Here is a 72,089-nt window from a genome sequence, read left to right as displayed (position 1 = left end):
CAGGAAGTTTCAAACAAACATATTAACGCTCAAAACTTTATTATACCTAATATCAATTTTTACATATTTTTATAAAACATATAATTATACTCAATATACGTCGAATTTAATAAGTGTTGAAACACCCAAAATTGACGTTATATCCGCCCCTTGTTAATCCAATAAACAAATTGTTAACCATTAATAACTATTAACTGATATCTTAACAAATCTTTTACAATTTAGCATATAAATATTGATAATTTTCAAAATCGAACCGATAAATACGCGGTCGCATTTCCTACTGTTTTGGTAAGCCAATTAAATAAAGAAAAATACAAATATCTTACTGTTAGATTTTTTAGCGTACTGGTTTTCAGTTTAATAGTTACAACAATAAACAACACACGAGTTCGAACCCCCACTCTTTCCCACCAATGAACTTCTAGGGCTTTTAATCTCCAAAAACAGCCGCCGCACACCCTCTCCCGCCGCCATGAAATCAAAGCGCAACCGTCCTCCGCCGGCGCTTCCTCCTCCTCCTCCGTCCACGGCGTCATCGGAATCCGATTATGCCTTCACCTTAACGAATACAGCCGTTGCGCAGATCTGCAGTTCCACCGGATTCACAGCGGCGGAATCTCCCGCACTCCGCATACTAACTGAAATCGCCACCAGGTACCTACGATCAATCGCTAAATCCGCCGCGGAATCAGCCAATTCAGCCAACCGTACGGAGTCAAATCTTACTGATACTACCTCCTCCGTGGAGGCGCTGTGCTCCGTCACCGGATTCCCCGGAGCTTCGGAAGTTACCGGAAGTTTCCTCAACTCCGGCGCGGTGACGGAGCTCGCTAAGTTCACGGAGCATTCGGAAGAAATTCCGTTTGCGAAACCGTTACCTAGAAAAATATTTTCAATAGGCAGTGAAAAAAGTGGTAAAGTTTTGGGCAATGTAGGGAGTAATAGTAATAGTGAGTATATTGGAGGAGAGAGGAAGAAGCACATTCCGAAATGGTTACCGGCAATGCCGGTGATTGCGAAGGAGGAAGAAAAGGGGAGGGAAAAAGGAAAAGAAATTTGGGGATTTTGCGGTAAAGCTAAGGAAATAGAAATAGAGCGGGAACAGAAAGGGGAGGAAAATAATGATAGAGGAGAAAGGAAAGGAATTGAATTAGCTTTGAACAGAGAGAAAGTGAGGTTTAAAATAGGGAGTGATGGTGGTAGTGGTGGGCTGTTGGGTGGGGGTGTGTGTAGAAGGGGTGGAATAGGGAAGAGAGTTTTGTGTGAGAATTGGAGTTTTGATGATAAAAATCATCATCAAAACATAGGAACAAAATGAGATGATGATGGATTAATAGTATGTATGAGGAAATTGGTGTTTTTTTTTTGGTTTGATGTTAGCAGGAATTGAACCCTTGACGTTGTTGTGGGGGTCTATAAAACGAACATTTTTTTTTGTCAGTTGAAGACCATTTTCACTCTGGTTTGAAAAGGAGAGGGAGGACGCCATCTATTATTAATTATGTTTCTAGGTTAAGGTGTACTCATGATTTAATACTTGATGGATGCTTTTTTTGCCGAGGAAGGCTAGTAGCTAGTGAAATACTGTCTGTTATAGCAAATAGTTTATTATGTTTCAGTTACTATGCTATGTTGTTGTTATTGTTATATTGTTGTTACTGTTATTGCTTTCTTGAGCCGAGGATCTTCTGAAAATAAATTTTTTTTTTTTGTACTCTCACAAGGTGAAGGTAAGATCTGCATCTTTTAGTTGTGGGAGTTCACTGCATTATTTTTATCATTAATCCTCCTCATTTTTAGCTTCATTGAATCCAAAATAGCAAAAATATGTCCATATTTCGCTTTCAAAGTCAGTCGTTTGTATTTAAACTTCTTTAAATTGAGAATTCTCTTTCTTTCTTCGTATTGTTGTATGAGCGTGTAAATTTATATTTTTTCTGCTTAGTCAAATGCAAAATTTGATAGATAATTTATGTACGACTTGCACGTGACATTTCTGTAACAGAACTTTGTATATCTTCCACTATGGATCAAATTTGTTATGATATATATCATATATCACCTAGAATATTTTTCATTAACAGAATATCTATTTTTTAATATATAAGGTCTACGTTTTCAAACATACAATGTGCTATGCTTTTTTATAGTCGGGATCTCTGCTTCTATCTGATTCCTTTATGGATCTCCTTAATTTATGCATAGATTAATCTCCTTTTTTATTTCTCGAATAAAAAGTACTCTTATTCGGATTATCTTTATTGGCTCCATTAATCTTATACGTTTTCTGCCTTTTGTTGAAATGACCTAAATAATTTTCTTAAAGTATAATCTTAGCAGTCGATTAAATCTAACTGAAAATGAAGGGAAAAATGAAAAGGTCTATGTACGGATGTCTACATGAAAAAAGAAGAATGAGAAAATGAGAAGTTTTATGAGGTTTTAACTTGTTTCGTTTATATCTATTTTGATTTAACGTATTCGAATCGAGGATCTTCTAAAAATAAATTTTCTACTATCACGAGGTGAAGGTAAGATTTGCATCTTTTGTTTGTGGAATTTCACTGCATAGGTTATTTTATCGTTAATCCTCCTCATTTTTAACTTTATTGAATCCAAAAATAGCAAAAATTTGTTCATATTCCGCTTTCAAAGTCAATCATTTGCATTTAATATTTAAATTGAGAATTCTCTTTCCTTCTTCGTGTAGTTGTAAGAATGTGTAAATATACATTCTTTCTGCTCAGTCAAATACAAAATTTAATAGATAATTTGTTAGCTGATTTTCTTCTCTGTATATATGTACAACTTGCACCTGACATTTCTGAAATAGAATTTCATATATCTTCCATCATAGATTGGATTTGCTGTGATATATATCATATATCATCTCGAATGTTTTTCATTAATAGAAAATTTATTTTTAAATATATATGGTCTATGTTTTTAGTCATACAATGTGCTGTATTTTTTTTATGGTCAGGGTCTCTGCTTTTATTCGATTTCTTTATGGATCTTCTTGGTTTATGCATAGATTAATCTCCTTCTGTGTTTCTGAAATAAAAATTATATGCATTTTTATTCAGATTATCTTTACTGGCTTCATTAATTATATGTTTCCTTCCTTTTGTTGGAAGGACCTAAATAATTTTCTTAAAGTATAGTCTTAGCTTGTATCTTTCAAGACATTCGATTAAATCTAAGTGAAAACGGAGGGAAAAATGAAAAAAGTGTGTAAGTACGGGTGCTAAGATGAAAAAAGACGAATGAAAAAATGAGAGATTTTATGAGGTTTTAAACTTGTTTTCATTTATATCTATTTTAATTTAACGTATTTGAGTCAAGGATTTTCTGAAAACAAGTCTTCTATTACCACAGGGTGAAGGCAAGATGTGCGTCTTCTCTTAGTGGGATTTCACTACATAGGTTATTTTTATCGATAATCCTCCTCTTTTATAGCTTTATTGAATCTAGAATAGCAAAACATGTCCATATTCTGCTTTCAAAGTCAGTCGTTTGCATTTAAACTTATCTAAACTGAGAATTGTCTTTCCTTTTTTTGTGTAGTTGTATGAGTGTGTAAATTATATTCTTTCTGCTCAGTCAAATGCAAAATTTGGTGGATAATTTGTTAGTTGATTTACTTTACCGTATGTATGTAGAGAAAATTGAAGGAAAAGTGTCTTTTAAGTCTTGAATGAAAGATTGGTGACATTGACCAACTTAAAGGGTCAAACAACATTAGGAAACTTGATTACGTTAATTGTGGACTTGATTAATATTTTCAAAACTTTCTAATCTTTTCAAAAATACAAATCAACTCAACTCACACCCCTCTTCAATCTAAATCAACCACTCTCTCTCTCTCCAGCTTCTGTTAACTCTCTCCCAACCAACAGTTCTGCAAAATTTCTCCCTTCAACCTCCGGCAACAAATAGTCGGGCGAGTTCCTTTTTTACTTTCAATAGTCAATCGACGTGAAGACTTCTTCGGCGACAACAACTTCGAGTTCTTCGTCGTCCCATTTTCATTTTCACAAGTAAAAAATTATGAAGAAACAGAGGAACTTGAGTCAACTACTCTTCTAGTATTGAAATGTGGACTGAATAAAACCTTAATTTTTGATATTTCTTCTTCTTGTTGACGTGCTGTTGATTCAAATTTGTTGATGATTTTTTGTCACAGTTGATGTTCTTAGTGTGTGTGTATGTGTGTGTGTTGGTGTTGCTGGGTTGATTTGTTGTTTGTCTTGGTAAAAATGGTATTGCAACAGATGAAACATCTGATGTAACAGATAAAACATCTAATGAAAATCTGATGCAACAGGTGAACAATCTAACAGATCATTCATCTGTTGCGATAGACGACTCTTCTGTTTTGAAGAAATCTAAACAATATTGATCCAATAGATAACTGATTAGTGATTTGTTTTTATTCTTTCCAACGGTTTACTCTTCATTTTGCAATAGATTAGTGACTGTTTTTATTCTTTCCAACATTTTAATCTTCCATTGCAACAGGTCGGTTATATATTGCAACAGATAACATACCTGGTACAACAAATTAGTGATCCATTTTTATTTTTTCCAATGATTTACTCATCCGTTACAACAGGTCGATTATATGTTACAACAGATAACATACCTGGTGCAACATATTAGTGATCTGTTTTTATGGTTTCCAACGGATTACTCATCCGTTGCAACGGGTCAGTTATATGTTGCATCAGATAAAATACCAGGTACAATAAATTAGTGTTGTTTTTATGGTTCCCACGGATTACTCATCCGTTGCAACAGGTCGGTTATATGTTGCAACAAATAACATACCTGGTGCAACAGATTAGTTGTCTGTTGGAACTGTTGTATTACTGTTATGCATTAATCAGTTATAGTCTATGTTATGTTCCTGTTAATTTAAGATAACATGGTTCCCAAAAGAAAAGAAATCGAATCAAGTCCAAGTAAAGGAACAAGTACAGCAGCTCGGCTACATCCATCACTCTATGAGCTTGCTTTATAAGCGTTATCTCAATCAGGAGCAAAAGATAATGAACACAGGGAGGAGGAATCTCTCAAAAGAGATGATCCAAAGGCTAATAGCCCTTCCGCCGAAGAGTTGGTCAAAACCTTCAGCATTGATCGTTATCCTCTGAATCAGTTCACAGATTACCCAGCCAACGCAACTTATGCAACAGATGTGTATTATGTTGCAACATAATACCAATTTTTTGCAATAGATTACACATCTGTTGCGTAGATTCTTCTTCATGGAGTAGATTGGAAGGCTAGGTTAGCAAAAGTAAACTTACCTAGTCCTCGTACCACACGCACATATTTGTCAAATTCGAGAAGCCTTTGGCGGCAAATGAATGCATGTTGTATTCTTTTTGAACCTTCATCTTGATGAATTCTTCCAGTTCCTTCTTCTTTTCCTTGCCAAGCACCACGAATATGTCCACCGTCTTCGACGGCCCCTGAACTTCAACAACTATTGGAGCGGGGGGAGTTGCAATTTTTGTTGATTTAAGAACAGAGAGAATTTGTCTAATTTTTCTTCTCTTCCTCCTAACCTCCACTGTAAGAGTGTATGGCTCTCTCACCTCGATGGATAGTATAACACCCCTTCTGGATTTCAACTCCCCGGCAGCTTCAACAATAGCCTCTAGCTTTTCAAAAAGTTTAACCTCCTGTCCTTGCACACTTTGTATTTGCAATGAGAACATGAGGGTGAGGAGGGGTGAGAGGGACTACTGTAAAGGTGGGAGGGACCGGTGTAGGGGTGAGAGGGAGGACCTGTGCAAGGGATGTTTTCAAACATATTTATTTTTTGCTGAGCACCAACATGCTCATAATAACGACTGGCAGCAAAAGTAGCAGCAGGATGGCTACCACCATCACAAACAAATCCACCAGCAACACCCCCAGAAGAAGCACCCAATCTGTTGCAGTTTGAGGTTGGTCGTGAAGAGCTTCAACATTAGGTTGACCTTACCTAACTGCTCTTCTTATAGATGTTGCTCCATCCAATTCCTTCTTCATTAACTCCACCGTTGGGTCTTCTTTTGTATCAACAAGACCCAGAGTAAGAAAAGAAGTCATCCCCAGCTCATCAATGGTAAGCACGATCCAAGGATGCATAACATATAAAAAAAGATAGGAGTAATTTAAATCATATAATAATAATTTACAGTCAGTTGGGTTACATGGGGCTCGAGTTACACGAATGTTAACATAGCCAACTTATGCAACAGACAATCTAGCTACCGCAACAGTTGATCTATATGTTGAAATATATTGGTAATATGTTACATCAGATTACCCATCTATTGCATAATTTACAGTAGATGGGTAATCTGTTAAGTAGGGTTCAGAGAAACAGAGCAAAATATGGTTAATCTATTGCGAAATATGGATTGTCGGTCGCAATAGATTACCCATCTATTGCACCAGTTGCAGTTGATAGGTAATTTGTTCCAACAGATGGAACATCTATTTTAATATCTTTCTTTGAGGAAAATTATTTTAGTTGAAAGAAGATGTACTGCATCATCCGGAGGAAAGAGATCAGCCTCGTTAATATTCTTTTACTGCTCTCTACTGCAGCCAACCACCTAAGAATTCTTGGATGAGAAACCTTATCCGGATAATCCTTGAAATGCTTTCGGAGAGGAGGAATGGCTTCACATGCCCAAGCCAAAAAAATTGTAAACAGGAAGCAAGGAAAAAAAAGTCATAACTATATTCAATATAAAATAATGAATGAGTTAAAATGGTGATCAATTTTACTGTGAAAGGCCAAGGAAAGCCGTATAATGTGGTCGTCTTTGGCTTTAGCTTTTTCAGTAAATATTTGATAGTCAAGTAGTAGTTGTCATATCCCCAGGGATAATCGGTGAATTTCCCAAAATCATCAGCAAGCGCTAACAAATCATGTTCTATGACTTTTCTGACGTCTCTTTTTAATAAAATAGAATGGAAAAACCAAACTAAGCACAATTTCTCCCTGTAGTTCTTTGGTATGTCTTTATTCTTAAGATCTGCCATCAAATCCTCCACTCTATAGCTAGGTCATATAATGCCCAACAACCCATCTTTTTTTACCTTGCGTTTGTTGGACCCTTTGTGGGGTGTTTTCTTGATAAAAGGTTCTTATGGACGATCGCATTTCAAGCCCGTATCTTTTTTTCCCTCCTTCTTACCTCCATCATCCCCCGTATACTTAATTATGTGCTTGAGAAGGCCATATACCATGATCATTGGGAAACGGAGAAGGCGGGCCCCAGACAGCTCAAGAAAGTATACAAAGCAGCTCTTCTTAAAAAGTCCATCTATGTTTTCCTTGTTCATAATAATCCTAAGTTCATCGAAAGGTTTCCCCAACTAACATTTAAGTACAAGATCACCAAATACTGCTTTAGGGCTATTCATCGGCATCATAACTCAAAACTTGTCAATACTAATGGTTTTGATAGAATCATGCTGGAATTTCGATATTATTTCATGCCCCATTGGTGAAGAGAAGTTATTACTTTCCTCATCTTTATTTTGCCCTGACTGAGATTGTTTTGGAAGTTCCTCCGAATCTATCTATACTCCAGCCTTTTTTATTTGGTGATCAGAAGTTGATCCACTTTCAGTTTCTTTTCTTTGGGGAGACATTTTTTAACTACAAACAATATAAAAATAAAAAATACATTGCATTTGATGTCTGCATAATTTTTTTAAAAAAGGTGAGACAAATTTAACTAAATTAATCTATGCCACATAACCAAAAAAAAATACTCCAACATCTCCAACGGACAACCCATTAGTTGGAACAGATGGGGAATCCGAATCTATTTGAAGACCTATTTAATATCTCCCAACAGATATTCCACCTGTTGCAACAGATGGATAAATTTCAATAAATTATTTTATGCCACATTACAAGATAATACTCCAACAGATAACCCATCAGTTGGAACAGATGGGGAATCTATTTGACAACCTATTTAATATCTCCCAACAGATCTTTCACCCGTTGCAACAGATGGACCACCACCACCACAACAAATGTCACCACCATCGCCACAAAGAACACCACCAATGCCACCAAGACCAACACCAAGACCACCGACACCACCGCCAAAAAACACAAATACCACCAACAACAACCAACAACAACACCACAAACACCATCCAACAATACCACGACTGTCAACAAAATACTGAGAGAAAAACTAGGGTTTTCTCGGGTGCTTCATACCTTTTTAGCATCAAAAATCAAAATTGTTAACTCATTCTCAAAGATAATACAACTAAAAGTCTTCTTTTTCATCATTAACTAAAAAGCTTTATTTTTTAGAATAAAGAACAAATGTAGAACTCTTCTCAAACTCTGTTACCTGTGAAGACAGAGAAAATGATGGATCCAAGTGGGAATGAAGTCAAAAAAACAACTATATGTAGTCGTAAATGGGAAGAAAATCGACCTATTTTGAAGGGTTGAGCAATATGTTGAGTAGTTATTGTTTGTATTGTTGAGAGAGAGAGGAGACCCCGAGAGAGAGAAAGAGAGAGAGAGAGAAGAGCTAGAACTTAAGATTTGAAATGAAGAGTTTTTCATGCAAATGGACTATTTGTATGGGTTGATTTGTAATTTTGGAAAAGAATGACAAGTTTTGAAATTGCTAATTTGGTATGAAATGATCTTAATTAATTTTAAAAAATTTAAAAGACATAGTTTTTAAAACATTGAGTTAATGAGAACTCATTTCAACTCAAAGTGATTGATCGACGACTCGGGTCGGGATGAACGCAATACCAATGCCATGCAATTACAAAGACTCGATTGGATTTATAGTTGACCATGTGAGCTCGTTCACTCATCCCTAGTTCCACCTAAATCAACTTAGGTACTATCACTATCCTAACATTGAGTTGATGAGAACTTATTTCTACTCAGAGTGATCGATCGACGACTCGAGTTGGGATGAATGCAATACCAACGTCATATAATTACAAAGACTCAATTGGATAGTTCCACCTAAAACAAATTAGGTACTATCACTATCCTAACATTGAGTTAATGAGAACTCATTTCAACTCAGAGTGATCGATCGATGACTCGGGTCAGGATGAACGCAATACCAACGCTATGCAATTGCAAAGACTCGATTGGATTTGTAGTTGACCCTGTGAGCTCATTAATTCATCCCTAGGTCTATCAAAATCAACTTAGGTACTATCACTATCCTAACATTGAGTTGATGAGAACTTATTTTAACTTAGAGTGATCGATCGATGACTCGGGTTGAGGTGAACGCAACATCAATGTCATGCAATTGCAAAGACTCGATTGGATTTGTAGTTGACCCTGTTATCTCATTCATTCATCCCTAGTTCCACCTAAATCAACTTAGGTACTATCACTATACTAACATTGAGTTGATGAGAACTCATTTCAACTCGGAGTAATAGATCGACGACTCGGGTCGGGATGAACGCAATACCAACACCATGCAATTGCAAAAACTTGATTGGATTTGTAGTTGACCCTGTGAGTTTATTCATTCATCCCTAGTTCCACCTAAATCAACTTAGGTATGATTACTATTCTAACATTGAGTTGATGAGAACTCATTTCAATTCAGAGTGATCAATCGATGACTTGGGTCTGGATTAACGCAATATCAACGCCATGCAATTGCAAAGACTCGATTGGATTTGTAATTGACCCTGTGAGCTCATTCATTCATCCCTAGTTCCACATAAATCAACTTAGGTACTATCACCATCTTAACATTGATTTGATGAGAACTCATTTCAACTCAGAATGATCAATCGACGACTCGGGTTGGGATGAACATAATACCAATACCATGCAATTGCAAAGACTCGATTGGATTTGTTGTTGAACCTTTGAGCTCATTCATTCATCCTAGTTCCAGCTAAATCAATTGCAATGAAATATGTTGCAACAAACGACTGAGCTATTGAAAATTTTCAAACAGATATTCATATCTATTGCAACAGATGACATATCTGATTTAATTATCAAATAGACATTTGCATCTGTTGTGACAGATGACTGAGCTGTTGAAAATTTTCAAACAGATATTTATATTTGTTGTAACAGATGACATATCTGATTTAATTAATTATTAAATGGATATTTTCATCTGTTGTCACAGATGACTGAGCTGTTAGGATTTTTAAAAAGATATTGATATCTATTGAAATAGATGACTGAGCTATTCGAATTTCTAAACAAATATTTATATATGTTACAACAGATGACATATCTATTTGAAAATCTTTTTTTCTCTTTTAATTTTAAAGCAAGCCTCTGGTCCGAGTGGTCCGAGTAGATAATGTATCAAGTAATAGTACTACTACTAAAGGCGGTAAAAAATATTTCTCGGATATCTCAAAAGTGAGTTCATTGAGCAGTCTTATCTTGTATTTTCAATATAACTAGTCTTAGTCTTCCTCGTGCCCCTCAAATTATTAATGAAATTAATGAATATTACTCCCTCCATTTTAAATAGTTGGCCTTTTTTAACTTGGTACTCCCATTAAGAAAGTATTTATTAGGGGTTTATTTTACCAAAATTAGCCTTATTAATTATGCTTTGAAAATATAAATTTGAGTAAATATACTTCGTTTAATATTTTTAGAAAGAGGGCCAACTAAAACGAAACGGAGGGAGTAATTAATGAATATTGAAACCCCCCACGTCTACGTACACAATACATCTATAGAAATTATCTCATCTCTTCCTTCAGCTGTAGTTTATTTTATTCAACTCTCATCTTTTTCTTTCTCTCCTCTTTAGGTTGACAACCTTTTTTCTCTCTTTTATCATCTCTTCTCATAAAGATCCTTTCGGATCTAAACTGATCCATATCTTTCCTCGATTGAAATTGCTATTTTGATCCCTTTTTGATATTAAGGTGTGGTTCATTATTGCTCTTTCATCCTCGTCTTCTTCTTTGCAAGTTATTTACATCTATTTTTTATTTAATTACTATTTATCCATATCATATTTATTAAAAAAATTTGAAGGAACTTTTAAGTGTTGAATAAACAAACCGAGAATTTTTATTACAATATGCAAAAAAAGTCATCTGTTGGGAGAAGTTTAAAAGTCTTGTTGGCAGTATCATTTTTTTATATGTATTTTATTTGTTTATTTATTGTTGATTTAGTTATTGATGTTGTTGGTGGGGTTGCCGTTGTTGGAACTTGTGGTGTGGTGTTGTTGATGGTTCTGGTACAAAAGATGTTGCTTCTTCTTTGTTGTTGATGATTTAGTTGGAACAAATGTTGTTGTTTCTTTGTTGTTGATATTTTTTATTTGTAGTTTATGTAGCTGTTGATTTGCAACAGATGGAGAAACTGTTGGAACAAATCAAACCACCAGAAAGGTTGGTTTGATGTATACCATCAGACTCTACATTTGTTACAACAGACTCCACATCTGATGTAACAGACTCTACATCTGTTGCAACAGATGGATAATGTTCTTTTTGTGACATTAATTTTTTTCCTCTTTTTATAGATATAAGGAACTGAGAGTTGATCAACTTTTGCCAGACCATCACAAGAGGGTGCAGTAAATATGGGTTCGGAGGAATAAGTTGCATGCAGATAGAACTACTTCATATGTAGGAGGTATGTATTACTGATAATGTTATCATGGAAACACACATAGAGTGCACTGATTTTGTGAATGTTGTTTTTACTGATTAGTCGTAGATCATTCAAACAAGATATCTGCAATTTTACAATTAAGTTTGGTAGGTCTGAACTATTAAGGCTGAGGAATCATGAATATGGTTCTGATACCCTGTTAAGATTTAATTTTGATTATTGCTCATGTTTATTTGTCAAGAATTCTGAAGGGATCTAGTTTTGGTGTCATTGTAAGGAGATTCAATAGCGATTGGACTAACTTTTAGGGTGCATTGGACCCTTAGAGGGCCTTCGAATCTTAGCATTGCATCTAATAAGAACTTTTAGGGTACATTGGACCCTTAGAGGACTTTCAATCTCGTTTGTGGTTTCGATCAAGTCAACGACAGTGGACCTGATCAGAAACACAAATAAGAAGGCATGGTATGAAATTTAAAATTCAGAAATTACCGCCTTTGCTTAGTTTTCTTATTTTAACTGCAGTTGTTGTTGGCGTAAGTTTTCTAGACTCTCTGAATATCATTTCAACCCTCGGTGCCCGTGAGGCTGCTTTGTTGATCTTCTCTTATTTTCTACCTTGGTGATAATCCCGACCACGCAGCTCCTTAGCGAAGTGTCCATCTGCATTATTTTTCTTTCAGACACACAACAGACGAAATTACATTACCGGATACACTTTTATATTTGCACTTCATTCAAATTTCACATCTGTTAAGATAATTCTATCCGCCAGATTTGTTAGAAGTTACTTTTTACCCTATGTCTCTTCTTCAATTAGCTCTCAGATGATATAGTCTTCCATCAACCACCCTTTTTCCCTCAAAAGCATTCTCCTACCGCACCTTCTGACATATAATCATCACCCCGAGCGAGCAACCCAACCATATAAATTTTAGCCAAGGCTATAACTATATTGGTTTTTTAGTCTTGTTTGATGTAGTGCGAGGCTTCGAGGGCCCTCTAAGGGTCCAATGCACACTTAAAGTTAAGTCCAATCGCTAGTGGTTCTCTGCAGTAACGAAAAATATTAATCCCTTCTCAAAACTTGACACGCATAAACACGAGCAACAACCGTCAGCAATTCATAACAGGGTATCTGCACCATCTTCATGAGGTCCTCAGCCTTATCAATTTCGAACCCATCAAACTTAATGGTACAATGCAGGATCTTATTTGAATGATCAATGCCTAATCGGTTAAAAACTGCATTCACAAAAATATTGTACTTTGTGTGTGTTGTCCTGGTGACCGTATCAGTAATACATACTTAACTCCCACATATATGATAGTGGATCCATTTGTACACACCTTATTCTTTCTAGTTCATATATGGCTTAAATTGAATAAACAGATGACTAGCTAGTTGCAACAGATGACACATCGGTTTATATTGTCAAATAATTGAAGACATCTGTTACGACAGTTAATCAACCTATTGTAGAAATCAAACAGATATATATATCTATTGCAAAAGATTGTCATATCTTGTAAGTTATCTAACAGAAAGAATATATTTTGCAACAGATTACCCATCTGTTAGATTTATTTTAAAGCAATTTTATTTTCTTTTCGAGATACAATAATTTATAAATAGGTCCCTCCTTAAAAATATGGATGATCCAGATTCATACAGGAATATTCATATCGAGTCCTTGCGTGAACTTCAAAGGTAGTTTGATGAACTCCAGAGAGATTTGGCTGACTTCAGAGCAAGACTGCCGGATGAAAAATGTCTGGTTGACAATAATAATAATAGTATTAATAATAATTAGGTAATGTTATTTATTTTAGTGCATGTATGTATTTTCCTCCTTTTGTATATCGGATCTACCCAAGGGATTAAAAAATTTATGAACATTCATTTCACTTTGTTGTCGACTTTGAATTTTTAATTCTTATTTAGTATTTAATAATAATTATTCTGTTTATTCCTTGTTCTCAACATGTTGACGGTTGGTGGTAGGGATTGAGCGGCAATTTGTGTCTACAGAGGTTAATCTGCTACTACAGATCAATCACAAGCTGGTGGTTATTGGTTATTAATAAAAAAAAAGGGTTATTGTTGTTATTGAGAGGGTGAAAAGAAAAAGACATGACTTTTTGATTATTCAATATGAAAAATATTTTGTAAATATATAATAAGGAAATAAATGATAAACATAATTTATAACCACAATTTTAATAACTGATCGTGACTTTTCATCATTTTTGTTTTTAAATTTGTTTTTTAAAATTATTTATAATATAATAAAATGGTTATTATATTACTAAGGAATTTGAAAAGGTATTTTTTTTATTTATAAAATAAAAAAGTAAGCAACATTGGATTAATGATATGATGATAGTTATTTTTTTTTAAAGCAGATTACATGTTGCAACAAATAAATTATCGATGCAGCAGGTTCACTATTGTTGCAACAGATGATATATTTGTTGTCACAGATGATTTATCTGATGCAACTGATATCGAATCTGTCGTCACAACTCAATAAAAATGGTTCTTGGAAAGAACTAATTAATAATAATAATTTGAAAAGTCATGACTTATCACAATATTTCTTAATTTAATTAAGTCATTACTTTTCACATTAATCAAAAATGTAATTAATAAATAAAGGTAAATAGTTAGATTATATATTGCAACAGATAGGCTATCTGATGCAACGTGTTTTATATTTGTTGCAACATATAGTATATTTGTCGTCACAGATGTGTTATCTGATGCAACAGATATAGAATCTGTTTTCACAATTCAATATAAATGGTTCTTCGAAAGAACTAATTAATAATAATAATAATCTGAAAAGTCATGACTTATATCACAATATTTATTTTCTTAATTTAATCAAAAATATAATTAATGTATGGAGGTGAATAGTCGTGCCTTTTTGCCTCTCATTCAAATTCAATCCTCTATAAATAAGTCCCTCCTTACTCAATCGTTCATTCAACTACACTCTATTTATTTATTGCATCTCGTCTTTCATATTACACTCTAGAAGATAAAATTATGGCTGACCCAGTGTGGGATGTTGCTTTTCTGCAAGACGCCGTGAATGAACTTCGAAATCAAGTTTGTGACCTGCAATGGGAATTGGGAGAAGTTAGAGCAAGAATGCTCCGTGAGATGCGCAGGCTGAGGAAGGCCTTGCTACTTCCGGTTGAAGATTGGTCGGCTGGCAATGATAATGATGATGATAATAATAATAATTAGATTATTATTTTTCTTTTAGTCTATTATATGTATTTTTATTTGTTTTTGATTAATAAATAAATTATGTTTGATCTTTGACATTTTAATCCATATTTAATCTTCATTCTGTCTATTATTTTCTCAACAAACATGTCGACGATTCGATGTAAAAAGGAATAATTTAGAATCCAGTAGCAATAGCAAGATTTATCTGCTAGGTTTATGGCAGGGGTTGATGTGTTGTTCAAAACAGATTACTCATGTTGCAATAGATAAGAAGTCTGATGCAACAGATAAATAGTTTGTTTCAACAGATGACTAGTTTGTTGCTTTGCTTGGCTCTGACGTTTTAATTCGTACTCCCTCCGTCTCAAATTACCCGTCCCAAATTAAGATACTATATTGATTGAGAAAATAATTAATAACAGGTCTAGTTTACCATAACCCACTGATCAGTTGGTGGGACAGTAGACGTGTTTGAAATAACCATTGTTTGCTATTCAATCAAAATTTCATAAGAGAAGAAAGTTTTTAACGTCGGTCAGCGTATAGTCCCCCTATTAAATGATGTTTCCATATTAATTTGAAGAAAAAGTGATTAATGCAAAGGGTAAACATGAATTTTTTAAATCTTTTCTTGATTAATGAAAAAGACAAGTAAAATAAGAAATCGAATTAGGAAATTTGGGATAGGTAATTGGACGTAAGGAATAATTTTGAATCCAGTAGAAATAGCAAGATTGAAATATATTGGTTATCTATTGGGTTTGTGGCAGGGTTGATTTGAGTTGTTTCAAACAGATTAATCATTCATTACAATAAATAATTAGCCTGGTGCAACAGATAAACACTCTGATACAACAGATATTTAGTCTGGTGCAATAGATAAACATCCTGATACAATAGATAACATGTCTGATGCAACAGATAAATAGTTTAATGCAACAGATAAATCTTCTGATGCAACAGATTATGCATCTGATGCACCAGATGATTGATCTATTTAAATTGTGGGCACTTATGCTGGATTCATGATCAGGGTTCTATCCATTATTGGAAGAACAAAAGTGTACCCAGATAAAAAATACGAATAAAAATCATAATTTTACTTTCCAAAGTCACCTATGACAGATAAACATCCTGATACAACAGATAATATGTCTGATGCAACAGATAATACATCTGATACAACAGATAAATAGTCTGACGCAACAGATTGCTCATCTGATGTACCAGATGATTGATCTGTTTAAATTGTGCGCACTTCTGATGGATTCATGATTGGGGTTCTATCCATTGTTGGAAAAATAAAAGTGTACCCAAATGACAAATACGAATAAAAATCATAATTTTACTAATCAAAGTCACCTATGAAGTAATGCCAAAGTGGAAAGTGATGTAGTAAACAAAATTTGACCTAAGAAATTGGTTAGATAGAAGCAGTAGCGTTGTACCAACAATAACACAAACAACAAATGGTCGACAAGAAGAAGATGAAGATGATAATGAAGTAGAAGATGATGATAATGAAGCAAAAGATGATGAATAAGTAGAAGATGATGATAATGAAGCAGAAGATGATCAATAAAGCAGGAGAAACAGAAACAATAAATAACAAAAATCGCTAAAAGAGGGAAAACAACAATGGATTAGAAGGGAGAGAAAGATGCTTTTTTTCTCTCCGTTTCCCATTATTTTAGGTCTACATTGAGATCAAAGTGTAAATTTAAAAACTTGTGGGTTATTTTTAAATTTTTTTCAACTTTCTTAATCCATAATAAAGTAATTATCACCTCCAACTAATAATTAAGACTTGTGTCACCTACACCTCATTTTAAAACTCTTTTCTCACTTGTGGCCCAAACCCTCAGTTAGTTTGAGTTAACAAAGTTTAAAAAAGAAAGACTTTTGAAACTTATGTTCTAAAATAACTCGTAGATATTTGTGTGTCTATAAAATAAACATCCTTAAAAACAAATTGTATGACTGAAAACATAGACCTCATATATTAAAAACAGATTTTCTGTTAGTGAAAAACATTTGAGATGATATAAGATATATATCATAGCAAATCTGATCTATAATAGAAGATATACAAAGTTCTATTGCAGAAATGTCAGGTGCGAGTCATAAATACATGGGGGTTTGGGCCATAGGTGACAAAAGAGTTTTTAAATGAGGTGTAGGTGACACTAGTCTTAATTATTAGTTAGAGGTGACAATTACTTTATTATGGATTAAGAAATTTGGGGAAGTTTGAAAATAACCCACAAGTTTTTAAAATTACACTTCGATCCCAATGTTTACCTAAAATAATGGGAAACAAAGGGAGAAAAAGACGTCTTTCTCTCTCTTCTTATCTATTGTAGTTTTCTCTCTCTTAGCGATTTTTGTTGTTCATTGTTTCTGTTGCTTTATTCATCATCTTCTACTTCATTATCATCATCTTTTACTTCATTATCATCTTCATCTTCTTCTTATCGACCATTTGTTGTTGTTGTTGGTGGTGGTGGTGGTGGTACAGCGCTACTGCTGTGATCTGACCAATTTCTTAGGTCAAATTTTATTTACTACATCACTTTGCAGTTTGGCATTACTTTATACGTGACTTTGGTAAGTAAAATTATGATTTTTATTCGTATTTGTCATCTGGTACACTTATGTTTTTTCAACAATGGATAAAACCCCGATCATGAATCCAGCATAAGTACCCACAATTTAAATAGATCAATTATCTGGCGCATCAAATGAGTAATTTTTTGCATCAGAAGATTTATCTGTTGCATCAGACGTATTATCTATTGTATCAAACGTATTATCTGTTGCATCAGGATGTTTATCTGTTGCACCAGACTAATTATCTGTTGCAACGAATGATTAATCTATTTGGAACAACACAAATCAGCCCCTGCCACAAACCCAACAGATAATCAATATGTTTCAACTCTTGCTATTGCTAATAGATTCAAAACTACTCCTTACGTCCAATTACCCATCCTAAATTTTCTAATTCGATTTCTTATTTTACTTGTCTTTTTCATTAATCAAGAAAAGATTAAAAAAAATCCATGTTTTACCCTTTGCATGAATCATTTTTTCTTCAAATTAAAATGGAAACATCATTTAATAGGGGGACTATACTCTGACCGACGTTAAAAGCTTTCTTCTCTTATGAAATTTTGATTGAATAGCAAACAATGGTTATTTCAAACACGTCTAATGTCCCACCAACTGATCAGTGGGTTATGGTAAACTAGATCTTAATCAATGTAGCATATCAATTTGGGACGGATAATTGGAGACGGAGGGAGTACGAATTAAAACACCAGAGCCAAGCAACAAACCAGTCATCTATTGAAACAGACTATTTATCTGTTGCAGCAGACTTCTTATCTGTTACAACATGAGTAATCTGTTTTGAACAACACGTCAACCCCTGCCACAAACCCAACAGATAAATCTTGTTATTGCTACTGGATTCTAAATTATTTCTTTTTATATCGAATCATTGACATGTTTGTTGAGAAGATAATAGACAGAATGAAAATTAAATATGGATTAAAACATCAAAAATCAAACATAATTTTTTTATTAAACAAAAATAAATAAAAATGCATATAATAGACTAAAAGAAAAATAATAATCTAATTATTATTATTATTATTATTATTATTATTACTATCATCATCATCATTGCCAGCCAGCCAATCTTCAACCGGAAGTAGCAAGGCCCTCCTCAATCTGCGTATCTCGCGGAGCATTCTTGCTCTAACTCCTCCCAGTTTCCATTGCAGGTCATGAACTTGATTCCTAAGTTCATTCACGGTGTCTTGCAGAAAAGCAACATCCTACACTGGGTCAGCCATAATCTTCTAGAGTACAATATGAAACACGAGATGCAATAAATAAATAAAGTGTAGTTGAATGAACGATTGAGTAAGGAGAGACCTATTTATAAAGGATTGAATTTGAATGAGAGGCAAAAAGGCGCGACTATTCACCTCCATTCATTAATAACATTTTTTATTAAATTAAGAAAATAAATATTGTGATAAGTCATGACTTTTCAGATTATTATTATTAATTAGTTCTTTTCAAGAACTATTTTAATTGAGTTATGGCAATAGATCTATATCTGTTGCATCAGATAACACATCTGTGACAACAGATATATCATCTTTTGCAGCAAATATAAAATATGTTGCATCAGATAACCTATCTGTTGCAACATATAATCTAACTGTTCACTTCCATTTATTAATTATATTTTTTGATTAATGTGAAAAGTAATGACTTAATTAAATTAAGAAATATTGTGATAAGTCATAATTTTTTAGATTATTATTATTAATTAGTTCTTTTCAAAAACTATTTTTATTGAGTTGTGACGACAGATTCGATATCGGTTGCATCAGATAAATCATCTGTGACAACAGATATATCATCTGTTGCAATAATAGTGAACCTGTTACATCAAATAATATATTGAGTAAATACATAACTACCCCCAAATGTTGGTCGAGATTTTCAAAAAGACACTTAAACTTTGAATTCGACCTATTACCCCACGATTCTTCTTTATTCCTTTGCAAATACTTTATTTTTCACTAAATTTTAGTCACACTAAAGAGAGTGCAATGCACGCACCAATCAGGTCCTGCCATGTGTAAATATGTCTAATTTTATTTTTTTATATTTTTTTAATAAAATTTTTCTTTTAATTTTAGTTATCAATTAATCAATTTTTATTTTTTATTCTCCAATTCTCCATTAATCAATCTTCATATCTTCTTCCTCAATTCTCCATTAATCAATCTTCATTTCTTCTTCCCCAATTCTCCATTAATAGTCATTACTCTCATTTTCTCTTCTTTTTCCCCAATTCTCCATTGAAGCTAGAAAATTTCAGAAAAAAAAATTCTTCTTAATGAATCAAACTAGTGGGATACAAAATCATGTATTGACTTTAATATCTTCTTAATTTGTTTAAAAGTTGTGAAATCAAGTTTTCTTTTTGTGATTAGATTTGTTTTCCGTCTTCAACACCATTTACTTGAATCATAAAACTTCATTAATGGAGCTTTAATGGAGGAGTTAAAGAAGACAATAGTATTGAAATCTCATTACTCATTAGTACGGAGTAATTTCTTCCTTCTTCTTCTCCATCAATCTTCATTAATGGTTTATGAATATTTGGCAAAAACTAAAAGTTTTAACTTTGGAGAAAATTGAGTGACACAATTAATGGAGATTAATGGAGAAGAAGAAGAAGAAGAAGAAGAAGAAGAAGAAGAAGAAGAAGAAGAAGAAACGAAGGAAGAAGATAGAAAATGAAGAAGATGGAAAATCAAGAAAAAAGAAAACTAAAATAGAAAATTAAAAAAGTGGTTCTTTTTATTACACGTGGCACATTTTAATTCACTAGTTCAATTTTTTCCCATTCATGCGCTTCAGGTACATGTAGACACGCAGGGTCAAAATTTTGGTTAAAATGGTGCATTTACAACGGTTTAGGTAAGATTCGTGGGATAATAGGTCGAAAGTATAGTTTAGGTATCTTTTTGAAAATTTTGGCCAACATCAGGGGGTTAATTATGTATTTACTCTAATACATTTGTTGCAACATATAATCTACTTTAAAATAAAAAAAACTATCATCATATCATTAATCCAAATTTGCTTAATTTTTTATTTTATAAATAAAAAAAATACCTTTCCAAATTCTTTAATAAAATAATACCCATTTTTATTTTCTGGCAACAGATTGTATATCTATTGAATCTGATAAACCATCAGTTGCAACATATATACCATCTGTAACAACAAATAGATGTTCTATATTAATATCTTTTTTGATTTCTTCTAACAGCTGATACATCAATCGCAACAGATGGAGAATTTGATGCAGCAACACTGATGAATGTATGTGTTTTTGTTTTAGACAAAATGTCACGACCGATCACCTTGTTTTTCTTTTTCTTAACAATCATCATCATATAAGTTAATTAATCCAATATTGTGACTTTTTTATTATATAATAAATAATTTTAAAAAGCAAATTCAAAAACAAAAATGGTGAAAAGTCACGATCAGTTATTAAAATTAAATAACCATTCTTTTACGGTTATAAATTGTGTTTATCATTTATTTTCTTATTATTTATTTACGAAATATTTTTCATATTGAATAATCGAAAAGTCATGTCTTTTTCATCCTCTCAATAACGACAATAACCTTTTTTTATTAATAACCGCCAGGTGCAACATATGATCGATCTGTCATAGCAAATTAACCTCTGTTGACACAAATTGCTCAATCCCTACCACCAACCATCGACATGCTGAGAACAAGGAATAAACAAAATGATTATTAAATATTAAATAAGAATTAAAAATTCAAAGTCGAGAACAAAATGAAATGAATGTTCATAGATTTTTGAATCCCTTGGGTAGATCCGATATACAAAAGGAGGAAACTACATGAACTAAAATAAAAAACATTACCTAATTATTATTACTACTATTATTATTATCAATCGAACATTTTTCATCCGGCAGCCTTGCTCCGAAGTCAGCCAAATCTCTCTGGAGTTCATCAAACTGCCTTTGAAGTTCACGCAAGGATTCGATATGAATATCCTTGTACGAATCTGGATCATCCATATTTGTAAGGAGGGACCTATTTATAATTATTGTATCTCGAAAAAAAAGAAAATTGCTTTAAAATAAATCTAACAGATGGGTAATCTGTTGCAAAATATATTCTTTCTGTTAGATAACTTACAACATACTGGCAATCTTTTGCAACAAATGTATAATCTGTTTGATTTCTCTAACAGATACGTTATATGTTGCAAAGGTTGATCATCTGCCATAACAGATGTCTCCAATTGTTTGACAATATAAACAGATGTGTCATCTGTTGCAACTAGCTAGTTATCTGTTTATTCAATTTAAGCATAGATGGGCTAGGAAGAATAAGGTGCATGCAGATGGATCCACTATCATATGTGTGGGAGTTAAATATGTATTACTAATAAGGTCACCAGCACAACACACACAAAGTATAATGTTTTTGTGAATGCAATTTTTAACCGATTAGGCATTGATCATTCAAATAAGATCCTGCATTGTACCATTAAGTTTGATGGGTTCGAAATTGATAAGGCTGAGGACCTCATGAAGATGGTGCAGATACCCTGTTATGAATTATTGGCGGTTGTTGCTCGTGTTTATGCATGTCAAGTTTTGAGAAGGGATCAATATTTATTGTCACTGCAGAGAACCAATAGTGATTGGACTTAACTTTAAGTGTACGTTGAACCCTTAGAGGTCCCTCAAAGCCTCGTACTACATCAAAAAAAAATGGAAAACCAATAGAAATTCCCCTATCTAAAATTTATATGATTGAGTTGCTCGCTTGGGGTTATGATTATACGCCAGAAGGTAAGGTAGGAGAATGCCTTCGAGGAAAAATAGGTTGTTGATGGAAAACTATATCATCTGAGAGCTAATTGAAGAAAAGACATAGGGTAGAAAGTAACTTCTAATGAATTTGACTGATGGAATTATCTTAAAAGATGCAAAATCTAAATCAAGTGCAAATATGAAAGTGCATCCGACAATATAATTTCGTCTGTTGTCTCTCTGAAAGAAAAATAATGCAGATTGACACTTTGCTAGAGAGCTGCGTGGTCGGGATTATCACCTAAATTGAAAATAGGAAAAGACAAACGAAGCAGCCTCACAAGCATCAAGGGTTGAAATGATGTACAACAAGTCTAGAACACTTATGCCAATAACAACTGCAGTTAAAATAAGGAAACTAAGCGAAGGCAGAAATTTCTGAATTTTAAATTTCATCCCATGCCTTTTTGTTTGTTTTTCCAATCAGGTCCACTGTCGTTGACCTGATTGGAACCACAAACAAAATTAAAAGGCAAAGAGAGTATCATTACTTACTTAGCAATATGGATTAATTGATTGTGTTTTCTTGCCTTAGCATGCTTTAAATATTCCTTGGAGAAGATCAGATGCTTGCTGTAGTATGTGAATCCCGATAATTTTTAAGCTTGCCTCCACCTTGCTAATTCTATTTTTAAGCTGGTCATTGCCGTCTTTGAAGTTGGTAAAGAGTTCCTCGTCTCTTGTGAGTTAGATCAGGGACGCTACCATCAAAGTTGTGGAATTCCAAAAGCCCTTCAGAGCACTTTCTTTAAAAGCCTTAAAGGATACATGGAGGGTTGTTGTGTTTGTTTTAGATCAAAATGTGTTGATGCACGTTGAAGATGTGGTCCCAACAGTTGAACAACACACTTTTATCGAGCGTTTCTCCATGCATCTTGCTCAACCAATTTGATAAATTAGTAAGCATTGAGTTACGTAACGTGTGATCTAAACTGGCTCTACCAAGCCTATCAAATGTTACGTAACTCCAAGCTTATTACCCTATCAAAAATACATACCCGAGTTAGTGCACAAATCAAACAAGTCCAATTTGTCATCCTTTCTACTGATCACTCTTCTCCAATATAGGTGACAAGATATCTGCTATGCAAAAGTCTACACCATCGCCAGACATGCTTGCCTGGGAGTAATTCTTCAGAAGACATCAACAGATAACTTTAGAAGAATTTCTCCCAGGCAAGTATGTTTGGCGACGGTGTAGACTTTTGAATAGCAGATATCTTGTGATCTATATTGGAGAAGAACGATCAGCAGAAAGGCTGAGAGATTGAGCTCGTTTGATTTGTGCACTAACTCGATCATATTTTTTTGATAGGGTAATGAGCACGGAGTTATGTAATGTTTGATAGGATTGATAGAGCTGGTTTAGATCACACGCTACGTAACTCCATGATTACTAATTTATCAAATTGGTTGAGCAAGATGCATGGAACAACACTCGATAAAAGTATGTTATTCAACTGTTAGGACCACAGTTTCAACGTGCAACAACACATTTTGACCTAAAACAAATACAGCGGCCCTCTATGTATCCTTTAAGGCTTCTGAAGAAAGTGTTCTGAAGGGCTTCCAGAATGCCACAACTTTGAAGGTAGTATTCCTGATCGAGATCACAAGAGACAAGGAACTCCTTACCAACTTTGAAGACGGCAACAACCAACTTGAATACAGAATTAGCAAGCTGGAGGCAAGGTTGAAAATTATCGAGATTCACATACTATAGCAAGCATCTGATCTTCTCCAAGGAATGTTGAAAGCGTGTCAAGGCAAGAAAACACAATCAACTATAACCATATTGCTAAGGAAGCAATGATACTCTATTTGTCTTTCAATCTCGTGTGTGGTTTCGATCAGGTCAACGAACCATGGACCTAATTAAAAACACAAACAAGAAGGCATGGGATGAAATTTAAAATTTAAAAATTGTCGTCTTCGCTTAGATTCCATATTTTAATTGCAGTTGTTATTGGAGTAAGTTTTCTAGACTCGCTAAACATCATTTCAACCCTCTATGCCCGTGAGACTACTTTGTTGGTCTTCTCCTATTTTCTACCTAGGTGATAATCCCAACTATGCAGCTCCGTAGCAAAGTGTCCATCTGCATTATTTTTCTTTCAGAGACACAACAGACCAAATTACATTACCGAATACACTTTTAAATTTACACTTGATTCAGATTTCGCATCTGTTAAGATAATTCCATCTTCCAGATTCGCTAGAAGTTACTTTATACCTTATGTCTCTTTTTCAATTAGCTCTCAGATGATAGAGTCTTCCATCAACCACCCATTTTCCCTCGAAGGCATTCTCCTACCGCACCTTCTGTCAAATAATCATCACCCCGAGTGAGCAACCCAACCATATAAATTTTGGTCAGGGCAATAACTATATTGGTTTTCCATTCTTGTTAGATGCAGTGCTAAGCTTCGAAGGCCCTCTAAAGGTCCAATGCACCCTAAAAATTATTCCAATTGCTATTGAATCTCTTTACAATGACACCAAAACTATATCCCTTCACAATGCTTAACAAATAAACATGAGCAAAAACCAACATTAAACCTTAATAGGGTATCAAAACCATATTCATGGTCCCTTAGCCTTATCAGTTCGAACCTATCAATCTTAACTGTAAAATTACAGACATCTTGTTTGAACGATCTATGACTAATCAGCAAAAATAGCATTCACAAAATCAGTGCACTCTATGTGTATTTCCACGATAACATTATCAGTAATATATACCTCCCACAGATGAAATGGTTTCATCTGCAAGAAGCTTATTTCTCTGAACCCATCTTTACTGCAGCCTCTTACGATAGTCCAAAAAAAGTTGATCAACTGTTAGTTCCTTATATCCACAAAAAAAAAGGAAAAAAATCAAGTCACAAAAAGAACATTATCCATCTATTGCATCAGATGTGGAGTCTGTTGCAATAGATGTGGAGTCTGTTGCAACAGATGTAGAGTCTGTTGCAACAGATATAGAATCTGATAGAATACATCAAACCAGCCTTTCTGGTGGTTTGATTTGTTCCAATAGTTTCTCTATCTGTTACAACATCAATAATAGCATAAACATCAACAACAAAGAAATAACAACATTTGTTCCAACAACATCATCAACAACAAAGAAGCAACATCCTTTATTCCAGAACCATCAACAACAACACACCACAAATTCCAACAACGCCAATCCCGCCAACAACATCAATAACTACATCAATAATAAAGAAACAAAAAAAATACATACAAAAAAAATGTTACTGCCAACAAGGCTTTTAAACTTCTCCCAACAGATGACTTTTTTTGCATATTGTAATAAAAATTTTCAGTTTATTTATTCAATACTTAAAGGTTACATCAAATTTTTTTAATAAATATGATATGGTTAAATAGTAATTAAATAAAAAATAGATGTAAATAACTTGCAAAGAAGAAAACGAGAATGAAAGAGCAATAATGAATCATACCTTAATATCAAAAAGGGGATCAAAATAGAAATTTCAATCGAGAAAAGATATGGATCGATTTAGATACGAAAAGATCTTTATGAGAAGAGATGAGAAAAGAGAGAAAAAAGGTTGTGACCCTAAAGAGGAGAGAAATAAAAATATGAGAAAGTTGAATAAAATAAACTGCAGCTGAAGAAAGATTTCTATAGATGTAATGTGTACGTAGACGTGGGGGTTTTCAATATTCATTAATTAATATTAATTAATTTCATTAATAATTTGAGGGGCACGAGGAAGACTAAGACTAGTGACATTGAAAAGACAAGACAAGACTGCTCAATGAACTCGCTTTTGAGATATCCAAGAAATATTTTTTACCGCCTTTAGTAGTAATTACAACTTCTTGATATTATCTACTCGGACCAAAAGCATACTTTAAAATTAAAAGAGAAAAAAATATTTTTAAACAGATATGTCATCTATTATAATATATATAAATATCTGTTTAGAAATTCAAACAGCTCAGTCATCTATTAGAACAGATATAAATATCCGTTTAAAAATCACAACAGCTCAGTCATCTGTCAAAACAACTGCAAATGTCTATTTGATAATTAAATCAGATATGTCATCTGTTGCGACAAATATGAACACCTGTTTAAAAATTTTAGCTCTGTCGTTTGTTGCAACAGATTTCATTGCAATTGATTTAGGTGGAACTAGGGATGAATGAATGACCTCGCAGGGTCAACTACAAATCTAATCGAGTCTTTGCAATTGCATGGCATTGGTATTGCATTCATTCCAATCTGAGTCATCGATCGATCACTCTGAGTTAAAATGACTTCTCATCAACTCAATATTAGGATAGTGATAGTACCTAAGTTGATTTAGGTGGAACTAGGGATGAATGAATCATATCGCAGGGTCAACTTCAAATCCAATCAATTCTTTGCAATTGCATGGCGTTGGTATTGTATTCATCCCGACCCTAGTCATCGATCTATCACTCTGAGTTAAAATGAGTTCTTATCAACTCAATGTTAGGCTAGTAATAGTACCTAAGTTGATTTAGGTGGAACTAGGGATGAATGAATAAGCTCACAGGGTCAACTACAAATCCAATTGAGTTTTTGCAATTGCATGGCATTGGTATGCGTTCATCCCGACCCGAGTCGTCGATCGATCACTCTGAGTTGAAATGAGTTCTCATCAACTCAATGTTAGGATAGTGATAGTACCTAAGTATATTTAGGTGGAACTAATGATGAATGAATAAGCTCGCAGGGTCAAATACAAATCCAATCAAGTTTTTGCAATTGCATGGCATTGGTATTGCGTTTATCCCAACCCGAGTCGTCGATCGATCACTCTGAGTTGAAATGAGTTCTCATCAACTCAATATTAGAATATTGATAGTACTTAAGTTGATTTAGGTGGAGCTAGGGATGAATGAATGTGCTCACAGGGTCAACTATAAATCCAATCGAGTCTTTGCAATTGCATGGCATTGATATTGCGTTCATCTCAACCCAAGTCATCGATCGATCACTCTGAGTTGAAATGAGTTCTCATCAACTCAATATTAGAATATTGATAGTACTTAAGTTGATTTAGGTGGAAGTAGGGATGAATAAATGAGCTCACAGGGTCAACTATAAATCCAATCGAGTCTTTATAATTACATGGTATTGGTATTGCGTTTATCTCAACCCGAGCCATCGATCGATCACTCTGAGTTGAAATGAGTTCTCATCAACTCAATGTTATGATACTGATAGTACCTAAGTTGATTTAGGTGGAACTAGGGATGAATGAATGAGCTCACAGTGTCAACTATAAATCCAATCGAGTCTTTGCAATTGCATGGCATTGGTATTGCGTTCATCCCGACCCGAGTCATCGATCGATCACTCTGAGTTGAAATAAGTTCTTATCAACTCAATGTTAGGATAGTGATAGAACCTAAGTTGATTTAGGTAGAACTAGGGATGAATGAATGAGCTCAGAGGGTCAACTATAAATCCAATCGAGTCTTTATAATTACATGGTGTTGGTATTGCGTTCATCTCGACCCAAGCCATCGATCGATCACTCTGAGTTGAAATGAGTTCTCATCAACTCAATGTTAGGATACTGATAGTACCTAAGTTTATTTAGGTGGAACTAGGGATGAATGAATGAGCTCGCAGTGTCAACTACAAATCCAATCGAGTCTTTGCAATTGCATGGCATTGGTATTGTGTTCATCCCGACCCGAGTCATTGATCGATCACTCTAAGTTGAAATAAGTTCTCATCAACTCAATGTTTTAAAAACTATATCTTTTAAAAAATTTAAAATTAATTGAGATCAATTCAGACCAAATTAGCAATTTCAAAACTTGTCATTCTTTTCCAAAATTACAAATCATCCATTTTCATGAAAAACTTTTCATTTCAAATCTTAAGTTCTCGATCTTTTCTCTCTCTCTCTTTCTCTCTCTCTTGGGGTCTCCTTTCTCTCTCAACAATACAAACAACAACTACTCAACATATTGCTCAACCCTTCAAAACAAGTCAATTTTCTTCCCATTTACGACTAATATAGTTGTTTTTTTTACTTCATTCCCACTTGTATCCGTCATTTTCTCTGTCTTCACAGGCAACAGAGTTCAAGAAGAGTTCTACATTTGTTCTTTATTATAAAAAATAGGGTTTATTAGTTAACGATGAAAAAGAAGACTTTTAGTTGTATTATCTTCAAGAATGGGTTAATAATTTTAAGTTTTGATGCTAAAAAGTAGGAAGCACCTGATAAAATCCTAGTTTCTCTCTCAGTATTTATTGACTGTCGTGGTATTGTTGTATGGTGTTTGTGGTGTTGTTGGTGGCAGTTGGTGGTGGTGTTGGTATTTATGTTTTTTAGAGGTGGTGTCGGTGGTCTTGGTGTTGGTATTGAAGGCATTAATGGTGGTCTTGGTGGAATTGGTGGTGGCATTGATTGTGGTGGTGGTGGTCCATCTGTTGCAATGGGTGGAAGATCTGTTGGGAGATATATTAAATAGGTTTTCAAACAGATTCCCCATCTGTTCCAACTGATGAGTTATCCATTAGAGTATTTTCTTGTAATATGGCGTAGAATAATTTATTGAAATTTGTCCACCTATTGCAACAGGTGGAATATCTATTGGGAGATATTAAATAGGCCTTCAAACAGATTTGGGAACCCCATCTGTTCCAACTGATGGGTTGTCCGTTGGAGTATTTTTTTTTTAGTTATATGGTAAGAATAATTTATTGAAATTTGTCTTACATTTTTAAAAAAAAATTGCAGACATCAAATGCAATGTATTTTTTGTTTTTCTTTTATTTATAGTTAAAAGATGTCTCCCAAAAGAAAAGAAACTGAAAGTGGAGAAAGCGGATCAACTTCCGATCACCAAACAAAAAAGGCTGAAGTATAGATAGATTCGGAGGAACTTCCAGAATAATCTCATTCAGGGCAAAATGAAGCCGAGGAAAGTGATAACTCCTCCTCACCAATGGGGCAGAAATAATATCAAAATTCCAGCATGGTTCTGTCAAAACCATTAGCATTGACAAGTTTCGAGTAGCGATGCTGATGAATAACCCTAAAGCAGTATTTGGTGATCTTGTACTTAAATGTCAGTTGGGAAACCTTTTGACGGACTTAGGAGTATTATGAAGAAGGAAAACATAGATGAACTTTTTAAGAAGAGCTGTTCTGCACACTTTCTTGAGCTTTCTGGGCCCCGCCCTCTCCGTTTCTCAATGATCATGGTATATGGCCTTCTCAGGCATAGGATCAAGTATGCGAGGAATGATGGAGGTCCGAAGGAGGGCGAAAAAAAGATGGATGAAGTCTGGATCAACTACTGTAGCATGCAGGTTTGTTTTGGATTGAAAGAGTTTGCCACTGTGACGGGCTTGAGATGCGGTCGTCCAGAAGAACCTCCCATCAAGAAAACACCCCACAAAAGGTCAAACAAATGCAAGGTAAAAAAAGATGAGTTGTTGGGTATTGTTGGACCTAGCTACAAAGTGGAGAATTTAATGGCGGATATCAAGAATAAATACATACCAAAGCACTACAGGGAGAAATTGTGCTTAGTTTGGTTTGTCCATTCCGTTTTATTGGCAAGAGACGTCAAGAAAGTCATAGAACATGATTTGTTGGCGCTTTCTGATGATTTTGGGAAATTCAACAATTATCCCAGGGGTTACGAAATTCACTACTTGACTATCAAATATTTATACGGCTTTCCTTGGGTTTTCATGGTAAATTGATCTCTATTTTTACTCATTCATTAATTTATATTGAATATATTTGTGACTTTTTTTTTATTGCTTCCTGTTTACAATTTTTAGGATTGGGTATGTGAAGTCATTCCTCCCCTCTGAAATCATTTCAAGGATTACCCAAATAAGGTTTCTTATCCAAGGATCCTTAGGTGGTTGGCTGCAGTAGAGAGCAGCAAAAAAAATAATAACGAGGCTGATCTGTTTAACCCTTCGGATGATGCAGTACGTCTTCTTTCAACTAAAATAATTTGCCTCAAAGAAAGATATTGAAACAGATGTTCCATCTGTTACGACAGATGGGTCATCTGTTGCAACAAATCACCCGTCAACTGCAGCTGGTGCAACAGATGAGTAATCTGTTGTGACAAATGATACATATTTCATAACAGATTAACCATCTATTGCTCTAGTCTCTGAACCCTACTCAACAGATTACCCATCTACTACAAATTATGCAATTGATAGGTAATTTGATGCAACATATTATCAATCTGTTTTAACATACAGATCAGCAGTTGCAGTAGCTAGATCGTCTATTGCATAAGTTGGTTGTGTTAACATCCATGTAACCCAAGCCCCATCTAATCCAACTGACTGTAAATTATTATTATATAATTTAAATTCCTCCTGTCTTTTTTTATAGGTTGTGCATCCTTGGATCGTACCTACCATTGATGAGCTGGAGATGACTTTTTCTCTTACTCTAGGTCTTGTTGATACAAAATAAGACCCAACGGTAGAGTTAATAAATAAGGAATTGGATGGAGCAATGTCTATAAGAAGAGTAGTTAAGCAAGGTCAGCCTAATGTTAAAGCTCTTCACGACCAACCTCAAACTGCAACAGATCTGGTTGCTTCTTCTGGGGGTGTTGCTGGTGGAATTGTTTGTGATGGTAGCAGCCATCTTTCTGTTGCTTCTGCTGCCAGTCGTGATTATGAGTGTGTTGGTGCTCAGTAAAAAATAAATATGTTCGAAAATGCCCCTTGCACAGGTCCTCCCTCTCACCCCTACATCGGTCCCTCCCACCCTTACAGTGGTCCCTATCACTCCTCCTCACCCTCATGTTCTCATTGAAAATACAAAGTGTGCAAGGACAGAGAGGATAAACTCCTTGAAAAGCTAGAGGCTATTACTAAAGATGTCGAGGAATTAAAATCTAGGAGGGGTGTCATACCATCCAACGAGGTGAGGGAGCTATGCACTCCTATAGTGGATGTTAGGAGGAAGAGAAGAAAAATTAGACAAATTCTCTCTGTTCTGAAATCAGCAAAAATTTCAACTCCCCCTGCTACAATAGTTGTTGAAGTTCAGGGGCCACCAAAGAAGGTGGACATATTCGCGGCGCTTGGCAAGGAGAAGAAGAAGGACCTGGAAGAATTCATCAAGATAAAGGTTCAAAAAGAATACACTATGCATTCATTTGCTGCCAAAGAGTTCTCGAATATGACAAATATGTGTGTGTGGTACAAGGACAAGGTAAGTTTACTTTTGCTAACCTACCCTTCCAATCTACTCCACGAAGAAGAATCTACGCAGCAAATGTGTAATCTATTGCCAAAACTTGGTATTCTGTTGCAACATAATACACATTTGTTGCATAAGTTGCATTGGCTGGGTAATCAGTGAACTGATTCAGAGAACCCTCTGCATCGAATTCTTTCGATTGTGTTTTTATTCCTTACTATTACTAAACTATTTAAAAATTGTCTTCTTATACCACAGTATGTTGATGAAATTCTCTGCCTCATGAGGGGCAGGCAATTAGCGTACTCGGATGCTTATAATGTTGCCGATAGGATAATGGACCTCAACTTCTACAATAATTTCAAGGATATGTACGCTAAACTCTGTAAGATAACTGATTCCGGTGGACTAGGATTTGATCAGTTAGTTTCTACATTCCAATGGGATGAAGAAGCAATTAAATATGTTAGAGAAAAGAGGCCATATCCACACGGTAAGAGCTGGACCAAGGCAAAGAGAATCCTTGCAATCATGAATGTGGATATCACACATTTTCTCACTGTTGAGATACTACTATACGAGGGGAAGATTAAGGTTTATGACTGCAACTTACCTGTCTTCAGCGAGAAGACATTTTTAACCCACATGAAGCCACTTTTGAAGTTGTTGCCTAAGTTTTTTATGCAGAGTAAGCTGATGGATCATTTGTTGGCTGAAGTCTTGGCGAAGGAATCATGGGATTTTGAAGGTCGAAATAAGAACATTCAGCTCCCAAGAAATACAACCGGTGCAGCGTGCGAGCCGTACTCGGTTGCATACATGAGTGTTAGCTGATCGGTATACAAATGACCGGTGTGTGCGACACCGTTGTAGGAAAGATGAAATAGGTCTGGGCATATGGGGTACTAACTAAATGGTTGGAGCCCATGTATAAAAAAGAACTTGTACAAATACAGAGACGAACACGATAATTAATTTTCATTTCAAGCCAATTCACTTTACATCAGTGGCAATAATTTTTATGTCTGGCCAAGTTAAATTTTTATAATGCAACAGATTTTATATCTGTCGTAACAGATTAGTACCTGTTGTGACAGATTGATTATCTGTTCTAATAGGTTGGTTATCTATTGCGTTATGCAGATGTTCCCAGTCTGTCTGTCGCAACAGATATACGATCTGTTGCAACATATAACTTATCTATTGCAATTGATCGGTAATCTGTTGGAGCAAATCAAAAAAGTAGGAAGACCTATTATATCATTTTTAGTAGATGACCTACATGTTGCATCTCATGTTGCAACATATGTCTAAATCTGTCTGATAAGATATGTTATCTTTTGCAGCAGATGTATTATTTGTTGAGATATTTGAATCTAGTACTCAATTTCAATTAACATGTTCAAAACTAAGAATTAATTATATTCATAGACAAAATAAAATAAATTGAAGCCTTTGAAAATTACATGAAATAACTCAACAAATAAATGAAATGTAAAAAAAATCATTATGGGTAAAAACGATCTACTCTACAAATAAATCAACAAGTTAAACCAAGGAGGATAGGTTATTACATTGATGGACTCAAGCTATAAAGATCTAATCAATATGGACAAATTGTTCTTCATCCGGTGCTATGGAATTCGGCTTTGGTCGTCCTGGATCTTTAACGTCGGTTGTGTACGACTTTTGAGCTTTCGCTTTTTCGTATTTCCATAAAAGAGCAAAATATCTTTTGCGGAGTAATCCAACATCAATTCCATCATTTGGTACTTGAAATCCATCGCTCAAATACTAGGCATAGGTGGCAACAAAAGGACCACAATCCCTGCTTTATAAAAAAATAAATAATCCATATATTGCAGTTCATGCAAGCGTTGTGAAATTTGTGAAATGAAACTAAATCATGACACTTAAACTTACAGGCTACCTATGGTTTGTTGAGCAATTCCATCAACATATTGTACATCAAATGGATTAGCCATTTTATCCCGGTATGCTTCAATCGTCGACCAATCAGTACGAACCTTTTGGTCCAAAAAACCACTCATATCAAGGTAAGTAGGCAATAATTTGGCTAGCTTTTGTATCTCAGACAACGGCCCAAAACGTCTCATTCGCGACATCGAGTCATAAACTCGGATGCCCCTCTCTTTTAGAACGACGACAGCCAACACCCAATGGAATTCATCACCACAATTGATTAGGATGTACACTTCATCGACCAAATGCTAAGGTAAGCCAGGCGGAATGCTAAAACCTTTGATGATGTTGATAAAGTATTCCTCGTTTTGGGAAACTTTCTGCTGCTATTGATAATACCTATCGTAGGCATTATTAATGTAAACTTTGTACAAATAATTGTATATTGTGTATCTGTATTGTTCTTGTATTTGCAACTTGGCCTTCTTTTGGAAGTAGTAAAAAATGACATCGATATGCTGCATATATTATCAAACATTTCGGATTACATGATGAAAAAACCAATATGCAAATGCAATTAAATAAAGTATTAATTAATAGTAATAGTAATATGTATAGTATTTAAACCTCATCATTCCAGCAAGTTTGGGGCTGTGACATCAAATAGAACCAATTCTTCATTCCGGGATGTGCAACAACAAAGTTGAACATATCAAAACCAAGACTCGATTCGTTCACTTTGTAGTGCTCGTCATTTTGTTTTCTACATGATGATTTATATGTGTTAATGTTAGGTTCTTACAACAAGATTTGTATAAACCAATATCCATAAAATTGATTTATGTACCTGCCGGCATAATGCTTTAATAGCCCATCGGCAATCCATTCTGAATAGTCATTGATCAACTGTGTTAGTTTTTTTGGAGCCTCGCCCGAGATGTTGAACCCTTCAAACAGGTAATTCTTTCGTTCTTCCAAACTGACAGGCTCCATTTTTTCTTCACCTTTGAAAGCAGTTGATGGATTATCAACTGTGATATTATGCTCTTCGACAGTAGCTATGACATCCACCTGGAAAGCCCAAATTATCAATACTAAGTAGAGATATACGACAGATTTTTCATCTGTTGCAACAGATGAGTCTTATGTTGCATCAGATGGATTATCTGTTGGGATAAATTCGAACAGGTAAATCAGAGCAGTACGATAATTTCGAACAGATAACCCATCTGTTGCAACATAAGACTCATCTAGGTTAGATAACAGTTGCAACAGATGTATCTATTTGTTTGATGATTTTCAGTAGATGTATCATCTGTTGAAACAGATATGTGCCTGTTTGTTTTTTTGGAACAGATGATGTACATTTACCTTATTCAGTTCATGTTGCTCTTCTGTGGCCCTTGCACACTGAACATCGGTGCAAAACAAAGACAGAAGCATTGTAATCTTGCTTTTTTTATGATTAATGATGCCTTGGAAGTGTATTTCCTTCTCTTCTTATCCGCCTTGATCTCTAGTGGAGTATCTGGATATGAAATCCTCTTTGATGGAATGACACCTCTCTTAGATGTCATTTCCTTTACAGAAGTAGTTAGTGCATTAATAGCATTAAGCTCTCCATCATGTTTCGCCTAGAAGTCTTGACATTTGCATGAAGAACATTCACTAGATGCGGCAAAATCTGAAGAAAAAATCTATACAACCATTATGATCATAATCATAATGGCTTGTTGTTTCAAAAATCGTAAGAGGAGCATCATTAGCCCCACCCTCCAAAATTGTTTTTCTTGTGATTGTTGTTGCTCCAAATCATTCCACTTTTATTCCATCAATGACCTTAGGATCCGATAAAGTTTGCACAGACTGTAAATAATAAAAAATGGCATCTTCAATTCTCAATTGGTCGGAACAAGCCATGGATGGACAATCTAAAATAAATCGGTACATATATTAAGAATGATGATGAAATCATTTAATCATTAATTAAAACAAAAACTTGATTAGAATTGAACTTACTGCTTCCTTGGGGGGATTGAAAAGATCAAGAAATTTTGCATTTTTATCGATTTTTGCCGACAAACATCTCAGAATTCTTGGACAGGAAACTTCTTCTTGATAATTCACTTGTTGTCTCAAATAAGGAATGGCTTCAAATGCCCAAGCCTATAACATAACACCAATAAATCAAAAACATTATTGAATAAAAAAATGATGAATCGTATCATGATAGAAGAACTATTTACCATGAAGGCCCATGAAAAGCCATATAAGTTGATTGTTTTTGGCGTTAACGGAGTCAACAAATATTCGACAGTCATTTTGAAGCTTTCATAACCCAAGGATAGTTGTTAAATGCCTCAATATCCTCAGAGAGATTTATTAAACCGAGGCTTATGTTGTTGTTAACGTCTCTTGCCCAAAGAACATTATGTACAAACCAACCAAGCACAATGATTGTTTGTGTTTCTTTGAAAGTCTTTGACCTTTCAACGCTTCTATTAGATTTTTGTTTTTGAAGCTTGGATCAATAATGGACACCAGGTCATGACGATCACTCGACTTGCCTTTTCCTTTGTTGGGTGTGCGGGGTGCTTTTTTGGGTCAGAGTAGGTATAACTTGAGAAGGAGGATAACATTTTAGTCCGGTAACTAGGCAAACTCTTTCCAACCAAAACAAACAAGCATGCCACAGTAATTTATCCACGCCACATCCATCTTATCTTTGTTTTCATACATAAACCTGCGCTTGAGAAGATCATATACCATTTTCATCTAGAAACGAGCATTATTGTCCTCTGGCAAATCAAGATATTGTTCAAAGCAGCTTTCCCTGAAATAAGAATCCAATTTTTATTCTTGAAGTATTTTTCTGAAGGCGTCGAAAGATTTTCCCATGACTAATTTAACCACGATATCACCCGTTAAAGTTGTGGCACTATCGCACTGCATTCTCACAGAATAACGATCAATGCTGAAGATTTTGACCAACTCTTCGGCGGAAGGGCTATTAGCATTTGGATCATCTCTTTTGAAAGATTCCTCCTCCTCGTGTTCATTATCTTCTGCTCCTAATTGAGATAATGCTTGTAAAGCAAGCTCATAGAGTGGTGGACGTAGTTGAGCTGCTGCACTTGTTCCTCTACTTGGACTTGATTCGATTTCTTTTCTTTTGGGAGCCATGTTTTCTTAAATTAACAGGAACATAACATAGATTATAATTGATAAATGCATAACAGTAATATAACAGTTCCAACAGACAACTAATTTGTTACGCCAGGTATGTTATCTGTTGAACATACAACCGACCTGTTGCAATGGATGAGTAATCCATGAAAACCATAAAAACAACACTAATCTGTTGGACGTAGTATTTTATCTGATACAACATGTAACTGACCTGTTACAATAGATGAGTAATCCGTTGAAAACCATAAAAATAGATCACTAATCTGTTGCACCAAGTATTTTATCTGTTGCAACATATAAGACCTGTTGCAACGGATAAGTAAACCATTGGAAAGAATAAAAATGAATCACTAATCGTTGCACCAGGTATGTTATCTATTGCAACATATAAACCTGTTGCAACGGATGAGTAAACAGTTGGAAAGAATAAAACAGTCCTAATCTGTTGCAAAATGAAGAGTAAACCGTTGAAAAGAATAAAAATAGATCACTAATCAGTTATCTGTTGGATCAATATTGTTTAGATTTTTTCCAAACAAAAGAGTCGTGTGTCGCAACAGATGAATGATCTGTTAGATTGTTCACCTATTGCATTAGATTTTCATATGTTGCATCAGATTTTCATATGTTGCATCAGATTTTTATCTGTTACATCAGATGTTTCATCTGTTGCAATACCATTTTTACCAAGACAAACAATAAATCAACCCAGCAGCACCAACACATCACACACACACACACACTAAGAACATCAATTGTGACCAAAAATCACCAACAAATTCGAATCAACAGTATGACAACAAGAAGAAGAAATGCCATAAATTAGGGTTTTATTCAGTCCACATTTCAATACTAAAAAAGTAGTTGGCTCAAGTTTCTCTGTTTCTTCATAATTTTTTACCTGTGAAAAGGGAAATGGGACGACGAAGAACTCGAAGTTGTTGTCACCGGAGAAGTCTTCATGTTGATTGACGGTTGAAAATCGAAAAGGAACTCGTCCGACTATTTATCGCCGGAGTTTGAAGGGAGAAATTTTGCAGAACTATTGGTTGGGAGAGAGTTGAGAGAAGTTGGAGAGAGAGAGCGATTGATTTGGATTGAAGAGGGTGTGGGTTGGATTGATTTGTATTTTTTAACAGATTAGAAAGTTTTAAAAATATTAATCAAGTCCACAATTAACTTAATCAAGTTTCCTAATGATGCTTGACCCTATCTGTTGGTCAATGTCACCAATCCTTCATTCAAGACTTAAAAGACACCTTTCCTTCAATTTTCTCAACTAACTCATATAAATTGGGACGGGGGAAGTAATACTTTTGCATATTTATACAAGTGGTATGCATTCATTAGTTTGGTATATACACCCGGTGTGGGCAAGTTTTTACCTTTTCCAGGGTGCTTCAAAACAATAATAGAAATAAATACTTAATATTTTCTCCGTCCAGATTTACTTGTCACTATTTTCCTTATTTAATTTTTATTTTTACATGTCATTTTTGACAAATCGTGAAAAAGATAATTTTTTTCATGTTTTAACATTAGCATTAATTACTTATTCTCTAAATTATTTTTAAATACCTATAGCTAAACATCAATTAATAGAGTAATATGATAAAGTCACTATATCAATCATTATTTTTTAATAAATGTGTTACATTAAAATGTAACAAGTAAATTCAAACGAAGAGAGAAGAAACGCGAACTAAGACACGAATTTTGTCAACCAAAAAAAAAAAAGAAACCAAGCAAAGAATTTATAGCTGAGAAGTAATTGGGCCAAGTACCAAATGAAGAAGATTTTTCTTACTCCATCCATTTCAAAAAGAATAACCTGCATTGACCTTAGGAGAGAAAAAATAAAGAAAGACTTTTGAATCTTGTAGTCTTAAATAAAATTATGTTAAATGTATCAAAATGTCTTTTAATCTTGCGGTCTTAAACATGACATGTGAAAAATTGAAATTAAAGTGTTGCGAAAAAAGAAAAGGGTCATGTCATGACCCGAACTAGGGTCTGGCCGTGATAGGTATCTCAAGTCCATCATGGATTGGAGACCACCCTCATCGCCTAACCTCATGAGCACAATGATAATAATAATGACAATGCGAAAGTCACCTCAAAATAGATTAAAGAGATGCATAGATACTATATGAAAGCTAAGAGTTCATCAATATCCAACAAACCTATATCGGTCCACAAAAGTCTCTAACAACCGAATATCAACCTATGTCGGGACATGCCCTCGACTATAGCCAAAAGGAAGTCTAAGGGGATACTTTACTGCATAAGAGAAATAAGACTATGAAGTGACAAAGCCTTCCGAGGGATGGAAGCTCACCACCTCAAAGCTCATCAGCGGACAAATCTGAAACACCCAACTCTACACAAGATAACCGAAACACCCCTAGGATTATGTTAGTGGATGAGCCCTAGCATGTAACTCAAGGATAAGGGAAAAAATAATGTCATTTCAAAATCAGTCAAATTCAATGCACATAATTCGACGCATATACATATATATATATATATATATATATACCCACGGACTATATGGGGTCAGTGTCACCTCCTGAACGGGCCCCAGTGCGTGTTAACCGCACGAACCGGAGATATCATAAAAGGTCAGGGATTCCCTTGTACCCTTCGCCCTCCATGATACGCATGTATATAAATACACTTAGGGGATTCCCTTGTACCCCGCAAGCACACGGTCATTAAGACCAACCCTCACATCGAAAAATATGAGTTTCCAATATAAGTCTTTCGGACTCACACCTTCACTGCTAGCTAACACAACTCCCATTAATGCCCAATTAAAATATTTAATACATAACCCATCCACCAATTTCAGGAGTCAATTAATAAGGCATTATTAAATGGTATCGTCATACCGACTATAACTTGCAAGCAATGTCATTAGCCAACACTTTTGGGAATTCCCTCGTACCCCACAAACTTCATTATTAAATCGCTTGGGGGATTTTCATGTACCCCACAAAGTTTTCAAGACCATCTTCATTATCCAATTAGCCAATTATGACATACATTAGTTTCACAGTAATAAATCAAACCAAACACTTTGGGGATTATCACCATAGTTTACAAAATTAGGGAATCCATTGTACCCCGAATTCATTAACCCTTTTCGTACCAATGCAATAATGCAAGTGAACAAATCAACTAAGTGACAAAACCATAGTCATTGACAATTTTGCAAACATGTTAAGGGCATTCAGTTTTCAAAACCAAAACCAAGTAATTGGGGAATCTGTGGTACCCTAAATTTATTTACCATTTTCATGCACCCCACAATATTCAAAATCAATAATAAAGCATGAATGTTGCATAAATGACCATGGAAAATCAATAAAATAACCAATCATGTCAAAAGCCCTCAACTATGACAAACCCACATTCAAAACCATACATTAATAATCAGTTTTATGTTATTAATAAAATAATAGTTCAAGGGAAAGAGATACATGCTTGAGATATCAAGGATTATGTAGAGAAATCAATGCTTGAAGCTTTAGATGTTCAACCTTGAGAAAACCCTAGGTAGTTTCTCTTCTCTTTCCTAAGGAAAGATGATTTGGGGAGTTTGTGAGTGATAAGACGTGTTTAAAGACCTAAATTTCGTTCATAAGGGATTAGGGACGGTTATAGGGGGTGAAAAGACCTTAGTGCCCTTAAATTAAATCAAAACGAAGCAACTTATTCCGCTTGGCTATAGCCCTGCGACGCATGGCCATAGCAAACCACTGGGTTTGCAACGCACAGCCACAGCCAACCTTAGGGTTGGCGGCGCAAGGCCAAAGCCAATCCATTTCAGTGGCGTTTGGCGATCCCTCCGCAGCGCGGAACCTATGCAGAGGGCCCCCTTTGCAACGCCCACCCATTTTCAACATACAAAAGTACCCCCAACGCAACCCACCACCACTAGACTTGGTTTACCATCGATATAGGGGTCCTAAGGATCATTTTTAAGACCTTACTAGAGTGTTAAAAGCATGAAGTGTTACAGGTCATTTCACTCATTTGTTTTTGAAATAGACTAAAAAAAAGTAGGTCACTCTTTTTTAAACCGAGGAAGTAAATATCCAATGCTAGAGTACAACTTGAGCTTCAAAATTCTAACCTCTTTTTTCCATTTAGCTTTGTAACAACCTGCTCATAACCGTTACATGAATATAATACACTCTAGTGCATTTATGCTAGATCCTTGAGAAATATCACTTTACAATATGGGAAATGATGAGACAACATGCTCTTCTGCACAAATATTTCAAAGGGGCAAAGAAGCTTAGCTTGCTGGTGTATGTATCTGAGGTCCTCTTCGGGTACTAAAGTTTGGCTGCGTTGGCTGACAAAGCATGTGTTGGAGCTGAATGACCTGTTTCTGCTGATCTGGTGGCAGTGAACTTAACTGCTCAGGAGTGAGACTCAGTACTTGTTGCAGCAAGGCAGACTCAGCGTCCGATGGAAGCTGCTGGACCTGTTGAAAAAGAACATATCTTAATATAACTAAACTATACCATATTATAGCTACATCCTGTGTGGTTCTAGATATAGTACCAAATTTTTTTAAAAAAGCAAGTCATTTAACATATTCACATCCAGAACTGTACCAGACCATCAGAAGTATTAGTTACACAAACTTCCAAATCAACCTATCAAGCAAGAAACCAAATAGGAGTAGAAGCATCTAAATTCACTTTTCATCTGCAATTGATATGTCTTAAGTTCCTAAAATTGATTGAAAAGAAACTGCAACGCTCTAAAATTACCTGACTAGCTTGTTTATCGGGGTTTGACGTTTCTGCTGCAGCTGAAACTTGAATTGAGAGTCTGGACAGGGGCATAGATACACTTGCATCATGCAAGGCATAACTTATTCCATCATTTAGCCTTGCCGTTTTCGAAGGCCGACTCAGAAGATCTGGATTATTAGCTGCCCCTCTCTTCTCCTTAGGTAAACCGGAAGGGTAAGCTGGTCTGGTAATCCAAGATGAATTGTTAGGAGCCTGGGGTCGTCTCGATTCTTTAGTTGGATTATCCAAGACACCAGAAACTGCTGAAGGGTTTCCCTGTTACCAAAAAAACAAAATTAAAAACGACCATATTGATGTCCCCATGGAAGAGACATAGTACAGTATCACCGAATGTAAGTCTCTTGCAGAAAGATACATACTGCTCCATATAGCAACTATCCTATGAACTTCCTAGATTTATTTCGCTTGGGGGTCAAATCAAGTAAATTTTCCATGAAGTAGAAAGGGGGCAAGGAGCAGAGCTTGTATTATCAATGATAAATCGACCTTTTGCACAAGATTCTAGTTATCTTCTCATTTCATCCAAAATCTATTAAGAGAACCTAATATTTAAGCTCTCTTCCTTTATATGGTAAATTTATTCATTGGATAATTACATAACCATTCAAGCATGACAATCATCCAAAGTGATATTATAATGTCCTTATTAAGTCATTTTCAAACTAATGCTTCCATAGATTTTATATTTTGCGGTCGCTGTTCTTTTATTTGCCATAATAGACTAACAGCAAAGAAAGATAGACACCTGAGAACCTTGTTCCAGTAATGGGGGATGCATTGATGGAGGAGAATGGTAGCTTGTATTTTCTGTCCCCAGCTAACTTTTATATGTAAAATTTGTAGACACAACTGGCCCAGTTTGTTGCAAGAATGAAATCTGCATTTGCTGCTTTGTAGCAGCTCCCACCTGAACTGGTGGGTTAATTGACAAATCGACATGGGGTTGTGTTGATGGAAGGATTCTAGAAAGCGTGGACAACTGACTCTGCAAAACTTGGTTCTGCCCTGGTTGCACCAGATGAATCTGGGGCCGTGCCTGGGGGAGCAAACTGGGGGGAAGTGGGGGTAACCCCAGAAAAGACTAAGTTGCTAGTTGTTGACTTTGCTGACTATCTAGCAACAATGGCTGCAGCTGAGGTGCAGCAAATTGCCAAATATTTGGCATCTGCAACTGCAAATTTCAAAGATTATCAGGTGTTGCCCTTTGACTAACTGATGCCTCAAAAAACAACTAAAACAGCAGTAGAATGTCCCCCCCAAAAAAAAAGAATGTGTCTCAGCTGATTTTTAAATAAAATTAAGAATGAGGCAAGAATTATAGAAACAAAATTCTTAACCTGACTCTGATACCAAAACGATAGTGGTATTAAAATGAAGTATGGAGCCAGTGAACGAACCATTGGTTGGGTTACTATTCCAAGTATTAGCTGTACCTGCATTCACATATAAATACAAACTTGTAAGAATGTAATTTTGATAATCATGCAAGGGTCGTGACCTCGATCAGGTGAGGTGCATTAAGGGGGAGGACGGTAGAGTGTTGGTGGAGGACGGCCACATTAAGAAGAGATGGCAGTCGTATTTTCATAGGCTCTTGAATGACGAAGGGGATAGAGCTATTGTGTTAGGGGAACTGGAGCACTCAGAGGAGTGTCGGGATTTTAGTTATTGTAGACGTTTTAAGGTAGAAGAGGTTAGACAGGCTGTCCGCAGGATGCGAAGGGGTAGGGCGACGGGGCCGGATGAGATACCGGTGGAGTTTTGGAAGTTCGTTGGAGAGGCTGGTGTAAGGTGGTTGACTGGATTGTTTAATGAAATCTTTAGGACGGCAAAGATGCCCGAGGCGTGGAGGTGGAGTACCATGGTCCCTCTCTATAAGAATAAGGGGGACATTCAGAGTTGCAATAACTATAGGGGGATTAAGTTATTGAGTCACTCTATGAAGATCTGGGAGAGAGTGGTCGAGGTGAGGCTGAGACAGATAGTGTTTATTTCGGAAAACCAGTTCGGATTTATGCCCGGCCGCTCGACGACGGAGGCAATCCACCTGGTGCGGAGGTTGGTGGAGCAGTATAGGGAGCGGAAGAAGGATCTGCACATGGTGTTTATCGATCTGGAGAAGGCATACGACAAAGTCCCTAGGGAGGTGCTTTGGAGATGCTTGGAAGTGAGTGGAGTACCGCTGGCATATACCAGAGTAATTAAGGATATGTATGATGGAGCGAAAACCCAGGTGAGGACGGCGGGAGGAGACTCAGAGCATTTCACTGTCCTGACAGGATTGCATCAGGGATCTACTCTTAGTCCCTTTTTGTTTGCGTTGGTGATGGATGTTAGTCCCTTTTTGTTTGCGTTGGTGATGGATGTGTTGACGCGGCGCATTCAAGGGGAGGTGCCGTGGTGTATGCTTTTTGCAGACGATGTAGTTCTGATAGATGAGACTCGAGGGGTGTGAATGACAAATTAGAGGTGTGGAGGCAAACTCTTGAGTCTAAAGGGTTCAGGGTGAGCAGAAGTAAGAGAGAGTATGTGGAATGCAAGTTTAATGACGTGAGGCGAGAGAATGAGGTAGTAGTGAAGCTGGAAGCACAGGAGGTATGTAAGAGGGATAAGTTCAAGTATTTTGGGTCCGTGATCCAGAGTAACGGTGAGATTGACGAGGATGTCTCGCACCGTATTGGGGCGGGATGGATGAAGTGGAAACTCGCGTCGGGGGTGCTGTGTGATAAGAAGGTGTCGCCCAAGCTTAAAGGCAAATTCTACAGGGTGGTAGTCCGTCCGGCCTTGTTGTATGGAGCGGAGTGTTGGCCAGTTAAGAACTCCCACATCCAAAAAATGAAGGTGGCAGAAATGCGGATGTTGCGCTGGATGTGTGGACTGACTAGAGGGGATAGAGTTCGGAATGAGACTATCCGGGAGAAGGTTGGTGTGACTTCAGTGGAGTGCAAGATGCGGGAAGCACGATTGAGATGGTTCGGACACGTGAAGAGGAGGGGCATGGATGCCCCGGTCTGTAGGTGTGAGAGGCTAGCGTTGGATGGTTTTAGGCGGGGTAGGGGTAGGCCGAAGAAGTACTGGGGCGAGGTGATTAGGCGGGACATGGAACAGTTACAGCTCACCGAGGACATGACCCTAGATAGGAAGGTCTGGAGGGCGCGAATTTCGGCAGAGGATTAGGGCCAGTTTGGGTCGCTAGTGTAGGGAATTACTTGGTGGGGGTTTTATTCCTGTTATGATTCCGTCTTCCGTGTTCCATGTTTTATTACGAATCTGTGTGCTTTCCTCTGTTTTATATTACTTATGGGTGCCGTATTTATGTTATGTAATCTGCTTCTGTGCTTTACTATGTGTTTGTGTGGTATCTCGTGTCTTGAGCCGGGGGTCTATCGGAAACAGTCTTTCTACTTCATCAGAGGTAGAGGTATGGACTGCGTACATCTTACCCCCCCAGACCCCACTAGGTGGGAATACACTGGGTTTGTTGTTGTTGTATGCAATGTAAAAAGAAGCAGCATTGTTATTGTGATGCTGAGAACTTGTAATAGACCCCCTTCATGTTGCAATCAAGCATGCTCAGCACTCCAGAAAAGAAAAATGGCAATGCAATGCGGGAAAACATCTAAGACAACAAGCATACAGCACCGGCGTTCAGGGAAAAGTAAAGCTCATGGTTGTGATGCTATTGCAAGCCATCCACAGTACAAAAAAAAAAAAAAGCACATGTGCAGCATCTTTTTTTGTTATTTATACAATAAGTGTAACAAAGAAAAGAAAGTATTTACATTTTTCTTTTCTTTGTTACACTTATTTGGTGAATGCATGACCTAAATATGGGCCGTCTACTCTGCATCTAGGACAATAAAAGTTTAAATTCAGATCAAATTGAAACCATGTGTTTGATGTCACTCCTCCAACAAATTCCTAGATAATGAATATAAATTCCATCCAAAAAATATTAGCGGGTGGCAGTGCAAAAGTCAGCAACGTAACACATCTCTGCTGGTTATCTTTTGTATCTTATCTACAAAAAAAAATACGTAAGTGCTGAAAGTATGAAATGATAACGGGGCAAAGAAGTGGGCACAGGTGAGGAACCCACTTTACCACATTCCTCTCCCTACGGCTACGAGTACCAAAGCCGGTGATGCCAGCATGTGGTCCTTGAGGATTGTCCTGGCCAGTTTATGTACACATCAACTAATTTTACGAAGTACCTGGCTACCTGCTACCTCCCACCAGCACACGTACCGGATAACTCTATCCACCAAGGCTTGAAAAATGGAAAGAAATCACCTAGTGTTTTGGCCTCTGTTAAACTTTATCTGGAACACCATTTTAAAAGAAGCCATTTCAAATAAACTAGATCTTAGACACTAGGCCAAAGCCAAGGGGACCTTGTTCAGAGGGATAATGTCGACAAAATCAAGATTTTTTAATTAACCTTCTCCGTAGTCCCAACTCTTACAACACATGCATATTTGCAGACCATGTCATAAACATCAGTGGACATACACAGATTCATTAGTCCTAATCCAGCAGAAAGTTTTAAATTGTGACTTTCAAATACTGATGAAAGAAGGAACCGGGGACAAAACACTGCGAGTAAAGTTTTAGAAGCCTTAAATGACTTCTTGGCCATGCTGCAGTAATGAACAACGTAAGCAGAGAAGCTATATTCATGGCCATGCTGCAGTAATGAACAACATAAGCAGAGAAGCTATATTCATCTAAGGGGTCACCAACTATGAAGAACAGATGATTGTTTTCATTATTGAGAAATGAGAAGTCAACAATAGCAAAAAAGCTAAACAACAGCAGAAACTTGCAATACGTTAAGCATATACCATAGGTTAAGACCTGAAAAAGAGCTTTTGACAAATTTGGAATTGCTAGCAGCAGTTGGCGCGTCTGTTCCTTGTTTTGTGTACACATTGCCTGTCACCAAAATTACAATAATCAAGTCAAGCAGTTATCCCCGAGGTTCACATACTTGTGGGATTACACTGGCTATGTTGTTGTCCAAGTTTGTTGCTGTGTTATAATTTTGCAGCAACTTCAAGCAGAACTAGAAATATCATTAGTGGGAGAAGGGTTCAATCAATATCCTACCTTGAGTTCAGACACAACATCATTCAGTTGGCTCCTAGAAAATTTGGACATAAATAGTGTTAAAGGATCTACTCCAGACTGACCGACTGAGCTGCCACTCTGAGCAGCTCTAAGAGCTCCTGCCATAACAGCTGCAGCAGCCATAGCTACCGGCATGCCTAATGGCTGCTGAAGTGCAGAATCCACGGGGAAATCAGGTCCCCCAATGTGTTTTTGGGGTTCTGATAGACATTACCGTAGAAAAGTTAGGTTCTAATATGCTAAAGAGGGAAAAAAAACAATTGCTACTATTGATATGAATCTGATGCGCCCCTTTATTTTGCCTATTGAAAAAGAATGGGTGAAAAGAAGAAACGAAATCCAAACATACCAACATTTGCGGCCATACCAGGTCCTCCGCGACCCTGACAAAAAAGACAAACATGGTCAATTGAATAGATTTTACTAATTACAGATGTAAGTCACATAGGTGATAGACCGTAGAGGCAAAAGAAGAGGAGCAAATTGTAGGTAGCTAAAATAGTTAAAGCACCAGACACCAACTTTAATGGTCATTAACGAGGATCAAAGTCAGTGACATTAATGTTGGATATCATAAGAAAGCATAAATTCATGTCCCACAGAACCTAATGAGAAGCCAAAACCGTCTTATATGAAATTTAATCATTTCCATAACTCCACTATCACAGTCATGGCTTTGAAATAGCCAATCGTTGAGCAGCATAAAAACCAATAACTTTTGATATATATATGAACATTTTGGTCGAGACATACAGCTCAAACAAGAAGGAAAATGGCTGTCCAGTCTAAGGAGGGAGAAGTTAAGAAACAGGCAGTGAAAGAAACACACCAGTAATTTTTGCTAAGGACTACTCATAAAAATAAATTTTCCCAGAACATCTAACTATCTAACCTGTTCACGATTTTTATCGGAATTTTTATCATTTTCAGCAAAATCAACTCTTAACTGCCGACCATTTATCTCATACCCCTGAAGATTACAACGAGCACTTAACAGAGTCTCTTCATCCTTGTATTCGCAGAATCCAAAACCTTTTGGTTTCCCAGTTTCTCTATCAATCACTAATCTGAGGGGGGAAACAGAGTGAATAAAAACATGAGAAATACTAGGCAGACTCATCCAAGTAAGAGAGGAGATGGCGGAAGAAACCAGTTCCTATCAGATGAAAAGAGTCTCCTTCAGTCAGTCATCCTCCACATGATGCCCTCTAAACAAAATTTTAAAATCCTTGCTGGTGAAAAGTTTTTCGACCAGCTGCACTAGAAACTTCAAGCATTCATTTTCATACTAAGGGCTCGTTTGGACGTGCGATATGAAATCATGATTTGAAACTCTAATATGAAGTTGAAGTTTTATTTGGACATGCAATTTGAATTTCTTTTCCTCATAAACATGAAAACTTTAAAAACTATGAAAACTATCAAAATTTCTCCAAATCTTATACAATCTTACCAAATGAACAAACCATAGTTAGTTCTTTGAAGAAATGTAAGAGAGATTGTATGGAAGATTTACTGTATTTCCTTGTGTTCAATGTACAGAATCCTACCACTATTTATACATGTATATGCTGAAAAGGAAATGTAATAACAGAATAAATGCATTACTCTAATTGCTCTAATCTTGACTGATTTTATTCTCTACCATAAATACAATCAATCTTTGTACAGCTGTAGATATTGTGAGCTGTGTGTATCACTGTGTGTATCTCTTGTGAGCTGTCCAGTATCTTTAGTTTTAAGGATTCCTTTCTTCTCCATCTTATCATCATTGATTACCTTATCTCCAACATCCCGCTCAAGTTGGAGGGGAAAGAGGAGAGCCCCAACTTGCCAAGAATCGTATGCAAAGATGGACCAGATAGAGGTTTGGTAAAGAGGTCGGCAAGCTGAGATTTTGAAGGGACAAAAGATAGAGATATCAACCCTGAAAGAAATTGTTGGCGGACAAAGTGACAATCCAGTTCGACATGCTTTGTCCTTTCATGGAAGACAGGATTCCGGGCAATGTGGATTACAACTTGGCTATCAGAGTATACGGGTACTGGTAATGATGGTTCAAGGGATAAATCAGTAAGAAGACGGGTGAGCCATGTTAGTTCTGCAACAAGACGTCTCATTGAACGATATTCAGCTTCAGCTGAAGAAAGGAATATGGAGGTTTGTTTTTTCGATTTCCAACTAATAGGAGAACTGCCTAAGCTTATAAAGAAACCACTGACAGATCTGCAAGAGTCACGGCAAGCCGCCCAATCTGCATCACAAAAAGATAAAAGAGAGAAATTTGGGTTTGAATAGAGAAAGAGACCTTGAATGGGGTTTGATTTGAGGTATTGAAGGACACGGAAAGCTGCTGTAAAATGGGAAATAGATGGTTTTTGCATGTATTGACTAAGGGTCAAGACAGTGAAAGAAAGGTCGGGTCTTGTGTGGGTAAGATAGTTAAGTTTGCCAATCAAACGCCGATAGATGGTTGGATCCAGCAAAGGAGTTTCAGACGCATCAGTTAATTTGATGAAAGGATCGAGTGGAGTAGATACTGTGGGGAGACTGGAGCAATCAAATTCACTGAGTAAGTCCCTCGTAAACTTGCTTTGTGTAATGATAAAACCTATTGGTTCTCGCATGATTTCCATTCCCAAGATCCTTTATTTGAAATTTTGAATGTAAAAAAGACTTAGGATCTGGAAGTTCTTGAGCATTATCACTGGTGAGTAATAAATCATCAACATAAACTGCCACAATGGAGATAGAGTTTCCTGTCTTTTTGAAAAATAATGAATAATCATTAAGAGGTGAGGAAAAGCCTTTGAAATTGAGAGCCCCTGCAAACCTTGCATACCATTGTCTGGAGGCTTGTTTCAAACCATAGAGAGATTTCTTGAGTTTGCAAACATGGTGAGGACTGGGTGGACACATTCCTGAAGGAAATTTCATGTAAACCTCTTCTTGGAGGTTCCATGGAGAAAAGCATTACTTACATCAAACTGAGAAACAGGCCAATTTGTTAGGAAATTAAGATTTATCTAGAAACTCCTAGTTAGAAGATATTTTTTGTAGAAGAAAATCCTAGATATTAGATATTTTTTGGAATAGGTTCTTCTAGAATATCCTAGTGTAGTATCTTGAATAAATATCTTATAGAATTATCTAGATATTCTAGAGTAGTAGAAGATAAGGATCACTAGATTTTTCTTGTAGATATATCTAGAAGGATATCTAGAATCATCGATACACTAGTATAAATAGGAGGCACATTGTGCATTTGTAACCATCCAGAAAAATTGAAAACACTAAATAAAAGTTTCAGCTTCTCCTTTTTTTCACTGCAGACTTTTTTGTACCAATTTACAGCTGCATCATTTTCACTGTTTCAACTTGTTTTTCAATCCTTCTTTTGACATGGTATCAAAGCCAATTTCTTACGGGATCTGAATCTGTTTTTTTGTTGATTGGCTCATCTTATTTTTAGCTCTTTTTTCTTGGATCTCTTTGTTGAAAACATGGCACCAGAAAATCAACCAACAACGGGTCCTCCAATTTTCTCGGGGGAGAATTACCATATTTGGACCATTAAAATGAAGGCTTATTTGAAGGCTCTCAACTTGTGGGATGTTGTTGAGAGAGGAGAACCTGTTGTCCAGCCATTGAGAGACAACCCAACTCTCAATGATCAAAAAGCATGATGAGTTGGTGACTAGACCTCCAAGAGATCTCACTTGCATACATTCAAGCCTTACGGAAGTGATGTTTACAAGGATTATGGCTTGTAAGACAGCCAAAGAAGCCTGGGATAAGCTAAAGGAGGAGTTTGAAGGCAACAACAGAGTTAAGTCTGTTAAGGTCTTAGCTTTAAAGAGGGAGTTTGAGCTCTTGAAGATGAAGAATTCGGATAGTGTAAAAGAATACTCTTCTAAGCTGATGGATATTGTGAACCAAATAAGGATACTTGGTGAAAACTTTCCAGATCAAAAGGTTGTTGAGAAGATCATGGTCAGCCTTCTGGATAAGTTTGAATCAAAAATCTCAGCTATTGAAGAGTTGTGACTTGACTACTCTTTCAATCGCTGAGCTGATCTCTAAATTGAAAATCCAAGAGCAAAAGGTAACTATGAGAAGTGAAAGGACAGTCGAAGATGCCTTTCAAGTAAGGCATAAATTCAAGCAACAAAAGAAAGGCAGAAAAGTCTCTTCAGACCACTCTGGAGAGGTGAAATCTGGTGGATACCAAGGTGAATCGTCGAGGAAAGGAAAATTTCCACCTTGTGGTATTTGTAAGAAGACAAACCACTTGGAGAAGAATTGTTGGCAGAAGTCCAAGAGGTCTCCTATTCAATGCAAATACTGCAAGAACTATGGGCACATTGAGAAGTATTGCAGGCAAAAGCAAACTCAAAGTGGTCAAGTCTTCCCAACGAGTAAATTTTGCGGAAGATCACCAAGTTGAAAAAATAGAGGAGGAGGTTTCGCACACATCACATGTTGATCGATATAATTGGTATGTCGATAGTGCGTGCACAAAGCACGTGGCGATTGATGAAAATCTGTTTGTTAGCTTGGACAGGTCTGATAGGACCAAAATGAAGCTTGGAGATAATGCACTAGTGCAAGCTCAAGGAAGAGGATCAGTGAAATTCCCTACAGACGAAGGTATGAAAATCATAAACAATGTTCTTTATGTGCCAAGCCTAACTCAAAACTTGTTGAGCGTAGCTCAGTTGCTTCACAATAATTATTCACTTACTTTTAAGGATAAAAAATGTGTCATTTATGATCCTAAAGGTTGTGAAGTAGCTAAAATTAGCATGATTGGTAATTCCTTTCCAATTTCATGCTATTTTGCTGAAAGTTGCTCTTTCAATGTTGAAATGAGTGATACTTGGCTTTGGCACAAAAGATTCGGTCATTACAACCTTAGTTCATTGGTGTATATGCAATCCAAGGTATGGTGCTTGATGTACCCAAAATTGACATGTGCCGAGATGTTTGTGAGTCATGTCAATTTGGTAAATTGCATAGATGATCCTTTCCTAAAGGAAGTCTTTGGAGGGCGAAGGAAAAGCTAGGGTTGGTTCATACAGATATATGTGGACCAATGAGGACGGCTTCTTTGAGTGAGAATAAATATTTTATTCTCTTTATAGATGATCTAACTCGAATGACATGGATCTATTTTCTAAGTAGCAAAGTTCAGATGTTCTCTGTTTTCAAAGAATTCAAGACTATGGTAGAAAGGGAGAGTGGCTGCCGGTTAAAGTATATCAGGTCAGATAATGGAACTGAATATACTTCACATCAGTTCAGCAAGTATTGTAAAGATGTGGGTATTCAACAACAATTCACTGTTAGCTACACTCCAGAATAGAACGGGGTTTCTGAGAGGAAGAACAGAACAGTAATGGAGATGGTGAGATGCATGTTGGCAGAAAAGAAAATGCCTAAATATTTTTGGGCTGAGGCAGTCAATATTATCGTCTATTTGCTAAACAGATTACCAACTATAGCACTCCAAGGCATGACACCATTTGAAGCATGGAAAGGTATAAAGCTGTCTGCGAGACACTTAAAAGTCTTTGGTTCAGTCTGCTATGCACATAGCACATGTTCCAGATGCTAAAAGAGGCAAATTGGATAACAAGGCAGAACTATGTATTTAGTTTGGCTATAGCACAGCTGCAAAAGGGCACAAAGTGTATAATGTTCGTACAAAGAAGGTTCTTATCAGTAGAGATCTTGCGGTGGACGAGTCTAGCCACTATGATTGGGATCGAGATATTGTTGTAAAGAACCAAGATGGGAGTACTTCAGTTGTAGCTCAAAATCCGCAGATAAGTGATAGTTCTTCCAGTCCTATTGCTGGAGCAGGACACCTTTCAAATGTTGAATTGACAACTGATTCTCCAGTTTTGAAGATCAGATCACTAGTTGAAGTTTATGAACAATGAAATTTTGCTCTCGTCGAACCTTCCTTTGAAGAAGAAGCGGGTCATAAAAGCTTGGATTTCTGCAATGGAGAAGGAGCTTGCCATGATTAATAAAAATGATACTTGGGAGCTGGTTGATAGGCCCGACCAAAAGAACGTCATTGGTGTCAAATGGGTCTATAGAACGAAGTTCAATCCAGATGGCTCCATCTTCAAACATAAAGCCAGACTCGTAGTTAAAGGTTATTCCTAGCAGCCTGGAGTGGACTTTGGAGATACGTTTACTCCTGCGCGAGGCATGAAACAGTAAGATTTCTAGTTGCTCTTGCAGCACAATACAAGTGGAAAATTTACCATTTAGATGTCAAATCTACATTTCTAAATGGATTTCTTGAAGAAGATATTTATGTTGAACAACCTGAAGGTTTTATAGTTCCAGGTGAAGAAGACAAGGTGTATAAGCTTAAAAAGGCTCTCTATGGCTTTAAACAAGCTCCGAGAGCTTGGTATAGTAGGTTGGATACTCATTTGCTGTCTCAAGGCTTCAACCGAAGCCTAAATGAGCCTACTTTATACTTCAAAAGGCAAGCTGAAGGGAAGTTAATTGTGATATCTGTTTATGTTGATGATTTGATGATCACAGGTGAAGATTCTCTTACAGTTCAAGAAGTCAAAAATGCGATGCTAAAAGTTTTTGAAAAGTTTGATCTAGGAAAAATGAAGTTCTTCCTGGGAATGAAAATTTCTCAATTTTCTGAAGGAATTTTCTTGTCCCAAAAGAGGTATGCCCTGAATCTCTTAAAAAGGTTCAAGCTTGATAAGTGCAAACCTGTTGCAACTCCACTTGTTGTGAACGAAAAGTTATGAAGGATGATGGAGAAGATCGGGCAGATTCAAAACTTTATAGGAGCCTTATTGGAAGCTTGTTGTATCTAACTGCTAAGGGCCAGATGTGATGTTTGCAGCTAGTCTACTGTCCCGATATATGCAATATCCCAGCACCAAGCATCTTGGAGCTGCTAAAAGGGTGTTGAGGTATATTAAAGGGACAACCGATTATGGCATTTGGTACAGAAGTGTGGAGAATGGAGTTCTTATTGGCTATTCATATAATGATTGGGGTGGATGTTTGGACGATTATAAAAGCATATCTGGTTATTCTTTTTCATTTGGCTCAGGCATTTTTTCTTGGAGCACAAAGAAGCAGGATATCGTAGCTCAATCTTTAGCTGAAGCCAAGTATGTGGCTGTGCTACAAATCAAGGAATTTGGTTGAGGAAAATCTTGTTTGAATTGGATCTTTTGCCAGAAGAATCAACAGTGATCTATGTGGACAATAAATCAGCCATTGCTATGGCTGAAAATCCAGTGCAACATGGAAGGACGAAGCATATCAACATCAGATTTCATGCTTTGCGAGATGCCGAGAAAACTGGCGAAGTTAAACTGGTGCATTGCAGAAGTGAATAACAACAAGTCGAAATTCTAATCAAGGCTCTTCCCACAAACAAGTTTTGAGTTTCAAAGGTCATTGCAGGGAGTTTTCAATGAAAAATCTTAAGGAAGAGTGTTAGGAAATTAAGATTTATCTAGAAAATCCTAGTTAGAAGATATTTTTTGTAGTAGAAACTCCTAGATATTAATATTTTTTGGAATAGGTTCTTCTAGAATATCCTAGTGTAGTATCTTGAATAAATATCTTGTAGAATTATCTAGATATTCTATAGTAGTAGAAGATAAGGATCACTAGATTTTTCTTGTAGATGTATCTAGAATCATCCATACACTAGTATAAATGGGAGGCACATTGTGCATTTGTAACCATCCAGAAAAATTAAAAACACTCAATAAAAGTTTAAGTTTCTCCTTTTTTTCACTGCAGTCTTTTTTGTAGCAATTTACAGCTGCATCATTTTCACTGTTTCAACTTGTTTTTCAATCCTTCTTTCCCTTCTTTTGACACAATTCTTCTTGATTGCAATAGATAATAGGCATATGATAGCTATCATCTTAACTACAAGGGAAAAAGTTTCGGTGTAGTCTATGCCTTCCTTTTATATATCACCTCTAATAACCAATCTTGCTTTAAGCCTTTCTATACTTCCATCAGCCTTTTGCTTAACCTTGTATACCCACTTACAAGGTAAAGCTTTCCTTCCAGAAGAGAGAGGCACCAAATCGATTAATGCCTATAATTCAGAATCCATGGCAGCTTGCCATCTAGGATGTTGACAAGCTTGAGAATAATGAGTCGGTTCTGAAATTTGTGAAACAGAATGTAGTAAAGCCTGATTTTGATCGGAAAGAGAAGAAAATGGATAAGTAGTTGGTGAGGAAGGAACGGCCAGACAAGTAGTAGTAAGATCAGTGGCAAAAAAATTATTGCAAACAAAGTCATGTAAATGACTAGGTAAAGTGCTCATGAAAACGAACATCCCTTGATGTGCATACCTTCTTAGAATCGAGAATAAGAACTTTGTATCCCTTTTGCCCAGTAGGATATCCTAAAAACACACAAGCAGCTGCTCTAGGCTCGAATTTGCTTCTAGCATGTGATAATGTAGAAGCATAACACAAACATCCAAAGCTTCTTAAATGATGATATGAAGGTTCTTGATGAAACAAGAGTCCATAAAGTGTGTTACCTTGTAATACTCTAGATGGAAAACGATTGATCAAATATGCTGTTGTGAGTATGCACTCTCCCCAATAAGGAATAGGAACTTTGGAATGGAACATTAAGGCTCTTGCAATTTCCGTTAAGTGCCTATGTTTCCTTTCCACAATTCCATTCTATTGGGGTGTGGCTATGCAAGAAGTTTGATGTAGAATCCCTTGAGATTGTAAAAAAAAAGATGTTTCGGCACTCTTCCTTAGTTCCAAGGCATTGTCGGATTTTATCATTCTGACTTTAGCATTGAACTGTCTTTCTATCATGCACAAGAAACTCTTTAGTACTGAAAAAGCATTTGATTTTGTAGTCAACAAATAGGTCCAAGTTCCTCTACTAAAATCATCCACAATTGTTAGAAAGTATTTATATCCATTATAAGTAGGAATTTTACGCGATAAGAAGGTGCCCCCAAGCTTAACGTCAAATTCTATAGAGTTGCAGTTCGGCCTGCTATATTGTATGGAGCGGAGTGTTGGCCGGTTAAGAATTTTCATGTCCAAAAGTTGAAGGTGGCGGAAATGAGAATGTTGCGTTGGATGTGTCGATTCACAAGTGCAGACAAGGTTAGGAATGAAATTATTCGGGAGAAGATGAGTGTGGTATCATTGGAGGATAAAATGCGGGAAGTGAGGTTGAGATGGTTTGGTCATGTGATAAGGTGGGGCACGGATGCCCCAGTTCATAGGTGTGAGAGGTTGGCCTTAGAAGCTTTCAAGTGGGGTAGGGGTAGACCAAAGAAATACTGGAGAAAAGTGATTAGACGTGACATAGAGCAGTTACAGCTGACTGAGGACATGATCCTGGATAGGAAGATATGGAGGAAAAACATTAGGATAGAGGGCTAAGGGTGTGGTTGAGTTGTAGTCAGTAGGTAGGGGATTTGTGGTGTCCTTTGTTTGGCAAGGTACTTTTTGTGGATGTCGTATCTATGTTATTTTATCATGTTCTATGCTTTTGATGTTTTTTGTATACTACCTCTTATACTGCCTTTTATCTTGAGCCGGGGTATATCGAAAACAGCCTCTCTACCTCGTTAGAGATAGTGGTATGGACTGCGTACACTCTACCCTCCCCAGACCCCACTATGTGGGAATATACTGGGTTTGTTGTTGTTGTTATAAGTAGGAACTTTATATGGACCCCAAATGTCAATGTGAATAAAATCAAAAATTTCTTTACTCTTGATATGACTAATTAGAAATGGAAATCTGGACTGTCTTGTTTAGGGGCACACAGTGCAAGGACAATCAAAATTTGAAGAAAAAGAAATGGAACTGATATATTTCATTGCATTGAAAGGCAAATGCCCGAATCTTACATGCCATAACATTACATCAGATTGTGATTTGGCCGAAATAGGGACAGAAACTGAAGCTAGAACAATATGAGAATTAAATCTCTTAGGAAGTGAAACTACTGAATCTAAAACAGAATGAGAAGTATATGTCTTATTGAACGAAACAACTTTTGAAATAATGTTTTTTGTGGCAAGAAGTTGAGTGCGAGAAGGCTCTAATATGTATAGTCCGTCTTTGACTTTACCAAAAACTTGAGGGCTCTTCAGTAAAGGGCCCTGCAAAAGACAAACAGTAGATGTGAACATGACGACACACTTGAAAGATAGACATAATTTATGAATCGAGAGTAAATTATATCTGAAACATGGGATATAAAGGGCATTTGTGAGTACAAAATCAGGCAAAAGAGAAATAGTTCCTACATAAGTAACCTTTACTCTAGATGAATTAGGCAACCTGACCATTATAGGCTTAGGTAAAGGTATGAGAGATAAGAAAGAGTTAGAATCAAAGCACATATGCTCAGAGGCTCCTAAATCAATAATCCATGATGTAGAATTTGAATTGTCTACTGAATAACAAGAGGGTGAAGGTTCAAAATATATACCAGCAGTTGAGTTGGCATTCACTTCTGATCCAACAGTTTTTCCAACTTGAATATGTTTTAAGAGATGAACAAGCTGATTGAATTGACTTAGGGAGAGTTGCTGAGCAAAATTAGGATTCTCGGAGGCAGTAGGAATAGATTGATTCCCTTCTGATTCTTCCATTGAATTTGCAGAGTTGCTTCTCACAGTTCCTTGAAATTTCTTGGATTTGGTGAACTTAAAATCTGCTGGAAAACCTATTAGCCTGTAAACAATTGTCTATAGTGTGATTAGTCATCTTGCAATAATTACACAATAGGTTGTTTTTCTTTCCTTTGTTAGAAGTATTTCCTTTGAAATAAGTATTCCCAACTTTCTGATTATAGTTAAATCCAGATCCGGTTCTCTGTTGAGTATTGAGTTGATTTTCTGAGATAGCAGATTTTCCTACCATGAAGGATGAGTTTCTCCGGGAAACTGAGAAGAGAGATGAGTTTCTCTCTGATTTTCATCCTGCATCAAGAGAGAGTAAGCATGGTTCACAAAAGGTAAAGGATTAAGCATAAGAATATTGCTTCTGGCCGGTGCATAGGTATCATTCAATCCAATGAGGAAATGAATGAGGCTCTCATCGTCTTTGAATTGGATTATCTTCTTTTTTCCTTCACATGAACACACACAGGTGCAAAGCATATTAGCATTTAACGTGTCCAACTCATCCCATAACCATTTCATCTTGGTGAAGTATCCAGCAATATCACTGGATCCCTTGGACTAACTCTACTAATTTTTTCTGCAGATGATACAATTTTTCCCCATTGGGCTGGGCCAAATCTGTGTTCCAGATCTGACCAAAGATCTTTGGCCATTCTGGAAGCAATATCTTTAGAAAGCGAATTTAAAAGCCAAGATGTTACCATGTCGTTGCAGCGACTCCAGAGTTTAAAAGTCGGATCGTCCAGGTCTGGAGCAGGACAAGTTTCATCTATGAAGCCCAACTTGTTTTTTGCTGAAAGAGAGATACGAATAGACCTTCTCCACCCTGGATATCCTTTGCCATCAAAGGAAGTATTGACCAAGACCATTCCCGGTGCATCAGATGGATGAAGAAAGTAAGGATGAGAATTGTCAATAGTAATTCCATTGTCTTGTTGAGCAGTGGTATTAGCAGTGCTTTCAGAACTCTCAGCAGTGGAATTTGACATCTTTGGAAGAACAAAGAGAGAGAAAAATCGAAGGAATTAAAAGAGATGAACTAGCAGATGTTACTGCTCTGATACCATGAAGAAATGTAAGAGAGATTGCATGGAAGATTTACTGTATTTCCTTCTGTTCAATGTACAGAATCCTACCACTATTTATATATGTATATGCTGAAAAGGAAATGTAAAAATAGAATAAATGCATTTACTCTAATTGCTCTAATCTTGACTGATTTTATTCTCTACCATAAATACAATCAATCTTTTACAGCTGTAGATATTGTGAGCTGTGTGTATCACTATGTGTATCTCTTGTGAGTTGTCCAGTATCTTCAGTTTTAAGGATTTCTTTCTTCTCCTTCTTATCGTCATTGATTACCTTATCTCCAACATTCTTAAATAAGATATAGAAATATCCTAAAGTAACGCATTGATATCACATATCCCCATGTTCCTTTTATAAATAAATATTTGTGATCATAAACTTTTAAATACACATTAATTTATAAAGATCCACTAGTCAACAATAGTACTAACTAGTCATTTTTGGTTATAATCCTTTCATATGGTATGGACAATCTCTTACACCGAGCATGAGTCTTTTTTCCAAAATTTAAAATGATGATTTATTTTTTTACAAAATATAAACTTATCGATAATGTTTTACATAAAAAAAATTGAAATCATGTTTTGGAATGCCAAATCATGTTTTTTGGATCATGATCCCAAATCTCATGCCGATTTGAAATCATGACTTCATATCGCATATCCAAACGCACGATAAATCTAAATGATAAAAGGTTTTCTAGCTGTCAAAGACTACTCTATCCATTGCACGATAAATCTAAATGATATAAGGTCTTCTAGCTGTCAAAGACTACTCTATCCATTGGTCAACTCAAATCCTCAATCAGCCAAACTGCCATTTACAGGGATGCATTACCAGATAATCAACATTATGAAACAATTCCAGAGTAAAATAAGGGAGAAGGCAAAGAAGATAAACAGACCTGAAGGAAACAACAGGTCCAACATCCTCACAGATTTGAATAAGTTGCTCCCCAGTAGCATCATATGGTATATTCCCAACTACATAATCCAAATTACATACAAAATGTCTTACTACCAGTACTAATATACATAGAGAAGCAGCATAAATTGGTTATCAATTATCGTATTACTTAGTGATAATTTTGTTTATGTTATCATTTGGTGTGTTAATAATACCAATCGTTTCTTATTCTGTTTACTATTTTTTCTAGACTATTTTTGTCCTGAGTTGGGGTTTATCGGAAACAGTCTATCTCTATCTTACCTATGAGGTAGTGCAATGGACTGTGTACACTTTAGGTATATTGTTCTTGTTGTCGTAAGCAACGTAAAGTGGATGGAATTACCAAGTCTAATGTGCTGTATATTTAAAAAAAAATTCAAGTAATAAAGCAACATTAAGTGGAACTACAATAATAATCCAAAGAGAATTAGATAAATGCAAGAGAGAAATTAGGGTTAACCAAAAACGGAGCAAATGCAAGAGAGAAATTAGGGTTAACCAAAAACGGAGCAACGTTGAGAATCAGAAGTGGGCATAATAATTAGTAGTTAGAATGATTTGTGGAGGGAATGAGTTTCATCCTTTCCCTCTTTTACACTTCATTCATGCCCCGCGCATTCTCCTTTTCCTTTTCAAATTGGGATTTAAGCATTGAGGGGAATTAAAAGGGAAACGGGTCGGGTCGGGTCGGGTCGGGACGGGTCGGGTCGGGGTCATAGCAGCCCATTAATTTACTATAGTGACTTATAGGCCTCATTTGTCTTTCTACTTTTAACTTTTAATGAGAGTCTGAATTTAAAAGGTTCAGAATTCATAATATTAGTAGTATTAATATAAGATATGTGTGTTGCATGTATGTTTTACATCAATCAATCAATAAAACTATATGCATAGGTATTACATTATTAAAGTGTAGCAGTTGATGTGAAAATAAGTTTCATGTCTATTTTAATTGATATAAATAAACATTGCATCTCAAATATGTCATTACGATTAGAGATTTGGAGTTAATGTACCCCTGAACTTTGTGAGTTGATATACCTCTAAACTCTTTGTTTTAAAAGTGTCTCGCATATATTTTATCCGTAAAGAAATGGCTCACATATACCCTTCTCTTAACGAAAAAATATTCACTAAATAGGAAAAATATTTTTTGAGGTGAAAATGATTTTCACCCCCCAACTTTGATTAAAAAATCAAACTCCCCCCTCAACATTGAACAATAATCATACTCCCCCCTTTATCCCATGTAATGTCCATTTTGTCCTTATAATTTTAATCCTATATTTATGTAATATCTTTTTATATTATATGTAATGAATATTTTTTTAACATGGATATTTATAACATTTTATTTAAGTTTATTAACTTTATAAGCAAATTAATATTTTTTTATAAATTTATCACAAAATTCAATGTTATTTTTTAAGATCGTTATTTTAGTATTATATGTATTATAGAGTCGTTTGGTGTGAGATATAATTATAATAATTCATAGATAAAGTTCATAATTATTTATCCTGCGTTTAATTAGATGTATTAGATAGTCTCAAAATTATTTGTCGCACCATTTAGACCACAGTAATGAGATAAGTTATCACACATACATGTTAGTACAACTTATTTTGTGATAACTAATCCCGAAATAACTTGTTTCCAAACAACCCACCCCTAAGTGTGTATATATACATATGTATGTACATGCATGTGCGTATATTTTCGTATTTTATCGCTCTCTTACTAAATTCATTTCATATTACTTAATTTTTTATTGATATAACACAATCCTTAAGAAAATTTTACTTAGGGGTATATTTTGCTAAATTAACCTTATTAATGATAATTTGAAACTTTAAATCTATTTATGTTGTTACTTTATATAGTTATTTAATACTAAAGGGTAGAAAAAAAAACATAATACAATTCTCTTGATTTCACAAATTGAGCAGATAAATTAAAACATCTATTTTTAGTAGGAGAATCAAGTAATAAGAAGCGATATTATCTATTGTTTATATCAGTAAATAAGTTGTAATTGACATTAATAGAGTATTACATATTTTATAATTTATATAAATAAATCTAATCTTTGAATTTTGACATTATTTTTATTCGAGAAAATCATCTAGTACCCCCGAACTATGACCAAATTTGCTACGACACACGTCAACTTCACGGGGGTCCTAGTACCCCTTAAACTAAATTTTAGCGTATTTTTGTCAATCTTTTCAGCTAATGTAATACCTTTTGTCAATATGGCGTGACACTTTTGATGTGGGCTCAATTTTATGTAATAGAGGTGTCACACTAGCACAAAAAATGACAAAAAGACGCTAAATTTGAGTTCAGGGGATAGTAGAACTCCTGTGAAGTTGGAGTGTATCGTAACAACTTTGACCATAGTTCGAGGTGGTACTAGAGGCTGATCGCTTTCATTTATTGTTTGTATTTTCTGCATTGAAATATGTTTATAAAATTAGTATTACTTATTATTTTCACTTGTAAAATAAATATTATAGTTTTGGTGATTATTAATAAAACTATTTTTCTTATGATGTTGATTTACTTCATGCAAATCATCATTAGTTTATATACTTAATTAGTATTTTTTACTTTTTTTTCTAGAAGTTAATGTTTATGTTTTCATGAAAAAATTGTTATATGTTTTTTTTTTTTTAAATGAAAATATGATGATTTTAAAGAAGTTAAAACAAAAAATAAAAAAATTGATGATAAAGGGTAAAATAAAAAATTTAAAAAGTCAGTTAGGATAAAGGGGGAATATGATTATTGTTCAAAGTTGAGGGGGGAGTTTGATTTTTAAGATAGAGTTGGGGAGGGGAAATATTTTTGACCCATATTTTTTTACTTTAATTAAGAAGATTACATGTATCATTTAAAGATAACACCATCCATTAACAACAAAAGAAATTATTTGAATTTACATATGTTACTATCCAAAATAACAACCTAATGTCAAATATCATAAACTACACAGCGACTTCTAAGCAAGATCATGATAAGAATCCACGAGCCATTTGCCTTTCTCCCTTCTTAACAATAATAATAATGTTTCTAAACAAACATCTTCCCAATGAATAATGGTACTACTGTTACTACTTCCACAGCCTTCACCATAAATAGTTCTGCTACTACCAAGCAATATCATGTAGTCACACCAAAACCTCATCCAATATCCTTTTCATCAGTCAACAAATATGTGTTGCTTCTTCAAAGAAGAACAAAACAATGTTTCTGGTTGTTACACTAGTGATAGAGTAGGAAGGGTCAATGTCCCAACAATCAACTTAGTCACTATAGCAGATTTTTGCTTTCAAGCACATCTAATATCAATAAATTATCCAATATAGTTATATTTTAAAAATTAATTTACCTTTTTGAATTGGGCATCGCACAAAAACACAAACCTCACTCGACATATTCAGACATTACTGAGCTACACAATGAATTTCAAGTTGAAAATAAGGATTAATTTTTATTTTTTATAAGAAAAAAACACTAATTTCAACATGCAATGTATGATGTAGCAAACAAACAATGCATACTAACTTTTGAATAAGACTTATTGTAGTAGTTAAGTAAGCAATCATAGATAATCAAAATATAAGCAAACAAAATGAAAAAATTAATAGAAAATTAACCTATTATATATAAGATTAATAATTTCAAGAAGGACAACATAAGAGGCACGAAAACACCTTTCAAAACGAAAAAGAGCGATAACCGAATCAACGATCACTGTGATAATAGTGTTATACAGTGTCACCTTAAAATAATAGTGACTATTCTTCATAGAAATAACAATTATGAGTTAAAACTATCGAATACCTATGGAAGGAGTAAAACTTGTGACAACCGAAAAGAGAACCACTGTTCCTTAAAAAACAGTTGAAAGAGGAAAGAGATAAATATTTCGCTTTCTCATTCGGCGATAACTTGCTTGTTTGCCCATTTTTTCAATCTGAAATCAAATGTTAAACATGACTTAAGAATTTCACAAAATTAGAAAGCACTATAAATTAGAGGCAAACAAAACAATGGATATGTGCAATAAAAATAGAAAGCACTATAAATGTCATATGAATATCATATAAATCAACTTTGTAAGTTTTGAAAAAGAAAAGAGTAACTAAATGAAAAGATGTGAACGCTCAGAGGCGGACCCACGTGGTTAGCCGAGGGTGCACGTGCACCCTGAAACTTTTTTAAAAAATCGTATATATTTGTATAGATATCCTACTAAAGAGTTAATATACATAATTGTGCACCCTCAATAACAAAAAAGTCTGGGTGCACGTTCTGAACTCATATGCTAGCATCCTTTGGGCCCCGGTGTTGCGGGTTCGATTCTTGATGAATGCCCCTATTTTTTTCATTTACCTAACATAGTAACATTTAATTTCCACCAGCTCAGCTGTATCCAAACTCCCTGGAAAGTGGAAACTAGAATTACAATTTCAATTCTCCATTTGACCCTAACAGGTATACATCTCTTCCTTTTGTTTTTTTATTTTTTTATTTAACTTTGAATAATGTTAAATCATAAATGCTTTTAATATTTATTTGTTGCTTGAAAGTTAGTGTGTAAAATTTATTTGTGTTTTTTTTCTTGCTTCTATTTAAGTTTATGGACTTTGATTAAAAATAAATAAATAACTTTATTTATAATCTCGATGAATTTTTTATTTTGTAGGAATTTGTTATTGATTCTTGTGAATTGAAAAATTGAAATGGATAGATATTATTATCCTTAACCAAGTTCTAGTTTTAAAGACAATTCTCATCGCCTTAGCAAAAGCAAAAAAGGGCAAAAAAAGCTTCAAGGTCCATTATATTTAAGCACAAATTACAAATAAAGCGTGAGATTTAACAAAAATAAGCATAAAAGAGAAAAAATCTAAACATATGTCTGATTCAAGACTAATAATATAAGCATAAATGACAAATATATGAACACAGAAATTGTTTTTCCTTTTATTAAGTGAAATATCAATTGTTTAGTGTTCGTATCTCCAGAAAAGCCCCATTAAAAGTGTATATCTTATAAATTAGAACCTAAACTGCACATTAGACGAGGCGAGCGATCAACACAAATTTGAGTCTTTATTTAGAACTTATGCGCGCCTTTGACAATACTGGTGCATCCCCAGACTTTAAATCCTGGGTTCGCCTCTGTGAACGCTCACCTGTTTCAAGAACAACAATGGATATGTGCATAAAACTCTATATAATATGTTCTTCGAAGAGTTTTTTTCATGTCAGATTTATTCAATATCATAAAAATACATGAATATATAAAATCATAAATAAGTTAATCAATTCCTATTTTAATTCAAACTCTTAGCGCATAATAGACGAATTAGAATTTTTATTTGTAATTTTTTTAGGGGTACCAAACTCTCCTTATATGCGGTCACATAAAAAAAAATCATTATTTGAAGGAATTAAAATACAAATGGTAGTTTTTGATTTAGCTTTAAAATAGAAGACAATTTTATGGAGAGTTCTAATTCCTAATTTGTTAGAAAAAATTTTCCTCACTTTTTTTTTAGCTTATTGTAGTACGTTTTTTCTTCTTACTTTTGGATTTTTTTTAAAAGTCCTAAATTTAATATAATTCAAATGAGGAAAGGTCTAATAATATAATTTAGATGAATTTTAAGTTTTAAGTATTAAAAAAGTAGTGAAAATAATTTTTTCTACTTTAATTTTTTTTAATGAAGGTAAAAAATTTAAATCACTTTTTTAAAAGGTTTTCACACTTCTAATATATTATAGATATAAATTATAGATATAGATTATAGATAATATGTACTGGTTGGTCGGCTAACTTTCACATTGTTATTTTGACTTTAGTTTTTCATTTGATATCTCCATCCCAACTCTTTTCCCCTGCTTTAATGTAATTAAAAAAATTGGGGATCTTTGATGGAATGAAAAAATTAATCCTTATGTTTATTAGAGCCGTTATTACGGGTCAAATCTGTTGGGCTGACTCGATTCAGTCTGTAATTTGATAGGGTTGAATTGTGATTTTTATTGTCTGTTTAAGAATAAGGTTTTTTAGTCCAACTCGAATAAGCCTGCGGGATGTGGGGCTTGAGTAATATGGGTTGGGCTGGGCTTTGGTTCAAATATTAAAAATTAGAAGGGAAAAGGCTTAAATATGCCACTGAACTATCAGAAATGACTCATTTATGTCATCCGTTAAAAAGTGGGCTCATTCATGTCATCGCCGTTATAATTCGGTCCATCCATGCCATTACTTTTTAACGGTGGTTTTAAAAAAAACTGTTTTGCCACATGGCCTCTTATTAGAGGTCCATGTCATTTTTTTTTTTTTTTTTTGAGTTTTGATCCATTAAGAAGAATTCACCCACACCCAACCTATCAACTTACCCACTTTAATATTACTCTTAATTTTGACCCTAGATTTAAACATATATATAATCATTTAGTCTTCAAACATGAAATTTACACACTTGAATACTACGTTTAAAATAATATAGGTTAGAATAATTAATAATTTAAAATGACAAATGAATAAATTGTGATTAAAAATTATTATTTTCTTACTCTCGAAATCCAAACATCATCACATAATTTAGGACGAAGAGAATACCACGTACATGAAGGACCACAACTTTTAATTAGGAAAAATACCTAAAAATTTCTTCTAAATTTGGATTATAAGTTGTATAATTGAATTATTAGTAGTCTTAATTATTTCGTGGACTTGGCTATTTGGTAGCATTTATACTCTTTAACGTGGACGAGACGTAGAGCATAATTTATTTTTAGTCGTGTCAGAGTTTTAAAAAATATAAAATAAATAAAAGACCACCATCCAGGTACGTAAGGTGTTTTCAGTCTACATATTTTTTAGTGTTGTTTGGTATCTACTCACACAGACACTATTTATGTGTATATTAATGGATCTTTAATGTGTATATTAAAGAATCCACCCACGCAGAAAAAATTTATGCTCTACGTCTCGTCCATGTTAAAGAGTATAAAAGCTATTAAATAGCCAAATTTACGAAATAATTAAGACTATCAATAATTCAATTATAAAATTTATAATCCAAATTTAGAAAAGATTTTTAGGTATTCTTCCTAATTAAAAGTTGTGGTCCTTCATTTATGTGGTATTCTCTTCGTCCTAAATTATGTGATGATGTTTGGATTTCGAGAGTCAAAATAAATTAATTTTAATCACAATTTATTCATTTGTCATTTTAAATTATTAATTATTCTAACCTATATCATTTTAAACGTAGTATTCAAGTGTGTAAATTTTATGTTTAAGACTAAATGCTTATATATATGTTTAAATCTAGGGTCAAAATTAAGAGTAATATTAAAGTGGGTTAAGATGATAGGTTGGGTGTGGGTGAATTCTTCTTAATGGATCAAAACTCAAAAAAAAAAAAAAAAAAAAAAAGACGTGGACCTCTAATAAGAGGCCACGTGGCAAAACAGTTTTTTAGAAAACCACCGTTAAAAAGTAATGGCATGAATGTACCAGTTTTATAACGGCGATGACATGAATGAGCCCAACTTTTAACTGATGGCATCAATGGATCATTTCTGATAGTTCAGTAATATATTTGAGTCTTTTCCCAAATTAGAATAAAGTACTAAAAATAACAAAAGAAGTTCAAACTCAAACTCTATTTAGACCATTATAGATATTTAAATATTAGTTATGTTTATAAAATATATAAATAATTAAAATACAACATACTATTTTTTTTAAGAAATCAGATATGTTTGATGAAAATGATGTGGCAGTGTTGAACACGTCAAAAGTGTCATAGAGATTTTTTCTTTTTAGGAGTTCATTAATAAAATATGGACATTTTTTTGGTTTTATTGTGATCTATCAAAACAAAATTAGGTTAATATTGCTATTTAGCTAGTTATATTATTACTCACTAATTGTTTAGTTTGATTATCAACATCTCTATTTGGTTTGAATTTGATAATTGGTATCATGTTAAAAGTTAGTATTTGATTTGGTAAATAATTAAGATTCTTTTATAAATCTGAAACTTGATCAACAAATAGTAACTTCATGTAATATCATAGTGTAATATTACATGTAATTAGCATTTTGAAATTTAAATTTAAATTATAAAAATAATTTATTTTAAAAAGTGGACTGACCCGTGAGGTTCGCAGCCTACAGAGTGATGAATTGAGTTTGTTCTCAGATTTGTCATCTGGATGACTAGCCCGACCTAATCCGTCAAACTCAAAGCCCGACCTAATCCGTCAAACTCAAAGCCCGGATAGACTAGCCCGAATGAGTTGAGCTAGCCCGTATTGATAGCTCTAATATTTATAGTGGTTGTAGACTTAAAAACGAAATCGAAGTCATTCTTCACATTCGATCAAAGGTTTGCCTTTCATTCTTTTTCAACGATAGAAAACGATTGTGGTTTTATCATTTTCTTTCGTTCAGCTATAGGTGTTCAAACAAATATCATCCACAGGCCCTGAGACCTCTGCAAGTGCATTTTCGCCTAAGCAAATTTTCATGAAATCAAATCAACATAAGAACAGATCTTCACCAATGCTTTTAACTTTAAGGGGTCATTTGGTAGAGTGTATTGTAAAATATAATGCATGCATTAATTAATGTGTATTACTAGTACTTTGTTTGGTATATTTTTTTGTCTGTGGACACTCTATTGTGTATTGAAATATGTATTATTAATACACCTCATTTCCTATATATTAGTAATACAAGACTTTAAGCACATGCATTAATTTATTAAATAGCCTCAATACCCCTCACTTTTCCTCTAAAAAAATTTCACAATTTCTTACTTTTGATATTAAAGAAATAAATTTTTAAATTTATAAATTTTTAATTCCAAGATATTTGATATTAAAGAAATGCATTTTAAAATTCACAACATTGTAATTCGAAGATACGATGCTGAACTTTAATGGAATCGTTTTGTCATCAACAGCGCTTTGTGTCTTCTGATGGAGGATTGAATTTTTTTTTTTTTAATGATTTAATGTATTTAAATAAGAATATGTTTTACTGAATAAAATTCATGTAAAAAAAATTGCTAAATTATGACATCGTTGGCAACAGTATGGCAAATGCTCTAAGTTGATAAATTATGGCAAATGATGGAGACCTTGATGGTTCATGTTTGTTGAAGGATGTCAAAAAAAAAAAAAAAAAAAAGGCCAAATAGACACATGTAAAAAAAAAGGAAATAAGAAAAGTCAATACACAACACTATTAAAACGCTGAACTTATTTAAAGTGTATTTTTCTAATAAAGAGGTATCAATTGACACACTTTAGCATAAAGTGACAGGACGAAATATTATTCTATTACAAGATTGATGGTGATTTTTAGATAGTATTGTTTCAAATTCAGAGATTGCGAAGGGATCCAAAGCAATATTTTAATATCTCATCGATTCACTCTGTTTATCTTACTTTTTATTTAATATGTTTTAAAAAAAAATCTCTTTTTTTTCTTTTTGAAAATTCTTTAATTTGAATGTTCCACATAACATGTTCAAAATTACAGGATTAAAAGATATTTTGGTACAACATGTCTTTAATTAAAATCATAATATTTAAAAGTTTATTTAATCTTTTAAACTTTATTAAAGTCAAAATCAGATAAATGAATTGAAACATATGAAATAATGAGAATCGGTTTGAATCATGAATCGTATTAGGATTGTTCTGAACTCATAAGTTATGTCTTTTATTTGATACACTTTCTGCGTCTCAAAGTAAGTGTCAATGAGTAAAAATTTATGTCTATTAAGAAATCAATAAGTACAATATGTAATTTATTAAACTATTTTTATTTAATAAATGTATCTTGAAAATTGAACACTAAGAAAAAGATAGAGAGTATAAAATTGTAGTTGAAAAAACATATAATTTTGTTTTGAATTCTTACACTGACACTTACTTGGGGTTTGGGCCACAGGTGATAAAAGAGTTTTAAAATGAGGTGTAGGTAATACAAGTCTTAATTATTAGTTGGAGGTGGCAATGACTTTATTATGGATTAAAAAAGTTGAGAAAGTTTGAAAATAACCCACAAACTTTTAAATTTACACTTTAATCCCAATGTATACTTAAAATAACGGGAAACGGAGGGAAAAAAGACGTTTTTCTCTCTCTTCTAATCCATTGTTGTTTTCTCTCTCTTAGCGATTTTTGTTGTTCATTGTTTCTGTTTCTGCTGCTTTATTCATCATCTGCTGTTTCATTATCACCATCTTCTACTTCATTATCATCTTTATCTACTTCTTGTCGACCATTTGTTGTTGGTTTTGTTGGTGTTGGTACAGCGCTACTGCTGCGATCTGACCAATTTCTTAGGTCAAATTTTGTTTACTACAGCACTTTCCACTTTGGCATTACTTCATAGGTGACTTTGGTAAGTAAAATTATGATTTTTATTCGTATTTGTCATCTGGATACACTTCTGTTTTTCCAACAATGGATAGAACCCCGATCATGAATCCAGCACAAGTGCCCACAATTTAAACAGATCAATCATCTGGTGCATCAGATGAGTAATCTATTGCATCAGGAGATTTATCTGGTGCATCAGATGTTTATCAGTTGCATCGAACGTATTATCTGTTGCATCAGACGTATTATCTGTTGTATCAGGATGTTTATCTGTCATAGGTGACTTTGGCAAGTAAAATTATGATTTTTATTCATATTTGTCATCTGGGTACACTTCTGTTTTTCCAACAATTGATAGAACCCTGATCATAAATCCAGCATAAGTGCCCACAATTTAAACAGATCAATCATCTGGTGTATCAGATGAGTAATCTATTGCATCAGAAGATTTAGCTGTTGCATCAAACTATTTATCTGTTGCATCAGACGTATTATCTGTTGCGTCAGACGTATTGTTTATTGTATCAGGATGTTTATCTATTGCACCAGACTAATTATCTGTTGCATCAGAATGTTTATCTGTTGCACCAGACTAATTATCTATTGCAACAAATGATTAATCTGTTTGAAACAACACAAATCAACCCCTGCCACAATTCCAACAGATAACCAATATGTTTTAACTCTTGCTATTGCTACTGGATTCAAAATTATTCCTTACGTCCAATTACCCGTCCCAAATTTCCTAATTTGATTTCTCATTTTACTTGTCTTTTTCATGAATCAAGCAAAGATTAAAAAAAAAAACCATGTTTTACCCTTTGCATTAATCACTTTTTCTTCAAATTAAAATGAAAGCATCATTTAATAGGGGGACTATACGCCGACCGATGTTAAAGGCTTTCTTCTCTTATGAAATTTCGATTGAATAGCAAAAAATAATTATTTCAAACACGTCTACTGTCCCACCAACTGATCAGTGGGTTATGGTGAACTAGACATGTTATTAATTATTTTTCTTAATCAATGTGACATCTCAATTTGGGACTGGTAATTTGAGACGGAGGGAGTTCGAATTAAAACGTCAGAGCCAAGCAAACAAACAAATTAGTCATCTGTTGAAACAGATTATTTATCTGTTGCATTAGACTTCTTATCTGTTGCAATATGAGTAATCTGTTTTGAACAACACATCAACCCCTACCCCAAACCCAACAGATAAACCTTGCTATTGCTATTGGATTCTAAATTATTCCTTTTTACGTCGAATCGTTGACATGTTTGTTGAGAAGATAATAGACAAAATAAAAATTAAATATGGATTAAAACGTCAAAGAACAAACATAATTTATTTATTAAACAAAAATAAATAAAAATACATATAATAGACTAAAAGAAAAATAATAATCTAATTATTATTATTATTATTATTATTATTATCATCATCATCATTCACAGCCAGTCAATCTTCAACCGGAAGTAGCAAGACCCTCCTCAGCCTGCATATCTCGCGGAGCATTCTTGCTCTAACTCCTCTCAGTTCCCATTGCAGGTCACGAACTTGATTCCGAAGTTCATTCACGACGTCTTGCAAAAAGGCAACGTCCCACACTGGGTCAGCCATAATCTTATCTTCTAGAGTGTAATATGAAAGACGAAATACAATAAATAAATAGAGTGTAGTTGAATGAACGATTGAGTAAGGAGAGACTTATTTATAGAGAATTGAATTTGAATGAGAGGCAAAAAGGCACGACTATTCACCTCCATACATTAATTACATTTTTTATTAAATTAAGAAAATAAATATTGTGATATAAGTCATGACTTTTCAGATTATTATCATTAATTAGTTCTTTCGAAGAATCGTTTTTATTGAATTGTGGCAACAGATTCTATATCTGTTGCATCAGATAACACATTTGTGACAACAGGTATATTATCTGTTGCAACAAATATAAAATATGTTGCATCAGATAGCCTATCTGTTGCAACATATAATCTAACTGTTCACCTCCATTTATTAATTACATTTTTGATTAATGTAAAAAGTAATGATTTAATTAAATTAAGAAATATTGTGATAAGTCATGACTTTCCAAATTATTATTATTAATTAGTTCTATCCAAGAACCATTTTTATTGAGTTGTGATGACAGATTTGATATCGGTTGCATTAGATAAATCATCTGTGACAATAAATATATAATCTATTGCAATAATAGTGAACCTGTTGCATCAGATAATTTATTTGTTGCAACATATAATCTACTTTTTTATAT

At 34.9% G+C, this 72,089-nt stretch overlaps 2 protein-coding genes across 2 annotated transcripts; one reads left to right on the top strand and one right to left on the bottom strand.

Moving 5' to 3' along the window:
* The first annotated feature begins 165 nt into the window (after positions 1–165).
* LOC107861091 (transcription initiation factor TFIID subunit 8) lies at positions 166–1,679 on the top strand. Its single transcript, XM_016706476.2, has one exon. The coding sequence runs from the start codon at positions 476–478 to the stop codon at positions 1,319–1,321; it is 846 nt and encodes a 281-aa protein (XP_016561962.2). The 5' UTR covers positions 166–475; the 3' UTR covers positions 1,322–1,679.
* A 39,114-nt stretch (positions 1,680–40,793) lies between these two features.
* Positions 40,794–60,032, bottom strand: LOC107858958 (cleavage stimulating factor 64). The gene is given in 10 exon segments (XM_047406616.1): positions 40,794–41,170; positions 41,463–41,762; positions 42,253–42,678; positions 42,905–42,940; positions 46,365–46,442; positions 46,617–46,837; positions 46,972–47,020; positions 47,530–47,704; positions 59,333–59,411; positions 59,876–60,032. Coding segments are annotated over 10 exon segments (1,593 nt in total). The 5' UTR covers positions 59,913–60,032; the 3' UTR covers positions 40,794–40,978.
* Between the last annotated feature and the right edge of the window lie 12,057 nt (positions 60,033–72,089).

Source organism: Capsicum annuum, chromosome 2 (genome assembly GCF_002878395.1).
Source record: "Capsicum annuum cultivar UCD-10X-F1 chromosome 2, UCD10Xv1.1, whole genome shotgun sequence".
NCBI classification, from domain to species: domain Eukaryota; kingdom Viridiplantae; phylum Streptophyta; class Magnoliopsida; order Solanales; family Solanaceae; genus Capsicum; species Capsicum annuum.
Note: the sequence above shows the minus strand (reverse complement) of the source record. Positions and strands in the feature narration are given on the sequence as shown.

Bases quoted from the DNA above. Each gene is read 5' to 3' on its own strand.
- LOC107861091 (XM_016706476.2), top strand. From the start codon at position 476: ATGAAATCAAAGCGCAACCGTCCTCCGCCGGCGCTTCCTCCTCCTCCT.